General features: G+C 39.5%; 3 protein-coding genes and 3 long non-coding RNA genes across 7 annotated transcripts in view; 2 read left to right on the top strand and 4 right to left on the bottom strand.

Moving 5' to 3' along the window:
* Positions 1-7,814: 7,814 nt before the first annotated feature.
* Positions 7,815-8,457, bottom strand: LOC127445495 (uncharacterized). The gene is made up of 3 exons (XR_007898001.1): positions 8,417-8,457; positions 8,258-8,319; positions 7,815-7,941 (listed from the first exon to the last, which is right to left on the bottom strand). It is a non-coding gene; the product is annotated as an uncharacterized LOC127445495 (long non-coding RNA).
* A 3,059-nt stretch (positions 8,458-11,516) lies between these two features.
* Positions 11,517-13,129, bottom strand: LOC127445264 (uncharacterized). Its single transcript, XR_007897954.1, has 3 exons — positions 12,415-13,129; positions 12,117-12,199; positions 11,517-11,688 (listed from the first exon to the last, which is right to left on the bottom strand). It is a non-coding gene; the product is annotated as an uncharacterized LOC127445264 (long non-coding RNA).
* Positions 13,130-24,363: 11,234 nt separating this feature from the next.
* Positions 24,364-25,846, top strand: LOC127444789 (hepatitis A virus cellular receptor 1-like). The gene is made up of 4 exons (XM_051704336.1): positions 24,364-25,028; positions 25,126-25,214; positions 25,429-25,505; positions 25,596-25,846. Exons 1-4 carry the CDS (start codon positions 24,364-24,366, stop codon positions 25,617-25,619), a joined length of 855 nt encoding a protein of 284 aa, XP_051560296.1. The 3' UTR covers positions 25,620-25,846.
* A 10,868-nt stretch (positions 25,847-36,714) lies between these two features.
* On the bottom strand, positions 36,715-38,077 carry LOC127445326 (uncharacterized). The gene is made up of 3 exons (XR_007897963.1): positions 37,862-38,077; positions 37,239-37,385; positions 36,715-37,111 (listed from the first exon to the last, which is right to left on the bottom strand). It is a non-coding gene; the product is annotated as an uncharacterized LOC127445326 (long non-coding RNA).
* A 10,170-nt stretch (positions 38,078-48,247) lies between these two features.
* On the top strand, positions 48,248-60,622 carry LOC127445320 (RING finger protein 122-like). 2 transcript variants are annotated; one of them, XM_051705320.1, is made up of 8 exons: positions 48,248-49,199; positions 49,711-49,794; positions 50,074-50,144; positions 53,076-53,226; positions 53,644-53,686; positions 57,594-57,635; positions 58,697-58,779; positions 59,882-60,622. In XM_051705320.1, exons 3-8 carry the CDS (start codon positions 50,123-50,125, stop codon positions 60,003-60,005), a joined length of 465 nt encoding a protein of 154 aa, XP_051561280.1. In that variant the 5' UTR covers positions 48,248-49,199; positions 49,711-49,794; positions 50,074-50,122; the 3' UTR covers positions 60,006-60,622. The 2 variants fall into 2 exon arrangements, with proteins under 2 accessions (XP_051561280.1, XP_051561279.1); XM_051705319.1 differs by lacking the exon at positions 50,074-50,144 and having other exon boundaries at positions 48,258-48,959; positions 49,111-49,199.
* A 146-nt stretch (positions 60,623-60,768) lies between these two features.
* LOC127444788 (protein RRP5 homolog) overlaps positions 60,769-68,017 on the bottom strand; it is a 16,900-nt gene continuing 9,651 nt past the window's right edge. The window contains 5 exon segments of the mRNA XM_051704335.1: positions 60,769-61,859; positions 63,333-63,498; positions 63,771-63,856; positions 63,858-63,916; positions 64,420-64,501. Coding sequence (XP_051560295.1) covers positions 61,688-61,859; positions 63,333-63,498; positions 63,771-63,856; positions 63,858-63,916; positions 64,420-64,501 — 565 coding nt within the window. The 3' untranslated portion in view covers positions 60,769-61,687.

Genomic DNA, 68,017 nt, shown 5'->3' with positions numbered 1-68,017 from the left:
AAGTGAGCACAGGCTTTCGACATGCAATTTTGAGGAAAGAGCGTGTTCTTTTCGCCTATTTGGACACTTCAAACACACGATTGCACTGCATGTTTGGTTTACTCGTTTACACGTTCATAACATCCTCGTTTACACGTCCACGACGCCCATTTTTGTTATGATAAACGCACGTCAAAAACGTGCGTTTTCCGTGACCCCAAAGCGCACGTTAAGAATGCGCGTTATGGCAAATCACACAGAGGACGCACGTTTTGCTGTCAAAGCACACGCTTTTGACGGGTCACTGTGCAATCAGACGCCCGACCAGGCGTATATGAATACTTTGGCTTGCCATACACCCAATATCCTGCCTCTTTCACGTGCACGGCTCTTCGCCACAGGCGCCGCGAGAGGTAAAAATATTTGATCTTTTTCAGAGCCGCTGCATCAAGACATTGAAAGGCTTATTCACAGTCAATCATACAATTTACTGAGCTCATATCAGACTGCTGAAAACATGAAAGAAAAGATAAATGTCATTACAATTCCCAAACTACATGATCCTTTGAAAATCTCAAAGAGATATTATTTGAAAGCCATGACTTGGGAGCATAAGAGTGCACAAGCAGATTTGCCATGTTAAAATAAACTGCAAAATGAAACCTAATTTGAAAATTAACCGATTTCAATGGGTTATGTATCGTTCCGTGTACACTGGATGTGTAATGAAACCATGGAGGCAAATTCATACTGAACAGAAGCGTCTCTTTACTCACAGACTTGCAACCATGACCAACATGTGCATTCTCTCGTGCTAATGGAAAGCCCGCATACATCCTGCTTTACGTCCTAGGTGTCCTAGTGTCGTAAATATTGAGTACCCACTAGAATATTCCATACCCTTTCTTAAAAAAAAAAAAAAAAAAACCTTTGATCACGTGATGTACAGCTGCGACCTGACTAAAGAAACATTATAAGGCTTCTATAATCTATTTCAAACAGTACAACCTCAAAACCATTGACACACTGTTACTTCAACATGAACAAATAAGTTATTGCATTTTTCTTTCACATTTCCCACAACAACTGACACTTAACATAGCACAATCTGTAACAGTGCTTATGAACAATGTGTCCATTATTTATCAGTCACTTTGTACCAAAATTTCTCTATTACAGGCATATAGGGGCAGCGATCCGCCTACACCCCAGACGAGTTACAAGTCAAGAATAACTCTTGACTGATTTTGTGTGATGTGTTAGGTTGAGTTGCAGCGTCCTTTTGATGTGGTGCTGACACTTCCACAGATACCTGAGACGGTGATAGAGTGCTGCTGCTTTGCTTGTTCTCATTGGCATTTGCAAAGTTGCTGGTACCTTCCACATGGTCTTCTTTTGTACTTAGATGATATACTTAGCCTTCCGAAGTACGAACGTGGTATGACCTTTGTGTATCAGCAGGTTGGACAACAACAGCTGGCTTTCAGAGGCCGTGCTCTTGTATGCTTACAGACTGCCCAGTGAATAGTTGTAACAGTGGTTGAGCTGAACGGTCATAAAACCCTTTCTGCTGCTGTTGTTTTTTTCACGTGCTTGTAGTGTGCATCCGTGAAGCTGACGACTTCAGGTACAAGTTGTTGGTTGGCAGTATAGTCGGCGACTCATTAGTAGCTGGGCTGGTGATTTGAAATTGTCAGCAGGTGTGTTCCCGTGCTCCAGTAAGCTGAGGTAGGGGTCTTTTCTGTCCATTTTTTTCTTTGGTCAAGATTGACTTTGCTATCTGTACTGATTTCTCTGCCAAACCGTTGCTTTGGGGGTAATGGGCACTGGTGGTAGTGTGCATGAAACCCCATGTTTTTGCAAAGTTCTCAAACTCCTTACTTCTGTATTGCGGACCACTGTCAGAGACAGCTTTCTCTGTGATGGACGTGGTGGTGGTGGTAAGTTTATCCAGTTCGAAGCAGTGGCTATAGTAATCCACAGTAACCATATACGTAGAGTTTCATGTGCAGAGGTCTGTAGCACTATCTGCCAGGGTCTGGTTGGACTTTCGTGAGAAATCATGGGCTCCTTAGCTCGTTCCAGGCAAGTAACACATCTTTCAATCATGTGTTCGAATTGTTTGCCCGTGCCTGGCCAGAATAATACATCGCGTGCTCTTTGCATGGATTTCTCTATGCCCATGTGACCAATGTGAATGTGTGACAACATGTCTTCCCTGAGTGAGGTAGGTATGACTATTTTCTCACCTTTGAGGTTTATTCCGTTGGCCAGTGAGAGTTCATCTCTGTAATTCCAGAAATCAGCAATGTTTGCTGGACATTGTCTCCTTTCTCCAGGCAATCCCTCCAGTATCACTTTTCTGAGCAGGACAAGCTGACTGTCTGTCTTGGTCTCGGCCTGGATCTGCTGTAGCTTTGCATCACTGACAGGTAGGTTTCTATACACCGTGTGAACCTGCATGTTGGTTCCTTCGCTGAGATTGCTGTGCTCTGCAGCTATTTCCTTGAGAGAGTGTCGGCCACAGGAATCTCTTTTCCTGGACAGTGTTGTGACGAGGAGGGCGGCGTGGATGGGCTGTGGCCACACCCTCCTCATCACAGGTGTGTGATGGCAATGCCGTATTTCTGTAGTCGCAAAATCATCCTTTCTATTCACGGTGCGTTTTTTCATCACTGCCTCAAATGGTTTGTGGTCAGACTCCACTATGACTTTTGGAAAAATCCGATGCCCTTTAATACATCCACATATTCCACCATGATGGGTCTATCCTCTTCTTTGTGTGCGTTTACAGAGCACTAATTTAATCAGGTCTAGATCTAGACGCCCTTAGGCCTAGTACAGGTTGTGCTTGTGTGTTAACCACGTAAAAGTTCATTAGTATTTCTCTGTCCTTGTATCTGCACGGTAGTGAACACGTCCTTTTACTGTGGTCATTTGACCTCCATATCCAGAAAGGCTATGTGTGGTTGGTTTGAGCTTGTGTTGGCCTTTAAGTCTGATAAATTTGTGTACTGGAATGACATTTACCTGTGCTCCAGTGTTTAACTTGAAACTAATTTCTGTCTTCTATTCTCCTAACAGCAAGTCTGCAAATGCCAGTTCTGTGTCTGTTATAGATAGCTTTTGTGAGACAGAATCGACAAAAAACTCCATGGGTGAGTCTTCATCCTCGCGAGCGCCTTCTTTCCTCACGATGTGTATGTTTCTCTTGCAGTCAGAGCAGCACAGTTTGGCAAAATGACTGCGTTTTCCGCATTTGACACACTGTTTGCCTTTAGCAGGACATTTAACAGAGGGCCCGTGAGTCTGGTTGCCATAGTAACCACGTTTTAGTGCGTTCTATGACGTCAGTGTTACTCTGGCTCGTGGCTTTCATTCTGACTTTTACAAACCATTTCTACACTATAGAATGCAATTCACCGTGTGTGTTCATGTGCGTTGATGGTACTCCTGCAAAATCCCTAAAGATTCACTTTTCTTCTGACGCCACGTATCGTTTCATGTACACTGGATGTGTCATGAAACCAGGAGGCAAATTAATACCGAACAGAAGCGTCTCTTTACTCACAAACTTGTATCCATCACAAACATGTGCATTCTCTGGCAGGGTCTTGTTTGGAAGGCTGCGTCCTCCGGAGGTCGCATTTGTCGGCCGCATACGTCATAGAGACGGTCTCGTTTAAAAAAAGCGAGTAGGACACTCCGAATGCAGCCTTCGAATGCGACCTTCTTTCACGGGAATTCGGAGGATGCATGAGGTGTGTCCTTCGTGGGCACTCACAACCCACAATTCTTTGCTTCAACGGAAATGTCTAAAATAAAAAAAAACAATGCCAATTTGCCTTTAAATATGATGTTCAAACGCAAGTAACATTAATTCCCAAGTTGAAGTACCCAAGTAGATGGGTGCTGAGTATATTTTTATTATATATTAATATAATACATATTAAGTATTAGACTTAATGTACACCTGTAAATTCTATTTTCATTTCTCTTTACATCTTTATAACTCTCCCAAAATTTACCTCATACATTCCCTTCTAAAGGGACTTTGTTACAGTCTCACTCAAAGCGCTCGTGCTTGTTAAAGAGTGGCGTGCTGTCATAGCAACCATGCTACGTTCCGTTTGTCCTAAGAAACGAGTCAGCCTCTCCTGCTAACGGAAAGCCCGCATACATCCTGCTTTACGTCCTAGTGTCGTAAATATTCAGTACCGAATATTACAGGTGACATGACGTCAATGCTAATCATAAACCATACCCCAAAACTATTTCAATTAATTCTGATGAAACTAAAATAAAAATAAATGCTGCGCTAAATTTGCATCAGGTTTTCTCGTAGGCAAATTAAAGACAGACAAATCAACAAACACAAGTGCCGTTTTTATTTTATCTTTGGTTTATCTCATGTAACAACCGATTATGATTCAACTGACTTCTATTATTTAACTGACTGTCTGCAGATTGTATTTAACTACTATATAAAGTGCAACAGTTAAAGAAAGTGAGCCCAGTTTTAAATCTGTGGTCAACTGCATCTTAGTGTTGACAGGGCACTTCTCCTTGAGGTCAAACAAATCCTAAATGACTTTGGATAACGAAATTTGTGTTGAATTACTTTGGTTTTAGTAAATACAAATGTGTGTGTGAGACTTGGCGCAATTCTTGTTCAGTGTAATATGGCAACAGCTGCCCCTGAAACCGCGACGCGAGCACCGCCTACACTGAACAAAACGCATGTGTAACGAGGGAGCGAGAGCTTTATATCTCTTGACATTTCTCTTATTTATGTACATTGTTTTGCACTACATTCTTTGCATGCCATTTCTTTCTATGCTGCCATTGCTTCTAAGCACTTAAACCTGAAACGGAGAGCGCTCCCAGCCAAGTGCATTGATCATGAGGGGAAAAAAAAAAGGCTGCATGTTTTTCCGATAACTATTGGTCTTAGCTCAAGAGCGTTCTCTACATGCGAAGTTGCGAACAGCCTTTCCTTTTTCCCGTGGATTTCCCAAACCTGCACATAACACGAACTATCAAAAATTCTGTACCTGTAGCTTTAGGCTTCAGCAGTCAACACCCGATCTCATTGCACTGCCTAATGGTGAGAACGAATAGCACCAGGTTGAGATTGTGCATTGGTACTCTCCTGCTTTTCCTGGATGTGGAAGGTTGAATTTCCAACCAAATTTGAACCACTGAATTTGAGGAAGTGAATTAAGCAAAACAGAACGGGCTGAATTTAACCATCGAAAAATCTAGATTGTATTTTCAAATGAACTTAATATTTCGGAAACGAACTATGGAAGGTGAATGTTTAATTTTTAATAATGAAATTAGATGTGAAATGTTTCCAAATGAAATATTCAATGCTTAATACAACCATGTTAAATTTCAGCCTCCCAAAATGCAGTCACTGTAAATTCAACGCATTTAAGGGCAAGCACTGATAATACAATGCATTTTATTTTTTTTTATCGATTAGAGCAATTCGATCATGCTTTTATGCTGCAAGACTTTGGCACCATAACCATCCAAACGTAACTCAAACGAACAACACCCCTTTTTCAAGTTTCCTCTCTAGCATTGTCATTTAGGATCCAATTAGAAACAGGCTGAGTTCAATCATGTTAAGTGGGAGGATAAAACGTTGCGGGTAGAGTAAAAGGCCGAAAACATACTTCACGCAAGAAAGACCTTTGATATTAGGGCAAAAATCGTATTCTTGATATTTTTACAGGAAAACAATACAAAATATTATCTAAAAATATTTAAAACGAGATCAATTTGATTTCTCTTGTTTTAGAAACACTGCATAAGTTATTTAGGATTTTCAGAGAATGTATTTTTAGCATGTGTATTTCGTCTTACTGTACAGGCAGAGATTTAAAAAAAAAAAAAAACACTACACTGCAAGTAGTATTGTGATAACTACTTAAGTATGGTAAGAATATTACACTTTCGTTTTTTAAACGAAATCATGTGAAGTCATCCAAATTAGTTCGTAATTAAGCCTTGTTTTTTCTATGAAATCACATCAAGTCTAACATGCTTTATTCTTCTAATGATATTAAGCTAGTCATTTTTATAAGCTTAAATTATAAGTGCCATTTTACCACCTTAAACACTTGACGCGATGCATTAATGCTTTATACATTTATATTTTAAATTATTCCCACTCAAAACATTATTATATGCAGATCAATAACGTGTACAAACACCCAACAAGATATAAACCCAAAACACACTTACGGTTAAGTGCTCAATTTATTCTATCAAACAGTAAGCAGGTGTACATTACACAAACGTTGATTTAAAAAAAAAAAAAAACCCTTAGCTCTGTAGGTCCTTGCAATGCAAGTGATGGGTGACCAAAACTTTGAGGATTCTAAAGGCACAAAGACAGCCTAAAATGAATCCATATAACTAGTAGTTTCACATCTAATTCGCATCTTAAGTAATCCAATCAGTCTGGGGTGAGAAAACACCAAAATATAACTCCTTTTTATGTGAATTGACATCAGCAGTCTCCTTGTCAATCATGAGCAAGTAGTTTAGTCTGTTCTTACCCAAAACCGATTAGATAAATTCATTAAATACTTCTGAAGCTTATCATATTCAAAAAAGGCATTAAAATACTAGAAATGTAATTTTTAAACGTTTTAATGGATTAAACCACCAGAGTCTTATTACTTTTGATGTTTTTGTGCTTTGAGCCTTGCATGATTTACTTGCATTGTATGAACCTACAGAGGCGAGATCTGATGTGTTCTGCAGAAGAAAGTCATACACATCTGGGAAGGCACACATGAGTAAATTGAGAATTTTCATTTTTGGGGGAACTATACCTTTAGGCTATAAAACATATCCTAGAAGAACTCTTCAAAAAGAACACATCCATGATATAAAGCTGATAGACATTAAAGACAAGGTAAGAAATCTCAAAGCTTTAAATGTTTTCTAAAAACATATGCCAACCCGATCTCATGAAAACACAATTTACGAGTTGGCTATTTCGTATGGTCTCGAACGATGTTGTTCTCATAAACTTGTACGACTTACTCACGTTCAAATTCCCAGATGTCTAATGCGGAAGTGCGAGTTCTGCACACCAGGCGTTAAGGACATGCTTATTAATATTATGCCCTTACACAAACCCCATATCTAAACTTAACCAATCAGTAGAATGTGTAAACATGATAGGCTTCTGTCACACAACAGCTTCAAGTGTTGCGTATTAGATGAAAACAATTTCCAGTGACATCATGGCTGAAATGAAAGTCATAGGAATTCAGACGAGTGTAGTCACATGAGATCATACGAATTAGCCAAATTTAGAAAAGTTCTATGAATCCTGACGATTTCGCCATGAGAGCGTGTTCAAAATGCCATACATGACACTTGGCTAAATGGACTGGACTTTTCCCACACTTGCCGTTTAACTTAACATTCTCCAAGAACATGTCTCAGTTGTTTGAGGAAAAAAAAAAAATATTCTGGAATAAAACTTGGTAAACAACTTGTCTTGCAAAACCAAATGACAGTTATGCTTGCTATAAGGTTGTATTAATGTTGAACTTTAAGAACAAATCCCTCCATTTAGTGCATTCTGGAACAAAACCTGGTCCAGAAAAACAGAGAAAAAGCTCTGCTTGCAAAACTCTATAAAATAAGTTAGTTTTCAAGTGCTTGCACTTTGGTGGATAACTTGCATACATCCAGTTCTAATAAGATCTTCTGAAAGGCCTCAAACGTATACCTCAGTTGTTTGGGATAGCTGAGGTTTAGGGCATATGCGAGTCCCAGAAGAAAATCGCACAGGCTATAACCATATTTTCCAACCCAGTCATGACTTGGACCCCCTCCAAGATGATGAAGTCCTCCTGCTCACCCCTTGTGCTGACAGTAATTTTCATTAAGTGCTGCATGAGATCTTGCTGAACATCTGTATTAGAAGCACTATAGAACACAAACATACAAGCATTTGATACTTATGTTGCAAGTATTTCTAGCATGTCAGCATTTTAAAGTGTTGCACGTATTTTCTGTTAAAATACTTGCATCTCATTTTAATATTCCGAGACAACTATTAGTAAACCATATGTTGTCGGATTTCTCTGACAAGTGTAAACATTGTGACTCTTCGACTAAATTCATAAAATCCATTCTGACTGGCTGTCTGCAATGCAACTTGAGCGGGTGCACAAAACTCATCAGATAAGAGTTACCAGGCTGTAACAATGAACACGTCAAAACTATTACTAGTGTATTGTACCAATCACATCCTTTTGTGTTTCACAGAGGGGAAACTCGTCCTGGTTTGGAAGGACATGAGGCCTGAGTATTTATTAAAAAAAAAAAGACAAAAGTACTTATGAATTTGTGCATGTATGGAAAACATCAGAAAATGTTCATAATAGTTTCAGGTACTTACATTGTACTTTTGGAAGAGATCTTGCTCCTCTCCAAAGTAATTTACCAAGCAACAGATTTTAACCTGTCTGGTCAATTCTTCTACCTGGGTCCTGAAAACAGTTATACACTTTTACATTTATTTGGAAATGCAGTTCATTTATAATTTAGGCGGTTTTTCTCTTACATAAACCTAAAATCAGCAGCCTTTCAATTTATAGTCTTTAACAAACACTTTAGACCAGGGGTTTTCAATCCTGCTCCTGGGGACCCACTGCTCCGCATATTTTGTAAGTCCCCCTTATCTGAAACATCCAGATCATGTCATGGAGCCTTTACTAATGAGTGGATGATTTCAATCAGGTGTGTTAAATAAGGGTGACATTAAAAATGTGAAGAGTTGTGTCCCCAAGAACATGTTTGAAAACTGGTTTAAGGTTTACAGACTACCTTTACAGGGTTTTTTTTTCCCCCCTCAGGGCATATTATAGAAAATAAGACTCTTTATCGGCGCTGGAACGCATGGCCCATAAAAAGTTTGGGGAAAATACTGGGCTGACAGACAGCAGCAGAAGTGGGAGGCAACATATTTGTTGCAAGTCGCTCATGATAAAGCACAGCAAATTAAGTTCTATTACTCCATCGGGACGGACACGGCCCGTAAAATCGGGACTGGCCCGGATTTATCGGGACATCTGGTCACCCTAGCCTAACTTTTGTACTAATGTACAAAAACTGAGAAAGCAAACAGTGACTTTTTTTTAGTCTGATCACGTTGGTTTTTAAACCGTTTCTGAAGCACATATTGAATTTTATTTTTCGGGTTTCAATTAACATGGCATAACCATCCTCTTTATGTGCCGTCTCTGCGCGATTGGGTGAAGAAAGGCGGTATTATCAACGATCATCGTCTACATTTTCTCCACAGAACACCGCACATTTAGATCTTATTTTACACACCTGATTCAACTAGCTCATCAGGACAGGCTTCCACATAAACTGCGAATATAAAATAAGGGTGCCATCCAAAATATGCGATGTTAGTGGCGCTCCATAACTGTATTGAACACACCTGGTCATCATTTAACAAGACAATTAAGAAATAAAATGAAATTACAAATTATCAAGGCTTACCATTTAGTGTGTACACATGTCGACTAGTCTGCCAAAATGTCGTCAAATCAGCAGTTGTTCACTTTCAAATGAATTTGTGTCTGTAAATTAAAACCACAAAATTGCACAAATTTCCCCCAAAATAAAGTAGTTGTCTTCTCTCTTAAATGTAGTTAAAATGTACTCAATTTTTTTTATACAAAGTCAATTTCAAATATAAAATCTGTAATTTATAAATTGTTTAAAAATAAAAAAAAAATTCACTTGACACATGAATCACTTTTTACAGTGTACCAGTGCTTAAGTAGTAATCCAAAGTATTTATAATACATTACTGACCTTGAGTAGTCTAACAGAATAAGTTAGAAATGACATTTTACAGCATGTATTCTGTAATCTGTAGTGGAATACATTTAAAAAGTAACCCTCCCAACCCTGCCTGTAGGAATATCCTGCACAGTTTGTCCATGTGTCCTGCAGGATTTCATCATCCTGCAGATAAAATGAAGATCCTGCAGGATTCCTGTAGGCAGTAACACAGATTTTTGCTTTTGTTTTTAATAAATACAAAACAAAAAAAAAAGTCACAAATGCCATCCATTGAGTTTAACTTGCATTGAACCCAGAAGATTCCTTTAAGATGTACCAGTGTGGTTGCCAGATATTCAGTCCAGGAATCATTATACATGAAAAAGATGTTGCATTTCCATTCCTGAGAACATAGGCCTACCATCACACCTTTTGGGTGATAGCAGTCCATTTTTTTTTTTTTTTAAGTATCCCAAAAACACAACCCTGTGTTTTCAAATTAGCCCAATTTTTTGTGTAAAGCTGGCAACATTACTCACACCCTGCTGCTGCTCTAAAGGGAGGAGAGAGCATAGCTTGGGTTTGTGCAATTTTTTTTTTCTTGGTTGACAATTTCTCTTTCGTATCTGCCCTATTTTGTGTTTATTTTGAGAGAAGTAATCTAAAAGTACTCTAACAAAAATTATAGAATAACTGTATTCTGAATACAGGTGCTTGAAGATGTAATGGGGGCTGAATACATCTACTTTATTTTTGTATTCTGAATACATAACCCATTACATGTATTTTGTTACAGCCCAACCCTGTTTAATTGACCCACTGAGCCCCACCTTAAAAGCGCTTCTGACCAATCCTGTCTTGGCAACTGTTGCTCTACTGCTATTACTCTAACACTGTTTCCAATAACAGCCTATAGAAGTAATGTGAATAATTTTAAGCGGGATTTTATCAAAATAATATAAAGAACATTGTTGCTGGCTCATTTGTAAGAGTGGCACAAGTTACCGAAAAACATTAAATAAATAAATATGGAGAAGAGTACGTTATGGAATAAACTGTGCAAGCCCTCATTCCAAAATGAACATAACACCTGCAACGACACCTATATTTGCTCCAAGGTAAATTAAAGCTAATAATTAAAACGTTAATTAATTTACGTATGGATTCAAGTCATAGTAAAAATCAATAGTAAATAAACAGTTCACAGCATCAAAACAAGTGTGTTATTAGACATTATAAACAGCCCAGTTCATTTATGCTAATGTTATTTGATGTATAATCACTATTAAATTAAGTTTCTCATTTCAAGTACCTGTAATTGTCGTGTTTGTCGTTAATGTGGATTTCTTTCTGTGTTTGTGGGCTACTCAAATTGCTGCAGACAGACTCACAACCACTTCATAATTATTGTGTGTGTATCTTTATTCTCAAACCACACCTCTTTTAAGAGGACCATGTGATCATACACACTTGAATCTCATTACACACAACATCATATCACTTCCTCCTTTCTTAAATTTAAAAGACAATTACATCACCACATCAACAAGCATTAATAATCACAATCATTAATCATGATATCCCATCACAAACACTGTCATAAATACAATCAGAACAGCATAAAGAATAGTCCTTTCACAGGATGACAGTCATAATCAGATGAGTTTAAAATGCATATATCATCAGTTAATGTCAGTCATTATGTTGTATAGTCTTTAAATCTTACTGGAGGTCTGACAGTTCTTCAACTTCTTGTGCAAATTGTTGATTCCTCATTGACACACGGCAAAGTTGCTTGTTCAAGATTTTCCTCAGATACGGGTGTCTTTGTCATTGAATTAGTGGTCACTGGATCAGACCAGTCTGGTGCCACTGTATCAAATAAATCATTATCACTGCTTGGATTTAACTCAACAGCTCTGAATACCTCTGGATGTATCTTTGTCAAATGACGTCTATTTCGTCTAAAGATCTGACCATTTGGTGACTGTACATTATATGACCGTGGTTCCTCTCTCTTACGTAGTACTGTTGCTGGTTTCCAGCCTTCTTGAGTTTGCATATATACAGTCTCACCTGCTACTAGCCCTGGCAAACTTCTAGATCTAACATCGTAGTACTTCTTCTGACGAACTTGTAAATCTACCAGTCCTGCCTAAAAGATCTTTGCTGCGACATCTTGGTGGAACATGGTATAGTACTGGGAAGAATTCATCCCATCAACATTTGTGCTAGAGACATACATAATCCTGTGAGTGGTGTATTTCGCAATGATAACAAAGCTAGATGTATATCCTCACCTGAACACAGGGCCTTTTTCAGAACACATTTTACAGTTTGCACTGTTCGCTCAGCAAGTCCATTTCATTGTGGATATCCTGGACTGGAAAACAAAAACCTTATTCCCCACATATCAGAAAATTTTCTCATTTCTTGACTTGCAAATGGTACATGGTCACTCACAATTTCTTTTGGCATGCTGTATCTTGCAATTGTTGCTCTCGTAACTTGTATGTATGACTGAATGGGCAGATTTGTCTCTCAAATGTAGTATTTCTGGGTATTTTGTCATATAGTCAACTAACAGGAAAGACTGACCTTGCAATTCAAAGATGTCTGCTCCAAGCTTCAACCAGGGAACATCTGGGATGTCATGTGACTGAAGAGGTTCTCTTTGATTTTGAGGTTGGAACTTTAGACATATGCCACATTTGCCCTCCATGCTCTCAATATCTTTTGACATGCCAGGCCAAAACACAACTTGCCTTGCTTGTGCTTTAGTTCGTTGTATACCTTGATGTCCAATATGTAACCTCTGTAACACAGTAGACTTTAATGTCTCTGGAATGATGATTCTATCTCCCATCATTAGCACATAATTCTGCATACTGATGTTGTGTTACACTGACCAGAATTTGTGCAATTTCTCCTTAAGCCTGCTGCATTGCTTACCCCAGTCACTTTTATGAGCTTCTTTTATGGTTTGCAGGACGTCATCTGTTTGACTAATTTCTTTTAGTTGTTTCAACATTTCTGGACTTTGAAAATCAGTAGCTTATAGCAAATACACTACTTTCTCCTGAAACAGGTCTTCGCTGTCCTCATTAGCATTTTGTTTTCTCACTGCTGCCTGTGACAATGTGTCTGCAATCTACATACAGTTACCCGGTGTGTATTGAATCCTCAGATCACAGCCTTGTAAACGAAGAAGCATTCGCTGCACCCCTGGAGTTCGCTAGTTCGCTTGTTCGAATCCCAGGGCGTGCTGAGTGACTCCAGCCAGGTCTCCTAAGCAACCAAATCGGCCCGGTTGCTAGGGAGGGTAGAGTCACATGGGGTAACCTCCTCGTGGTCGCTATAATGTGGTTTGTTCTTGGTGGGGCGCATGGTGAATTGAGCGCGGATGGCATGAAGCCTCCACACGCGTTATGTCTCCGTGGCAACGCGCTCAACAAGCCACGTGATAAAATGCACGGGTTGACTGTCTCAGACGCGGAGGCAACTGGGATTCGTCCTCCGCCACCCGGACTTAGGCGAATCACTATGCAACCACGAGGACTTAGAGCGCATTGGGAATTGGGCATTCCAAATTGGGAGAAAAAGGGGGAAAATCCCCCCCCCAACCCCCCCAAAAAAAAGGAAAAAAAAGAAGCATTCGCTGCAGTCTTGCTGGTGCTTTATTCAATGATTTTCGAAAAACATTCTCAAGTGGCTTATGTTCAGACTGCACTGTCACTACTTTACTATACACATACTGATGAAAGTACACCATATGGCCAAACGTTTGTGGACACCCCCTTCTAATTAACATATTTGGTTACTTCATTAAATCCAGTAAAGAAAAATTTTAATGTTTCTTTATGTAATGGCTTGGGCTTTGTGTGCTTCCAAATTTGTTGCAACTGTTTGGGGATAGCGCTTTTTTGTTCCAGCATGACAATGCCCCGGTGAACAAAGTGAGGTCCATAAAGAAATGGTTTACTGTGTCTGGCGTGGAAGAAATTGACTGGCCTGCACAAAGCCCAGACCTGAACCCCACTGATCACTTTTGGGGTGAACTGGTCAGGCCCCATCGACCAACATAAGTTCCTGACCTCACTGATAGCCTTGTGTCTGAATGAGAGCAAATCCCTGCAGCCATGTTACTACATACAGTATAGTGGAAAGCCTTCCCAAAAGAGTGGAAGCTGTTATTACAGCAAAGGGGGAAATTGATACCTAAGGTTTTGAAATCAAATGTTCATCAAGCACATATGGTGTCCACAAACTTTTGGCCATATAGTGTATTTGACAGCAAAAACAATGGCTAGCAACTCCTTTTCAATTTGTGCATAATTTTTGTCAGTATCTGTAAGTGCCCGTGAGCTATAGTACAAGGGATGCCCTTCTTGCATGAGCACAGCTCCTAAGCCATCCTTTGACGCATCACCTTGAATTACCAACTGTTTGACAGAATCATAGTACTTAAGGACTGGTGCTTGAGTTAAGGCTACTTTGAGACTTTCTAAAGCCTTATCATGTTCAGGGCTCCACTGCCAGTCAGCTTCTTCTCTCAACAAATACCTTAATGGAGCAATTAGTGTTGCTTCATTTTGGATATACTGAGATAAATACCTGGTCATTCCCAGAAATCTCTGAAGCGCCTTGTTCTCTAGTGGTGGCATTTTCACAATTGCTTGAACTTTGTCTCCATCAGGTTTTACCCCTTCCGAGGTGATGATATGTCCCATATACTTAACAGTGTGAATTTTGTATTGCAACTTGTCCTTATTGAACTTAACATTAGACTTTTTTGCTCTCTCCATGACTTGATGTAAAATCTCATCATGCTCTTGCGCTGATGATGCAACAATGATCATGTCGTCAGCAATGATATGCACTCCCTCAATGTCTTTAAAAACTTCACTATTCTTTTGTTGGAAAACTTCACTGGCTGTTTTAATACCAAATGGAAGCCTCAAGAAGAAATACCTTCCCCACTGTGTATTGAACGTGCACAGCATGGATGATGGTTCGTCCAGTTTTACTTGCCAGTACCCATCCTTTTCATCTAGGATAGTAAAGATCGATTTACCAGCCAATTTGCATCTCACATCATCAGGCGTAGGAATGGAGAAATATTGTCTTTTTATAGCCTTGTTCAGTTCTCTTGGGTCCAAACACACTCGTAATGCTCCATTCTTTTTTTTCTGTGATCACCAGGCTGTTTACCCATTCAGATGTATCTTGCACTGGAGTTATGACTTTAGCTCTCACTAGCTCATCACAGATATGAATCTGTCCATTATGGCTAGAGGAATTTTCCTACATCCCTGTACTATTGGAGTTATATTTGGATCAACATGTATGTGATGAACACCAGGAAACTCAACAAGCCCTGTAAAGACAGATGAATATTCCTGAATCATTCCATCTCTTGTCATTGGTCCTTTCACTCCAATTGCCTCTATTCTCTTCACCAACTGTAAGGCTTCACAGGCTTCTCGGCCTAAAATCTGAGCGACTGCATTTCTGTATTATAGAGTGCTGTGCTGAAAAGCTGATCTGTCTTACACTTTTATGCTGCAAAGCAGACTTTTGTTTTGAGTGTGAGCTTTAAAGTCAATTCTGTTATTTTGTCAATAAAACCTGACTCACGTGGAACGTGGAAACCGGCTCCCGCTTCCTCTTTATCTGCCCAACAAACTAACCTTTGTTACACTGATGCCGAAACCTGGGGGGAAAAAAGAGGAAGGTACGCTGCTATGGAGTCATCTTCGCCACTGGAGGAAGTGTTCCGATCTCTCGCCAGCATCCACCAGGCTCAACACCAGGCCCTCATGGATCTGTGGGTGGAACAGCAACGGCGCTTCGAGGCCAAGAGGAGGACCGACGGGCGTCGAGGAGCTTGGTGCCTCAGGAGGGGGCGCACACCTTGACTCCGGCAGCAGCGAACCCCCATGTGTTGCTCGCTAAGATGGGGGCACAAGATGATCCGGAGGCCTTTCTGGAGCTCTTCGAGCGCACAGCCCAAGCTCTGGACTGGCCGCGGGTGCAATGGGCAGTCCAACTCTTACCGTTGCTGACCGGGGAGGCCCAATTCACGGCCCAACAGCTCTCGGTCGACAACCTCCTGAGGTACCCCGAGCTGAAGAAAGCCATCCTGCAGCGGGTCGGCCGCAGTCGAGAGGAGCACTGCCAGCGGTTCCGATCCCCGCTCTCTCTCTGTGATCCCTCCCCCCGCCCCCTCCCCTCCTTCTTTCCGACCTATCCCGTTCCCCCCGAAACAGTGGAACAATCCCCCGAGGCTGGGGCAGCTTCATGCCAAAACAGGCGGGGCTCAAACACCATAGCCAATATTAGAATATTGGCATTATTATAGAGAGTTTAGAGCTAGGTCTTGTAAGAAGGCACTCCCCATATGCATTAATAAACACAATGTCTCATTCCCTTCGTCTCAGGGATCCGAGGTTACGTACGTAACTGAAACATTCTGCAGAGCTTGCCAGAGCGAGTGACCGCAACTAAGGGGGGCAGAGCTTAGTGAAGGGTCAATTGCAATGTTTTGTTTACATAAATTCATCTGTGGGTGAGGTGCAAGCTCAGAGTCAGTGAAGACTACATACTGTGTTTAAAATTTTATGCTGTTTATATGTTTTATATTCATTTGTAATGTAAAATTAATTCATATTTTGAATTTGTGTTGAGACATTTGAGACATCACAACATTTGATGATAAATAGGCTATATTAAGAACCTTGGAATATAAATGAAATGCATTTGAAAATCAAGTGTAACAAACTTAAAAACTTGTGTAGCAAATCAGACAAAATAAAATAAATATTACTTAAATTGGTAGTTCCCAAAGTATTGCATTTATAACTTGAAACAAAGGTCCATACATTGATAAAGTTGAGTTGGCATTGCTTAAGGGTATGTAAAGTCTAATGTCAAACAAAATTTTGTTGAGTTCAAAATACTCACAAATGTGAGGCAGATTATTCAAATCAATTACACATCAGCACAATATTATCAACAGACACTGTGTAAACTAGTATTAAGATTAAACAATTAAAGGGTTATTTCACCCAAAAATGAAAAAAATCTCAAAATGTACTTACCCTCATGCCATCCCAGATGTGTATGCCTTTCTTCCATCTGCTGAACACAAATGAATATCTCAGCTCTGTAAGTCCATACAATGCAAGTTAATTGGTACCAAATTTTGAAGCTCCAAAATCCACATAAGGGCAACATAAAAGTACTCCTGACGACTTTGGTGGTAAAATCCATATAAGCGATATGATTGGTGTGGGTGAGAAACAACAATATTTTAGTCCTTTTTTTACTATAAATTCTCCCCCTTGCTCAGTCAATCTCCACTTTCACTTTCACATACTCCTGTTTTTGGTGATTCACATTCTTCCTGCATATCAACCTCTACTGGGCAGGGAGGAAAATTTATGAGAAAAAATGGCGTAAATATTGATCTGTTTCTCACTCACACCTATCATATCGCGTCTGAACACATAGATTTAACCACTAGAGTCATATGGATTACTTTTATACTCCCTTTATGTGGCTTACTTACGGTATTATAAGTAGCAGAGGGTGGTAATGGACAAAAAAATTCAGTTTTATACCATTATGCTGTTAATATTTCTTCAGGAACTTGAGCATTCCTACAACTGTAGTAAAAATAACCTTACACAGTAATCAAAAATAAAAATATATAGCAAGTATGGCAGTAAATAATTTCCAAAGCATTGTGCCATTGTAACTACTTTTGACTCGTCTTCCCATTGTACGCCTGTGACCAGCAGATATCCTCAGCATGCAGTGATTCGAACGCTTCTGAACAGTGAATTATTTTGATTGACATTTTTCCGTAAGCCTCACTAGTAGTACTTGGTACATGCAATACCAACATCTGTCCAGCAGATGTCAAGCTTAATAGCTTAATTAATACTGTCAAGTTTACTTCACAGGTTTTTGTCCGCAACTATCATCAGGTGTCTCTTGTTACACGGGTCCTACAAATATCCTGCCAGGCAGCACATCCCTTGGTATACGGCCTTAACGGAAATAAACTAAGTGTAGCGGAAATCACACAAAGCGGTAGATGATGTGGCTAAACTTTTTATTCATTTTTCTTCTTAACACGAAGCATTTAGTCGACACTTTACCTTTCGAGGCTGACCATATTAATACAGAGGAGAAATGGCGCTCTATGGAGAATTTCGGACTAAATGCTACTGCCAATAAAAATGATTCACGATTCAAAACCGGTCCACTAGAAATATCAGCTCCTGTGTTAAAATTACCGGAGTCGGTACGAATTCTGGCTTCTCAGCTCTACAGAGAGCTTTTTACTCCAGAGATAGGCAGAAGGCCGGTGTCTGAACTGGTCAAGTCAATACTACTGCCTGAGAAACCTGTTCTGAAACCGCTTCCTTCATCTACTGCTGAAAAAAAAGTGCAGGTGTTGTGCTACTTGGACCGAATGTATGTGAGAATCCTTAAGAGTGTTTTCACCAGCCCCCAAGCATCGGAACACCTCAAGATGGGAAGCTGTCCTGTTAATAACGTCACAGCGACTCACTATTATTTTCTGTATCCTCTGACAGGGTGTGACGTAAAACGAAGGGTAAGTAAAGAGTTAACTATTTATTGCCCTGCTGAGAAAGTGCTTAAGCCAGCCTAAATTGGTTAGGTGTGTGTATCAACCTTATGCCATCCCACGTGTGACTATTTCTTCAGCAGAACACAAACGAAGGTTGTAAGAAAATGAGCTCTGCTGGTCCATACAAGATGTGACCAAAACTTTGAAGCTCCAAGCACATAGTAATCCACTAACCCACATCTGATATTGCATGAGGCTTCGTAAATTAGAGAATCTTAATTTTGAGGTGAATCCTTGCTTTAACTAGATCCGGTGTTATCCTTTTAATATATTTTGGGATAAGTGGCTACTTTTCTCAATTTGTACCTCAGTTTTATTCAGATGGAATTATACTTGAAGTATATTGCCTAATTATGGTTCTTCTCTTCAGTCTTATTTCTCAGCAAGACGTGATGCAACGTGTTGAATTCCATTTTGTTTTTGGCAGTATACTTTCAACAAATACGTTAAAGGGCAGTTCACCCCAAAATAATTACACTATTACTCTCCCCTCAAGCCTCTATACCAGGGTACTCCAAGTTCCAAGAGGTCCAGTCTCTACATTTCCTTTCCAGCAAAGGTCCAGATAATATGTAGCTTACATGGTGTCAGTAGTTATGTGGCTAGGAACTTGTATCTTTTTAATAGTTTTTATAACTTGCCATGTTGACTGCAATAGTACTTTGTAAAAAAAGAAATAGAAAATCCTGATGAGGACATCGGGGTCCCAGAGACAGCTAGTGGGGTCTGAGAGATCTCTTCTACCAAAAGATTTAAATATTTCATTAAGACTTAATCAGTCGAGGGCACTTGGATGTGAACATTAAAAGATCAACAGTTTGTTTTGAAGCTGAATGACTGAACAGTTTGAAATTTTAACATTCAGACTCTTTAACCATGTATGGGACATGGGAGGACTTTTAACAGAAAATACTGTGGGTTCAGGGGTATCCCTGTGAGTGTTACAAACACAAAAGCCTGAATGGACCACTTTTATTTTCCTTAAAGTGAGAATCTACTAACGACAAACCATTTACGTAACTGAAACATTAAATATGTTTAAGGATAAATGGGCTGCCCTTGCCATGATAACATCTCTGCTTAATTTTAACAATTATAACTAAATCTGTTTGTGAATAATTGGCACGTTACAAGCCAATGAAGCTAAATTTGGATGGGAGATGGGGGGGGGGGACCTTAGTCTAAAGGTGGCATGTTAACTTGTCCTGACACACCTAGCTTAGCTGAACTGGCTATCAACCGCTTTTATTTTCAGTTAACTTGTGTAAATATTTGTATGAACTCAAAGATTCAACAACTAAGACATAAACTGAACAAGTTTCACAGACATGCGACTAACAGAAATGGAATAATGTGTCCCTGAACAAAGGGGGGGGGTGGGGAAAGTGTGTTGTCAAGTCAATGCAGCTGGTGGCCACACCAGATACTAAGTATTGCAGTGCATCTCCTCATGGACCGCACCAGGTTTGCCAGTTCTTGCTGTGAGATGTTACCCCACTCTTCCAAGGCACTTGCAAGTTCCCGGACAATTCTGGGGGAATGGCCCTAGCCCTCACCCTTTGATCCAACAGGTCCCAGATGTGCTCAATGGGATTGAGATCCGGGCTCTTCGCTGGCCATGGCAGAACGCTGACATTCCTGTGCAGGATCGCGCACCGAACGTGCAGTATGGCTGGTGGCATTGTCATGCTGGAGGATCATGTCAGGATGAGCCTGCAGGAAGGGTACCACATAAGGGAGGATGTCTTCCCTGTAATGCACAGCACTGAGATTGCGTCAGACTGCCTGCAATAACAAGCTCAGTGACTCTCTGCCCCAGACCACGATGGACCCTCAACCTCCAAATTGATCCCACTCCAGAGTACAGGCCTCTGTAACACTCATTCCTTCGATAAACATGATTCTGACCATCACCCCTGGTGAGAAAATCGCAACTCTTCAGTGAAGCACTTTTTGCCAGTCCTGTCTGGTCCAGCGACGCCTATGGGAGCAAACCCACCGACGTTGTTGCCGGTGACGTCTGGGAAGGACCTGCATTTCAACTGGCCTACAAGCCAGCAGTCCAGCCTCTCTGCCTATTGCGGACTGTCTGAGCACTGATGGAGGGATTGTGCGTTCCTGGTGTAACTCGTCTTGTACCTGTCCCGCAGGTGTAATACTAGGATGTGGAACTCCTGCACAGGATTGGTACGTGGTCTGCCGCTGAGGATCGGCTGTCCTTGTCTCCCTGTAGTGCTGTCTTGGGTGTCTTGCAGTACAGACATTGTTTGGGGGGGGGGGGGGTTAAATTGCCCTGGCCACATCTGCAGTCCTCATGCAGCATGCCTAAGGCACGTTCACGTAAATGAGCAGGGACCCTGAGCAGCTTTCTTTTTGTTTTTCAGAGTCCGTAGAAAGGTTTCTTTAGTGTCCTATGTTTTATAACTGGGACCTTAAATGCCTACCGTCTGGTCTAAGCTGTTGGTGTCTTAATGACCGTTTCACAGGTGCAAGTTCATTGCTTGTTTCATTGAACAAGCATGGAAAACATTGTTTAAACCCTTTACAATAAAGATCTGTCAAGTTATTTGGATTTTTAAAAAAAATGTAAGTGTCCTGAAAAGAGAAGGTGTGTGGGTGGGGGGGTTCCTTAAGTTTCATCATGGTTGAACCATTTGAAGTTTCAGCAGTGTGCCACTGCTAGGGAAACGCTGAGGTCTGTCTCTTGGGTGGGGGGTTCTTTTTTTTTTTTTTTTTTGTTTATGTATGTGCATTTATTTCAGGAGGATGATAATGGGGTGATCTACTCCAATACACTTTGCTATAAACCACCCTTCAACGGGCCAGTCGTTTGGGAGCTGCCATTTTCCATGCCAATTCACTGTCACTACACAAAGTAAAACTGTCTTTCCTCTAGACCCTTTTTTTTTTTTTTTTTTTAAAATTGACTAACGCTCAATGTTATTGCATCCCGCTGAGTGGTTGCTGTTTCTGTTTTAGGTTCCATCGCTCTTATCAAGTTGGCTTCTTGCCCAAGATTGCAAGTAAAACCTTGTATAGAGGACTACAAACTAGAGGAGGGGTCAAACTTACTGCAATGGATGGTATGCTTTTTAGGCCTTAATATTTAAAGGGAATTATTAAACTCCTCCCCCTTCATGTGCCTCATATCAGATTCTGGTGTTTTAGCCTGCTGACAACCATGACCGAGTCTAGAATCTAATTTTGGATCTCATTTTATTAAAGGATCTTGAACAAAGTAGGTTTTCAATTGTTTTGGGGGTGGTTTTTTTTTAACCTGACTTTCATGAAAATGGCCATAGAAGCTGGTATGGTGCTCATGTCTTGCCATGAATTTCTTTTTTTTTTTTTGTTTCTTTTTACACTGAAGTGACTTTGTCTTGAAATTTCAGCATCTTGGAATGTGCTTCCTGCTAGCCAGAGTTTTCTTATTGGCCAACTTATATGCTTTGAAGCCCAAGGCCCCAAAAGGGGTAAAAATGAGAGGCTGTATCTGAACCGCTGTATCGTCACTTCCTCTAAAAAACATAATCCGGTGGAGAAATATGTTGTGGTTGCCAATTATGGGTGAGTGCTGAAGCTATTGCTTGTGTTGCCATTTCTTATTGATGAGTACCATTTTACTGTTGTAAAGGTTTCCATTTTGTTTTAGACAGGGTTAAACCAGACAAATGAGCTTATCTGCTTAATTTGCATTTTATTTCTGTGTAAATGTAGGTGCCTGGTGGACAGTAAGAACAATACTCGGACCAAGTTCTACACCACTGCAGACAAGACTACTGTGAGACTGTGCTTTCCAGCCTTTATATTTACGGACATGGCAACTCATCTTTCCCATTTCAATGAGTCCTGTAATCAGGCCAGCTATAAGTCGGCTTCGCATAAGTCATCCTACCAGTCAGGCCACGATTCCCGCGGCCACGATTCCCGCGGCCAGTCCAGCCACGATTCCCACGACCATGATGGCCACGGCCAGTCCAGCCACGACTTCCACGGCCCGTCTGGCCACGGCCACGATTCCCACGACCATGATGGCCACGATTCCCACGACCATGATGGCCACGATTCCCACGGCCAGTCCGGCCACGATTCCCACGACCATGATGGCCACGATTCCCGCGGCCAGTCCGGCCACGATTCCCACGACCATGATGGCCACGGCCAGTCCAGCCACGATTTCCACGGCCCGTCTGGCCACGGCCACGATTCCCACGACCATGATGGCCAGTCCGGCCACGGCCAGGATTCCCACGGCCATGATTCCCACGACCAAGATGGCCACGATTCCCACGGCCAGAATTCCCACGACCACGATGGCCACGATTCCCACGGCCAGTCCGGCCACGACCATGATGGCCACGGCCAGTCCAGCCATGATTCCCATGGCCAGTCCGGCCACAATTCCCACGACCATGATGGCCACGGCCAGGATTCCCACGACCATGATGGCCAGTCCGGCCACGGGCAGGATTCCCACGGCCACGATTCCCACGACCACGATGGCCACGATTCCCACGGCCAGTCCGGCCACGATTCCCACGACCACGATGGCCACGATTCCCACGGCCAGTCCGGCCACGATTCCCACGGCCACGATTCCCACGGCCAGTCCGGCCACGATTCCCACGGCCACGATTCCAACGGCCAGTCCGGCCACGACCACGATGGCCACGATTCCAACGGCCAGTCCGGCCACGACCATGATGGCCACGGCCACGATTCCCATGGCCATGATGGCCACGGCCAGTCCAGCCACGATTTCCACGGCCCGTCTGGCCACGGCCACGATTCCCCCGGCCAGTCCGGCCACGACCATGATGGCCACGGCCAGGATTCCCACGACCATGATGGCCACGGCCAGTCCAGCCACGATTCCCACGACCATGATGGCCAGTCCGGCCACGGGCAGGATTCCCACGGCCACGATTCCCACGACCATGATGTCCAGTCCGTCCACGGGCAGGATTCCCACGGCCACGATTCCCACGACCATGATGGCCACGATTTCCACGACCATGATGGCCAGTCCGGCCATGGCCAGGATTCCCACGACCATGATGGCCATGATTCCCACGGCCAGTCCGGCCACGATGGCCACGACCATGATGGCCAGTCCGGCCACGGCCAGGATTCCCCCGGCCAGTCCGGCCACGACCATGATGGCCACGGCCAGGATTCCCCCGGCCAGTCCGGCCACGACCATGATGGCCACGGCCAGGATTCCCCCGGCCAGTCCGGCCACGATTCCCACGACCATGATGGCCACGGCCAGTCCAGCCACGATTCCCACGACCATGATGGCCACGGCCAGTCCAGCCACGACTTCCACGGCCCGTCTGGCCACGGCCACGATTCCCACGACCATGATGGCCACAATTCCCGCGGCCAGTCCGGCCACGATTCCCACGACCATGATGGCCACGATTCCCACGACCATGATGGCCACGGCCAGTCCAGCCACGATTTCCACGGCCCGTCTGGCCACGGCCACGATTCCCACGACCATGATGGCCACGATTCCCACGGCCAGTCCGGCCACGATTCCCACGACCATGATGGCCAGTCCGGCCACGGGCAGGATTCCTACGGCCATGATTCCCACGACCAAGATGGCCAGGATTCCCACGGCCAGGATTCCCACGGCCAGTCCGGCCACGACCATGATGGCCACGGCCAGTCCAGCCACGATTTCCACGGCCCGTCTGGCCACGGCCAGGATTCCCACGACCATGATGGCCACGATTCCCACGGCCAGTCCGGCCACGATTCCCACGACCATGATGGCCAGTCCGGCCACGGGCAGGATTCCTACGGCCATGATTCCCACGACCAAGATGGCCAGGATTCCCACGGCCAGGATTCCCACGGCCAGTCCGGCCACGACCATGATGGCCACGGCCAGTCCAGCCACGATTTCCACGGCCCGTCTGGCCACGGCCAGGATTCCCACGACCATGATGGCCACGGCCAGGATTCCCACGACCATGATGGCCAGTCCGGCCACGGGCAGGATTCCCACGGCCACGCTTCCCACGACCACGATGGCCACGATTCCCACGGCCAGTCCGGCCACGACCATGATGGCCACGGCCACGATTCCCATGGCCATGATGGCCACGGCCAGTCCAGCCACGATTTCCACGGCCCGTCTGGCCACGGCCACGATTCCCCCGGCCAGTCCGGCCACGACCATGATGGCCACGGCCAGGATTCCCACGACCATGATGGCCACGGCCAGTCCAGCCACGATTCCCACGACCATGATGGCCAGTCCGGCCACGGGCAGGATTCCCACGGCCACGATTCCCACGACCATGATGGCCAGTCCGGCCACGGGCAGGATTCCCACGGCCACGATTCCCACGGCCAGTCTGGCCACGGCCACAATTCCCATGACCATGATGGCCACGATTCACACGGCCAGTCCGGCCACGGCCACGATTCCCACGGCCAGTCCAGCCACGATTTCCATGACCATGATGGCTACGAGTCGAGCGTTCAGTCAGGTCCCATCCAGTCTGTCCACCAGTCCATATTTGGTTCACAAAAGGTATGAACTGTGTACATCTGAAAGATCAAATCATTCCCACCCATCTTAAATGCAAACTATCTAAATGGTACTGAATTTCAACTCCCTCTTTCCGTAGGCAATGTTTCTGCATTGTGAGTTTGACCTGGGACCAGAAACCCCTACAGCTGGGGCAAAGTCATGCACATTCAACACTCAAACCAATAAGTGAGTTTCAAATGCTTAATGAGTACAGATTTGTTCCCAAAATGTCCCCTACACTAAACACTTGCAATTTATATTTGATCAACAATATAAATGTAAAAAAAAAAAAATACATTTTTAAATGCATGGGATTCTCCATGCATCTGGTATGGTTATTTCTAGAACTAAACCTGCTGCACTAAAGTGAATGGTAATTGTAGACTTTCCTCTATTTTAGGTGGACTGAGCTGTATGATGACCCCTCTGTTTGTGACTGCTGTGAATCAACATGTCACTCCCCTCATAGAAATTCTGGTCAGTATAATGCCAAAAATGACCAGACACTTGGCTTTTTTTTTTTTTTTGCCAGAGGAATTTTAAGGTTCTCTTTCTGTTTTTTGACAGCTACCGATCGCTACAAGTCTATGACCACCAGTAAGTCTTGGGAAGTGAAATTTGGTGAGAACGATGACAAATTTGTTCTGGGACTTGGATGACTACTAGGAGAATTTAACTTAAGCACATTTTTTAAATGGAGGCCATTACTTTGCCACTCTTTCAAAATGTCATGCTAATTTGAGGTCTTATAAATCTTGTCTTAAGCTTTTGTATAAGAAACTTTTAATGCCTTAATGCAGTCAAAAATAAAGTTAACATGAGCACAAGCAGAACTTTGGGTTTTCTTTAATGCATAATGTCAAACTTTTTACTGTTAAGGTGCTATTCATATTACAGGTATATTTCTAAATGTCCTGTATGTTGAAACGGACGCACTATATGACTAGCGGCAAAAATAAGTTAATGGGGTTTCTCCATCCTGATTGCTTCAGGAAATCCAATGTTACTAGGGACACATGTTTCCAATCAAAGCATGGTAGAGCTTTGAGCTTTTGCTCAATTTTCTTTCAGATTGCTATGATAATGGCTTATTGATCAGCAAGTTTAACAATGCATTCTTCAGATGGTAGCTTTGTTAGTCCACATTTCCTGGTCCAACAAATGTGTGTGGTAGAGGATTTGTAGATGGTAAATCTGGGAAGCGTTATCTGCAGTGTTTGAAGTGTTGAGGGGTGTTCTCATTGTGCAGAAGATGTGGGTGTCTGACAGGTCACTGTAAAAGGGAAGGCAAGTGAGCATCTGAGCCTTTCAACTTGACCACTGTGGTGAACATTTGACAACCTGAATTGAATCTTGATTTCCATGGCTGTCCCTGTTCTGGAATATTAGCTCATACTTGTGGCTGATCTCTTCACATGCCTTCCTAATTCTAAACCATTTCACCCGCTTTAACCAGGTATGGGCTGTTCTCTTGGCACTGAGGGCCATTCTTGTAATTATCCATCTTTTATTTGGCTGTAGAAGACACCACATGTCCTCTAGGTTTGAATTGATGCAAGGGTGCATGCTTAAATTGGCACCACCTTTTTAGATTTCTTCTGTAGTTGAAGAACCAATCCTTTCAAAAGCTCACTCTAAGCTGAAAGGCTTTGGTGGGGTAATGGGGACATGTCGCACACAATGCTCTTCCTTTAACCCTACTGCTGCTACAAGCTCCCAACACCAGTCTTCAAGCTCCATGACTCTACCTTTTTAGTGCTTGTTCCTCATTTTCCAAGAGTTTCACAACTCATTACAGACTCAAATCTGCTGACTTCTGGGTGGAACCAAGACACTGTTTGTAAAAATTGGTTTGTCTTGTAATTCAAGGTGGGGCCCTTTTTGGTAGAGATGTTCAGGAAAGCAGTGCTGAGAATTACTTCCGTTGGGTTTGAGTCGAGTTCTGAAGGTTCCTGAAACTAAATTGAGAGAGAGGGAGAAGGTCTTCCAAAGGTACCAACTGTAGTGGTTGTCCTTGTCACCATATTGTTTACAAACCAAAAGTTGAGGGTTAAGTTTCATGAATGACACCTGATCTGCTTTTCATGGTGGGTGCTAGCCTGGCCATTTTTGGGCTTTTCTGATGGTCTCTTCCCCCTGTAAGAAGTTATGATCCATAGCAGACCCTGACTGATCAACACTGGCTTGCCCATGTGTTAGGCCTTTTTATTTGACCTTGGAAATGTCCCTTTTGTCTGGCAATGTTAAGCTTCTCCTGGTCCTGTTGGCAATGGCATGTGTCCTGTCAGCCAAATATGGGCCATGTTTGGCAATACAACATGAGGGCCGTTTGTTGGTGGGAGGTGTGTGGTTCAGGTCAGGCCTGTGACTGGCTCATTTGAAAAGGGTTTTTTTTTTTTTTTTTTTTTTTTTTCTTTAAACGTTAATAATTGATCCCAAAATCATGACATTTTGTTCATTTAAGTCTTTCGTAAGCTACCTGTATGACCTATGTTAAAAAAAATAAATAAAATAATAAAAATACAACATCAGTACAGTTTGTATCATGGTTCCAAATATTCTAAAGTATATTTTGGACTGATATCGAGTATACACCAGAAAAGATGTTGCTAAAGAATCTGTAATGCCACAAATCACGAGTTTTCAATAGCCAAATTAAAACGATCAAACAATTGCTTAAGGTAGATTGTGTAATATTTAAGGAAGTCTTTAATTTTATAACTTGCATCCAGGATTTTTTCCCAATTAATGTTTTCATACTTGGAAGATCAAAACATGGAACTCTGCACATAATTCCTCTTCAGTATGTTTCTAATATATTTATTACTGCATTTGTCTTTTACAACAATATCACCAGTAAAGATTGTCACTACATGTAATGGGAAGTTGGTCTACAACAGTAGAATATCCTGAATTTTGTAATGCAACAACTTCGTTGTGTCATTAGATAAAAGCATGCTCTTATGGTTTTACAGAGATCCTAAACTTGAGGAATAAAAGCAGGCCTTTTGATTTAAGCAACTGACCTGCAATGATTATTCCACTGTCATACCATGTCTGATTGAAGATAGTGTGGGATTTTTATAAAAGATCCTAATTCCATACAAAACACAGATGTGGTGAGAAGTCATGCTTGGACTAACTGCCAAGCCTGCAGTGCCTGCTTGTGGAAATTTGCAAGTTTAGTTGGGATTTTTTTTCAATAGAGAAATTACATTTAAAAAAACAAATGCCAGCCAAAGAATTAAATATAAATTTTGGGAAAATATGACATATACCAAGTTATTGATGTATTCTATTTATTTTAAAAACAAAGTGTAAAATTTAACACCAAGGCCCCATTCCTTATCTTTTCATAAGTATTTTTTTTTTTCTCTCTCCATATGAAGTCATATAATCTTATCCAATTCCTTGCCCACATTTTCTGGAACTTCCATTGACAAATAGACCTAGAATTTTTTGGAAGTAAATCATGGTGGAATAGGGACAAATCTCTAATGAACCACATTAAATCTGTTTTTAAATCTCTCAGCAATAGCAAAATTCTTATTTAATGTTTCTTTGATTTAAGGTCTTTACAAATCTCTATACCAAGATATGTAAAAGTCTTTGATAGTGTTATAACAATCTTTCAAAGCACAATCTTTAAGAGAAGATAAGATGGACTTTTTCTTCATCTTTAACCCAGAGACCTCAATTCAAACTTAATAGAACAATTAAGTGAACAATGAAAGAAAATGTAAGTGAGAGGGTATAAAGGGTAATCTTACTCCAACATTCTTAGAGATCATTCACAGATAAGTCACTTGTCTTGAACCCTGTTATCCTGAATATAAGTAACAAAGTGCTTTTATAAAAGCAATTATGTGACCTCAATGTCTTATCAGTGGTGACAAAAAGAACAAATGTAAAAAGTTTCTGTAGCTAAATGAACAAGTTATGGTAATTAACCTACAGCAAACAGACTTTGTTTCCATACTGTTTTAATTTGAGCCAAAACTCAGAACCCTTAAGAAGGCTCTCTTTCCTTTTCTTGCTTTTTCAATCGCAGGCCAAAGGAGATTCTGTGTAGCTCTCTTTCGTCATGAGATGATCTTTGAAGTACATCTTGTTTTTCTTGAGAAAGTCGTTTCCCTTGGCTCCTTTCCCGCACTGTTCTGGAGGCGACTCTTATCACTGGCCTTGGTTTCTTTCCCTTGCTGTTGTCTGCGCTGGGTCTTCCAAGGCGATGTGCAATAGCCACATTGCTCGCTACAAAGTAATGTTCTTCCTCTGCAACCACCGCTTTGCAGATCTCCATCACCCGAGTCTTAATGTTGTCCTCAGTGAACTCGTTCAGCCCCTCCAAATGAAGATTCCATCTGCAACAGTACCGATCTTGATCGTTTGTGTCCTCCAATTCAGAAATCTGCTTCAAAGTCGCTTTGTTTTTGTTTTTTAGAACTTCGTTCTCCTTCCGAATGTCGAATATTTTAGAATACACCACTTCCGTTGCTTTTTTCAACATGTTGATGATTGCCGAATTCTTTCACCATTTTTTATCTCATCAAATGACTGTCTGATAAATTGGATGATGCTTTGTTGTACCTGACTTAAAGTCATCTGTTTCATCACCTCATGCGTGTTTCTTTGGAGGGGGTGCTTTGGATGGTGTAATTGGAGACGAATCGCATTCACGCCCCTTTTTGCTTTCACAAACGTGGGAGTGTTTCCCCAAGTCTTTTCTGTCATTTTTGGAGCTTCAGTGTCCATCTCCTCAGGGGCTGACAAGTCCATGACAGGTTTCAGTCTTTTCTATTCGAGCAAAAAAAACTCCAGAACTGACAATTAACTGTGGGTCTTTTCAAGAACCTCAGTGTAATCAAAAATGTGTGACTTATGTCTTTACGTTCACTTTTGTAAGAGGTACCCAAAATGAGTTTAAGCGCTATAGCACATGTGCGTCTACTCGCGCTGCCATCTTGATCCGGCCCTCGACAGGCAATGTCTGAATCTTTGACCTTTAAGGCGGGACTTTCTTTTCTACATCCAGACTGTTGGCCGTTGGGTGTTCAAATTTAAACTGCTGTTGCGTTGTGTATTCCCGCCAAATTTGAATCAACCACACAGGCATGTATGTCTTTTGTGCCTCTCTTTTCTTCCATGAGTGCTGCAAGGTAAGCAATGTTTCTAAAACACTGCATTGCACTGTGATATTATGTAAGTTGTTATTTCTGTAGTCTAAGTACATGAGGAACGAGACCACGCTGACATGGGCATAGACATGGCGGCGCGGATGGACGCAGTGGCTACTCTGGGACCTAAGAAACACCGTTTTATGTCTTTTAGTCTCCATCTTCAAACTGTTTTCCTTCAATGCTCAAACATCAGGATACCACTTTACAACATGTCTACGATCGCCAGTGCCTTCCGGAAATCGGTAGTGCATGTAATTATAACCATTCGCTGTGACTACAGAGAAGCTACGGAGCCTTTGCCTACTGTGGAAATCCCAGCATACAGACCACTTCTGAAACTCACCAAACCAGTTCAAAAACAGATCACAGTATGGCCAGGGGATGCTACCTCAACACTCCAGGACACAGACTGCAACATGTTCAAGATGGCAGCCACCTACAATGGTCACACAGACTTGCAAGAGTACACTGAAGGTGCATTGATGATGTGACCGTCACCAAGACCATCACCACATGTGCCAACCAGAAGCCATGGCTGACAGCAGAGGCCCGTGGGCTGCTAAAGACCCGGAATGATATATTCAGATCAGGAGATAAAGCGGTCCTCAACACAGTGAGAGCCAATCTGTCCCGTGGCATCAAGAAGGCAAAACAGTTGCATGCAAAAAAAAATCAACAACCATTTCACAGACAGCAGAGACACACAGAGCCTTTCAGACCATCACTGACTACAAGCCCCTGCCAGAGGCCTGTGATGAGACATCCCTCCCTGATGCACTCAACCACTTCTATGCATGGTTTGAAATGCAGAATGACACGCCTGCACAGAAAATACTCACACCTCCCAATGACCAGGTGCTTTGCCTCTCTGCAGCTGACGTGAGGAAAACCCTATCTAGGATTAACCCATGCAAGGCCGCGGGTCCTGACAACATACCTGGCCGTGTACTGAGAGATTGTGCTGACAGATGTCCTAACAGACATCTTTAACACCTCGCTGATCCAGGCAGTCGTCCCCACATGATTCAAGCCCTCCACCTTCATACCGGTACCGAAGAAGTCATCTGTGACCTGCTGAATGACTACCACCCCATTGCACTGACACCAATCATGATGAAGTGCTTTTGAGAGGTTAGTCATGCATCACATTAGGTCCAGTCTCCTTAACACGCTCGACCCATTCCAGTTTGCATACCATCCGAACCGCTCTACGGACAATGCAATATCCTCCTCCCTTCACCTGGCCCTGAATCACCTAGAACACAAAGACTCGTATGTAAGAATGCTGTTTATCGACTTCAGCTTGGCATTCAATACAATAATCATGCAACAGCTCATCAATAAGCTGAACTCAATGGGCCTCAACATCTCCCGCTGTAATTGGATCCTGGACTTTAACAAGAAGACCTCAGTCAGTCTGGGTCGGCCGCAACACCTCCAGCACTACCACACTGAGCACAGGTGCCCCCCAAGGCTGCGTGCTCAGTCCGCTGCTCTTCACGCTGCTGACACATGACTGCATTGCCAAGTTCAGCTCCAACCACATCAAGTTTGCAGATGACACAACTGTGCTAGGCCTCATCAGCAACAATGATGAAACGCTCTACAGAGAGGAAGTGGCACAACATGGTGTGGTGCTAACAACCTGTCCCTCCATGTGGGGAAGACAAAGGAGGTTGTGATGGACTTCAGGAGAAACTCTGACCACCTCCCTATGACCATTGACGGTGCGACCGTGGAGAGAGTCAGCAGCACTAAATTCCTGGGGATGCACATCACAGAGGATCTCACCTGGACCACCAACCCTATCAGTATCCAAGAGGGTCCAGCAGTGCCTCCACTTCCTGCACTGACTGAAAAGAGCAAGTCTCCCTCCACCCATTCTCACCACATTTTATAGGGGCACCACTGAGAGTGTGTTGACCAACTGCCTCGCTGTCTGATATGGGAACTGCAGCGCCGCAGACCGCAAAACCCCTCAGCAAACAGTGAATACGGCCGCAAAGATCATCAGTGTCCCTCTCCCCTCTGTCATGGACATTTTCCTTGCATGGTGCTCCAGCAAAGCCACCAGTATTGTGAAGGACCCCACCCATCCCTCCCACAGTCTCTTTCAGCTCCTACTGTCAGGAAGACTGTACCGGAGCATCCGAGCCCGCTCTGCCAGACTGCTCAATAGCTTATACCCCCAGGCTGAGAGAGCCCTCAATACCAATGACCCCCCCCCCCCCCCCCCCACACACACACACACACACACACTGGACACTTTAACATCTTCGCTGCTACCCAGGCGTTCTCGAGTATTAACGCCCTCATGACCTTAATGTCCTATTGCATTGTTTTTCTGTACTGTTGCACTGCGTGTGTTAATTGTCTGTACACATACTTTCAACATATACTTTTGGTTTAAAGTATATATTTATACTAAATGTATAGTACAGTTAGAAGTTAGATAAGTCTGTGTAAAATGTTTATTTATGTAGCACTGTGGTCCTGTGAGGCATGACATTTCGTTCCCTTGTGTGTTGATTTCCCTTTATATGTCATAAAGCTCACTTGACTTTCAGTGTTTTAATGCTATCACACAATGCCTACCAAACAAATTAATTAGCTAATAATTTATTGCAGTGCCTGATACATAATGTAATCAATATGTAATCATAATGAAACTAAAATCGATTGTATTATTCAGATGTAGTCTGTTGCACCCAACACTGACCATAAGTAACTTTCTCACATCTCCAGTGATGTAATCTGTTATAATTTACAGTGTTTTATTCAGTTGCTTCTTATTTTTAGAAGGTTCTAATGCGGCATGACATACAAATAACAAGTGCAGAAATGTATATGTTTCAGTATGCATATATGTAGTACACTAGACATTATTGTGATTATGATGATTCATATGGATCAGTGTCTTTAGTGATTTTTAATGTACAGCTTTCATTTTCCTTCCCTGCAGTGGCTGTTTTTGATGTCAATAAAAATTGGAATTGAGACAAATTGACTATGGTATGGAGAATAATTGGACTTCTAATAACAGGAGCAACATGAGATGATAAGCATTAAACAAAGTTTAATCCCACACCATGCTAGAACATTCACATCAGGTTAGTGCAATCTTGTAGATTCTGTTTATGTTGGCGAATCAAGCGACATCTGTGTATTCATTAGTAAACATCATGCTACCAGAAGATGTTGAACACTCAGACCCTGGGACAGAGAATTATCCAACAGAAGTCAAACAAAGATGAATGTAAGTTATCTTTTTGTGTGTGTGTGTGAAAATGTATGATATCCAACCAAAATGCTTCATTAGACTGAAGAACATCCTTTTTCCTGGGGAAGATGAAGTCGAAAATTACTTATCATAAGCTAATCAAAGTAAAATGTAGGTTTCTGTAGCTTTTCTGGGTTAAATTTTATGTAAACAATATAAAAACATTGATATTATATTTGCTTACTCTCTCTCTCTCTCTCTGTTAACAGATCACAAGAACTGCCTAGTGCACCAAACATCTTTTACTCATTTATTCCTCACTCCCAAGGGTATTGTTCACCCTTGAAGTCTGTCTTGGCAAAGAAAATGTAAGTTTCATTTGCGTTGGACTTTTTTTTTTCTTTTTTTTTTTTTTTTTTTTTCTATAAGCAATTTATGGAATGTCTATTATATTTGCCTCTCACTCTCTTTCTGTACAGACCAGAAAACCTGTCTAGTGCACCGAAGATCTTGCACACATTGGATCCTGACTTCCAAAGTGATTTCTTCACTAAGAATAAACCAAAGCAGAGGAAAGCGTAAGTTCAGTTGCTATAAGTTTGTTTTTCTATAATCAGTTTATAAACTAATTCTAAACTAATTAGATGTCTCTCTCTTGTTTAGTGTGTGGACCAAAAGAACTGCCTAGTGGACAGCAGATTTTTCACTCATCCCTTCCTAACTCTCAAGGGGCTGTCACCACTGAGAAGAATGTCTTGGCAAGACCAAGGAAAATGTAAGAATTTGTTAATTTGCAATTTAATTTAGTCAGCCTGTAAAATGTTCTGTTATGCTTTGTTCTGGAACCACTCCAGTCACATTTATTTATTAGAGTGAAATAACTTTAGATAATGTCAATTTGTCTGTCATTAACTTGCGACTTGATTCTTTTGAATTTGTTCACCAAAAAGATTGATTCACTGATTCATTAAGTGACTGTTTTTGTAAAAAAGAGTCTTTAAAGGTGTGGTTACCCAAAAATGAAAATTCTCATTATTTACTCACGCTCATGCCATCCCAGATGTGTATGTCTTTCTGTAGGTCCATACAATGCAAGTGAATGGTGATGAGAACCTTGAAGGTCCAAAAAGGAAATAGAGGCAGCATAAAAGTAATCCATGTGACTCCAGTGGTTAAATCCATGTCTTCAGAAGTGATATGATGTGTGTGGGTGAGAAACAGATCGATATTTAAGTAAATTTGTATTGTAAATCTACACTCGCATTCTGGTGTGGAAGTGACTTTGACCACACATTAAGCCACATACAGGTCGGGGCTGGTCAAAGGTGGAGATTTATTGTAAAAACTGACTTAAATGTTGATCTTTCTCACCCACACCTATCGTATCTTTTCTGAAAACATGGATTTAACCACTGGAGTCAAATGGATTACTTTTATGCTGCCTTTATGTCCTTTATGGACCTACTGAGTTCTGGTCACCATTCACTTGCATATTCTTCCAAAAACCTTCATTTGTGTTCTGCAGCAGAAAGAAAGTCATACACACCTGGGATGGCATGAGGGTGAGTAAATGATGAGAGTTTTCATTTTTCTAACAGACTATCCATTTAAACCATTGACAATGTACTGAGTTGTTCATGACCGAAACAATTGCAATTATACTTTATTAATATTTGCATGTCTACAAATCTACCAAGAGAATTTAGCAGTGTTTAAGCATTATAAGAGTTTTTCTCACAAATCATATCTTTCATTTTGTGAACTGCTGTGCATGACTATACAAAAATAAAAACAATATGGCCCAAAAATGATTCAAAGTTCAATTACATCCTGATGTCATTGTAATGTCATAAGTTAATTTTACTCCTAATTTATCCAGCCCCTTTCAATTGTTAAACAATACTAAAAGAACAGCAAACCGTCTCCTCTCGTTCAGTCGGTCAGCAGATCCTGATCTTTGCTCGTCCTGCACTCGAACCTGCTGAAGTGCCCCTAAATAGTATCTAGCAATGCCTGTTTTTTTTTTTTTTGTTGTTGTTTTTATGATTTGCATTTATTTATTTATTAATTTTGTGTCCTTTAGCTGCTGTGAGGAAAGGAGAAAAAAACAATTCACCTTACATGCAACACCACCGACCAGTAGACTGAAGTTAATATTCAGAGATGGCTTTAGTTTGCCCCTGAAAGAGATCGCGTAAGAAGACACTTAACTCGCTTGTTTAGGACTATTCTGACTAGACTATTTCACACACACACACACACACACACACACACACACACACACACACACACACACACACACACACATACACACAAATGCAGCTATTAAGGTGGGGCAATACAAAAAACTACTGTGTCATGCAAATGTATTTTTTTTATCTGTTGTTTGATCGCTTTAATTTGTTTAGAATGTGCATGTATATTGCATTAATGCAAGGCTTTCCTTTTGTCCCCTCTGCAAAATGTGTAACTGTGATAATTGGAAAACATATTTTTTTGCATTTTACCTGTTGCAGGTGTTAACCTCATAGGCTTTTTTTTTTAGTCTTAAAGTCAATGTACTGTTTAACCTCCTTTTATATAACAGCAATGATTACATGAGCCACATTTATATAAGCCCTTCTTCCCAATCCTGTAAAATTAGCCTAAAACGCCTATTTAAGGCATACCCAAAGTAAATTTAAAGCTGTTCTTGAACAATTTTGGAGAAAATGCATGGTATTGGTCTCTTTTGAAAGGTGACACTCTGAAGTTTTTTTCCCCAGCAGTCAGAATCACTGTAAGTGCTACTGGTAATAGAAGTTTGAACACACTGAAATAGAAGGGTGTTTTTCTGCCTGAATGGTTTTTGCATACAGATACCTGCAGATGAATATAACTAGGAGCTATTAGCTGTAAAACACAATGGGACCACAGCATGAAGCCTTAACTAGTCCAAGTTCAAATTTTATAACAATACTACAGAAAATAAATATTTTACACATGTTTTTCTAAGGGTATGTCCACGCATTTTTCAAAAGTGCCTTTTGGATACTCCAAAGGACCCATGGTAACCATGGCCACATACCTAGGATAAAAAGGCTACTACTTTGGAATGCTTTAATGTACAGTCATAATTTTGTGCTCTAATGAAAGGTGACACTTAGAGCTATCATATCCCATATCCAGATCCACTATTAGTATTGCTGACACAGAGTAACTGAAGCATAAACACATTAGAGTGCTTTTTTTCCCTTCTTGAAACTAAACTTTGTGCATATAAAAGAGTCAAAACAAGTGCTATGGTGGAAAAGCAGTTTATATAAGAAATACACACCAAACTATTTTCATACTTTTTTTACACAACATATTTACATACAATTATACCTTTTACAGGTTTTTGGCAACATACCAGCCATTGTAGCAGTCACGTTTGGGGACAAAACACATCACAAGAGGAGCACTTCACTAGTCAACCAGCGGGGCTGAGTCCACTGATATGCACTGACCTGTGATGTGCTCTGCGTGGGTCTGGCTGTGGAGTGAGACCCCAACTCTTCCAGCTCCTCAGCAAGGGTCTCTCTGAATGCCTTCTGGTGCATAGGTACCTCTCCTTTACATTTTGCAATGTCTTTGTGGAGGAGGATGGTGTTCACAACTGCCATGTCCATGAAATGATAAAAGAACGTCTTGTACCACTTCTGGGTCTTGTGGATTAAAAAAAAAAAAACAACATTGAGAAAAATATACCAAAACATAAATATATTAACCACACATATTAAAGAGCATAAAACATAGTTGAATATATAGTACATACTGGTTGTACTCCTTTACCTCTGGTGGAACTGGGATGTCCTTCAATGCCCAGTGCTGATCTGCACCTTTGACCCTTTTTACAGCTCACTGCCTCACATCTCAGCAGTTGAAAATGAACACAATGAAAGAGTCACACACACCTCTCCCACAGGTCAGCAGTAATACCTCAAGACACACACAAACACAACTTATATTCAACTTTATATATATATATTTTTTTATTTTCGTGTGTGTAAATATGTATGCATGTATGTAAATTTACTGTAAATATTGTATGCTTTGGCAATGTAAAAAACCTTTATACCATGCCAATAGGGCTATATGAATCTGAAACAAACAGTGAAACAAAGGGGTAATAAAACTTCACACACGCACAAACAAATACAAACACCTCCCGCAAACAGTTCAACAGACTCACTGGGGAAACGCACAACAAATGTGTGTTCACAATTCAAACTAAAGCTTATTTATGCGGAATATACAGTAATATGTAATGTCTCCCTCCAGAAACATTGTCTCTGCCTCTGAGTCAATATATGATTCATCACTGTTTACTTCTGAAACTTCATCCCCAGATCGTCGCTTTCACACAGAGTACATTCTTCCTGCACATCTTGGAGCGAATATTTTGTTTTCCTCACCATAATTCACCTTCCAGAAGCGTCAACAGTCACAAAACCACACTTTTCACCTTTTGCGCACGGACGCACAAACATTTGGCAATGGTTATCCAGCTTTACACATGAACTTCTTAGTTGTAGCTTTGAAACTTCCTACTAAATCTGTATATCATTGTTTTCAGAATTTCATTTGGCTGTACGATGTGCCAGTCATCCACACACTCGGTTGCAATTGACTTGATTTTTACACCAAGGAAATGGGGCAGGCACTTCCTTTCGATGCGGACTCTCGTTGGCTATTGAAGGCTATGGACAGGATATGGAAGCTCCTATTGGGTCAAATGAGGTGTCAATTGAAAGGTCAGAGTGCAGCAGCCATTTTGAAACCAAGATATCAGAAATGTTTACATGTGAACTGAAGTTATGACGGAGAATACGTGAAAGATTAGGCACATCTGCCGGCTACTTTGAAATTATGCAACAAGAGTCCGTGGGTATTTATTGATTTTAATAATGTGTTTTGGACTAAATATTTTACTTGATTGGATCGTTTTGGACCTTTGCCAGTGTAACAAGACCGTTTTTTTGTCGGTATGTTATCGATCAGTGGACTACTATGAGGCTTCATGTTTGTATGTTGGTGGTCTGACAAAGACGTTGATTGTACCTACTGTGTGATTGTATCTTGAAGAGGTTTACATCAATAGAATCACAAGAATCTTAGCTTTCCAAAGATATGTGGCATGCTGCATGTGTACCAACGTACACAGCAGTTGTGTACATTGCATAATTTTGTACTTAACAATGCGACGGCCCGCCCGCGGGCCGTCGCATTGTTACCCACGGTGAAGCATGGTGGTGGCGGCATCATGCTTTGGGGCTGCTTTCCTTCAGTCTTGAACTGGGGCTTTAGTGAAGGTGGAGGGAATCATGAATAGCTCCAAGTACCAGTCAATTTTGGCTCAGAACCTTCTGGCATCTGTTAGAAAGCTGAAAATGAAGAGAACTTTCACCTTTCAGCATGACAATGATCCAAAGCACACATCCAAATCAACAAAAGAATGGTTTCAGCAAAAAAAGATTTATGTTTTGGAATGGCCCAGCCAGAGCCCAGACCTGAATTGAAAATTGAAAATCTGTGGGGGGTCCTGAAAAGGGCCATACACAGGAGATGCCCTCACAATTTGACAGATCTGGAATGTTTTTGCAAAGAAGAGTGGGGAAAATATTCCCAAGTCAAGATGTGTCAAGCTAATAGACACTTATCCAAACAGACTGAGTGCTGTAATTAAAGCAAAGGGTGCTTCAACTAGGTATTAGTTCAGGGATGTGCACACTTATGCAGTTAGTTTATTCAAATTTTTTTATATTTTTTTTTCTCCCAATTTGGAATGCCCAGTTCCCAATGTGCTTTTTTTTAAATCCTCGTGGTCGCGTAGTGATTCGCCTCAGTCCGGGTGGCGGAGGACGAATCCCAGTTGCCTCCGCGTCTGAGACAGTCAACCTGCGCATCTTATCACGTGGCTTGTTGAGCGCGTTGCCACGGAGACATAGCGTGTGTGGAGGCTTCACGTCATCCACCGCGGCAACCACGCTCAACTCACCACACGCCCCACTGAGAATGAACCACATTATAGGGATCACAAGGAGGTTACCCCATGTGACTCTACCCTCCCTAGCAACCGGGCCAATTTGGTTGCTTAGGAGACCTGGCTGGAGTCACTCAGCACACCCTAGGATTCGAACTAGTGAACTCCAGGGGTGGTAGCCAGTGTATTTTACCACTGAGCTACCCAGGCCCCGTACATGGACTGTTTGAGTTTAGAGGGATGGACGGCAGTTGGCACTGTTGTTCGCGGGGTTAATGCGCACGTTTTTCTTTTTTCTGTTTGTTTGGTTCGGGGGAAAGTTTGGGGTTTGATTGTTGCAATAATTTTGAAATGTGGTCTTTATAATTTTGTTTTTGACACACAATCTATTTTTTTCTATTATGTCAAATGTTAATATGAGTGGATTGTCTCTCTCCACGTGGAATGTGAATGGGTTGGTGCACCCCATAAAAAGTAAGGTTTATTTTCTCTTAAGTGTAAGAAATATGACGTTGATCAGGTTTTTTTAATTTTTTTTTTATTGATCTTGAAGGGTGTTGCAAGCTGCTGGCACCCCTCATGATATAATATTGGGAAGAGACTTTAAATCTTTTGATGGACTCAGTCCTTGATCATAGTGAAGCAAAAGTGTGCAAGCCCCCAACATTGATGCTTCAAAGGATGTGTAAAAATCTTGGTCTTACAGATATTTGGTGACATTTGAACCCATCTGGTAGGGACTATACTTTTTTTTTTTTTTTTTTTTTTTCATCAGTCCACAAGATTTATTCTCGAATAGAGAAAAGTCCCTCATTTCATCTGTGGATTGCTCAGTTGGAAACATTTAAGTCTCAAATCACCCCCTGGTGTGTTTAGAGGTGTTGCCACATATGAAGAAAAGGAAATCATATAGTTGCCGCTTTAATGTATCCCTTTTGCAAACCCTGAATTCCAACAAATGTTAAAGGCTGAAATCAATGTCTATATGGAGACCAACTGGTCCTCATTATCCTCTGTGGGAGTGGCTTGGGAGACACTTAAGGCGGTTCTTAGGGGCTGGATCATACAGTATGCCACATTCACCAAAAAATCCAAAGAACTCTTGCAATTGGAAGGGAATATTAAAAGTGCCAAGGCAGAGCTGAAACACTGAATGTTGTCTAATGACCTCAGAGAATTGACCCAATTGAAATACAGGTATAATACTATTTTGTCACAGAAGGTGGAGTTTTGGCTATTCAGGACAAGACAGTCATACATTGAGTCGGGGGACAACGCAGGGAAGTTCCTGGCTAGATATATTAAACAGAGAGAGTCTTTTTCTACCATTCCCTCAGTGAAATCTGCTGGTGGTGAAATACCTCGGCCACTGATATTAATAATGCTTTTAAAGAGTTCTATCTTGATCTTTATGGTTCTATATCTTCATCTACTGAAGAGGATATTAGAAACTTTGTGGAACCATTAGAACTTTCTAAACTGTCAGCTGAGCAAAACAATTCTCTTGATTCTGAGATAACCTCTACTGAATTTTGTAGATCTTATGCTACAGAACTGGCTCCACTTTTGCTAGAAGTTTATACAGAATCATTAAAGAATGGAAAGCTTCCGCCAACCATGACGCAAGCCCGGATCAGTCTGATTCTTAAAAAGGACAAAGATCCACGCGAGTGTAAAAGTTACCGTCCAATTTCACTGATCCAGCTAGATGTTAAAATATTGTCAAAAATTTTGGCTAAGCAATTGAGTAAAGTTATGACATCTCTTATACATATAGATCAGGCGGGGTTTATTCGGGCCCGTAACTCTTCTGATAACATTAGGCGTTTCATTAATGTCACGTGGGCAGTGGCGAACGATCAGACTCCAGTCACTGCCATCTTACTTGATTCCAAAAAAGCGTTTGATATGGTAGAATGGGATTATATTTTTAAGATTTTGGAAATGTATGGGTTCAGGATACTTTTATTGGGTGGATTAAGTTACTTTATAGACACCTTGTAGCGGCGGTTCAAATGAATGGATTAAATTCAGATTATTTTACTCTGGACAGGGGCACCCGGCAGGGTTGCCCTCTTTCCCCTTATTAATTATTACGATTAATTTAAAGAGATTATGGGAGAAAGATTTAAACTTGAAATTGGAGGAGGGAATGTGGGCTAGGATTCTAAAAAACCGCAAGTCTGCATCTAAAGATGCAAGGGTGCTCCTTATGCAATTTAAGATTTTACATGGATTCTATTGGACACCCTCTAGATTGTATAGGCTTTGTCTTAAAGACACACCCACCTGCTGGCGATGCCAATCAGAAGACGGGGACACAACCCATGTTTTTGGTGGTGTGTTAAGATCCAAGAATTTTGGTTAAGGGTTCAGAGTTTTTTATATGTGACATATTGGGCTCTCAAATTTCATTTTGCCCCAGACTCTGTATTTTAGGCGATAGGGCGGTCATTAATATAGGAGATAAATACAAAAGAAATTGTGTTCTAGTCAGTGTTATGATCGGCAGACAAATAGGGGATGGAAGTTGGCTGGAGTGCCCTCATCTCGGGAGTGGTGCACGGAGATGGGCAGGGTGGTGGCATTTGAAGAAATGTTAGATAGAAGGCTAGGCAACCTGGGGGTATTTAATAGGAAGTGTGGCAGTTATTTTACCTTTTTGGAAGGCTCTTGGGGAGGGACAGTGGAGAAGGATTTATAGTTTTAAGTGTGTGTGTGTGTGTGTGTGTGTGTGTGTGTGTGTGTGTGTGTGTGTGTGTGTGTGTGTGTGTGTGTGTGTGTGTGTGTGTGTGTGTGTGTATGTATGTATGTATGTATGTGTTTTTTTTTTTTTTTCATTTGTTGGATTCAATAAAAAGTGTTAATCTAAAAAAATAAAGTTTGACGTTAGCATGTGGCTCCATGTTACATGCTAACGCTAATTTATCAAAACTTCTCTTGTTTTTTCCGTCATCTTGAATTTATTTTTCACTGAGCTCATCTCAGTACATTATGGAATTACCTTCTCCACAAAGTATGCAGTGCTGCCTTAAGGCAGTATATTTAAGATGGCTACCTTTTGGAACAGACTTCTCTAGATTTTGGAACAGAGCACATTTGTAGACTAACTAAATTTGGACCGCTATATTCTAATCAGAGGACCTTGTACAATAAAATATGTCAAACTGAAAATACAGTGACTAAATCAAATTTTTGTTTCTCTTTAAATTTTCCAGGTGTTTGGATGGATGTTTTTGTTGATCATCACAATCGTTGCATTCTTAATCTGAGCTATTTGTCCCTGCTTCACCCAGGCTGCCTTCCTCAAAACAAAATACTGGTCCCACTTTATAGACATAATGTGCAAAATGTTTGAGACGTGCACAGAACATTCTAAAGGTTTTGCCAAGGTTTGCATCAAGCAGTACTTTAAGGGTATTAGTGGCAAGATTCAGACCTTCCATGATCATCCCGACGAAGATAAAAGCAAAGATAGTGAGGACAAACCACCTACTGATGAAGATAAACTGTTCGTAAACAGGATTCCATGAATTAGATGCTATGGAACTGGCACATGTGGCACACTGGCAAACCTGAGCTGAGTATAAGAAAGCCTGGACAAAATGGTGATTGTAGCACAAAACTAATTTGAATCAAGGTGGAGCCTGTGATAAAACTGATCTTGGTGCAAGACAAAATGGCTTGAAGAATGGTTATGTAAATGCAGGCCTTGGTATTGGCGAAAGTAAATTGGACAAGGGACATGATAATGCTAGTTTTGGCACAGGCCAAAATGGTTTTACAAATAGTTATGCCACACAAAATACTAGCATGAGTCAGTATAGATACATGAATGGTGGTGCCCCTTCTCCAAGCAGTGCTAAAAGAAATTGTTAGTGAATTACAGTAAAGTCTGAGAATGTAGCGGCTAAAGGCTAACGCTAAGGACCCCAGGAAATCACTTGATGAGCAGTTTTCTTTCTTGTGTTGATGTGTTTCATATTGAATCAGGAAGTGACTAAGGGCTCTTCCCTATTAGTTAAATAGTCAATAGCCTTTTGTTTACGTCACAGCCATGAACCACGATTTTCTACTTGCTATTGCCAGTCAGAGTTGTATTCTACACAGCATTTTATTGGATACACCTGTGAGTTCAAGAAATGATATGAAATGTGTCTGTTTTCCCAGAAAAGAAACACCATTTTTTTAAATGTGTATATCTGCTAAATTCTAATTTTATTGATATGAGTACTTGAGCATGTAGATGGTGTCAAAACTAATAGACATAAAAATAAAAACACCTTTTAAAAAAATAAATGGGTTTTTATGTCACCTATCCCAGTAGTCTAAAATTATTTTATTTACCTGACACTTAATTGAACTGTATAATTTCTGTGCCATGGAATAGTAATGATTTTTTTTCCAAGCAAATGGAAGCTCATAAAGGCCATATTATTTATTATAATTATTTTCTTTATTTATTTTTATCTTTTAAATGCATTACCACTGAACTCGCCTGCTGCTAATCAGGACATATGGAAGCAAATAATCACATTAATATTGAAGAAAACTAAATATTTTATCACCAGTTTGATTTAAGCTTGTTTGGTCATTAGAATTATATATTTTAAAGGAGGCTAGTAGTTTGATATTTACATTATTTCATCTTGTTTGAAAGAAAATGCATCACTTAAATACTAAGCTAAAATATACCATAAGAACTGAGGAATATTAAAATATGCTAAATATACATCTAAAATGTAGGGTACAATGAGGCTAAATGCACACCTGAAGGAAAATTAGCGGGGTTTTTTTTCTGGTCACAAAGTGTATCAAGATTCAAGGAATACATTTATTTTTATTTAATATTGATGAAGCAACATAATTTGTGTAAAAATAACAACAGAAGGTTGTTTTGAATAAATGTAGGCTATTATACAGTTGTGCTCAAAAGTTTGCATACCCTTGGAGAATTGGTAATATATGTACCATTTTTAAAGAAAACATGAGTGAGCAGGCAAAACACATTTCTTTTATTTCTTATGGGATTCATATCAACTGTAGGTTATAACAGAATGGCACAATCATAAAACAAAACATGGCAACAAAGAAAAAAATGAAATGACCCCTGTTCAAAAGTCTGCATACCCTTAGTTCTTAATACTGTGTATTGCCGCCTTTAGCATCAATGACAGCGTGCAGTCTTTTGTAATAGTTGTCTATGAGGCCCCAAATTCTTGCAGGTGGTATAGCTGCCCATTCGTCTTGGCAAAATGCCTCCAGGTCGTGCAAAGTCTTTGGTCATCTGCATGAATCACACATCTGAGATCTCCCTAGAGTGGCTCGATGATTTGAAGGTCAGGAGACTGTGATGGCCACTCCAGAACCTTCACCTTTTTCTGCTGTAACCACTGGAGGGTCAACTTGGCCTTGTGCTTAGGCTCATTGTCGTGCTGGAAAGTTCAAGAGCGTCCCATGCGCAGCTTTCGTGCAGAAGAATGCAAATTGTCTGCCAGTATTTTCTGATAAATGCTGCATTCATCTTGCCATCAATTTTCACAAGATTCCCCGTGCCTTTAGAGCTCACACACCCCCAAAATATCAGTGAGCCACCACCATGCTTCACAGTGGGGATGGTATTCTTTTCACTGTAGGCCTTTTTGACCCCTCTCCAAACATAGCGCTTATGGTTGTGACCATAAAGCTCTATTTTGGTCTCGTCACTCCAAATTACAGGCGTGCCAAGGTGTTGTCGGGCATATTGTAACCGGGCTTTTTTGTGGCATTGGCGCAGTAAAGGCAGCTCATTTTATTTCAAGTATCGTCGTATTGTGCTCCTTGATACAACCACACTGTCTTTTTCCAGAGCAGCCTGTATTTCTCCTGAGGTTACCTGTGGGTTTTTCTTTGTATCCCGAACAATTCTTCTGGCAGTTGTTGCTGAAATCTTTCTTGGTCTACCTGACCTTGGCTTGGTATCAAGAGATCCCCGAATTTTCCACTTCTTAATAAGTGATTGAACAGTACTGACTGGCATTTTCAAGGCTTTGGATATCTTTTTATATCCTTTTCCATCTTTATAAAGTTCCATTACCTTGTTACGCAGGTCTTTTGACCGTTCTTTTCTGCTCACCATGGCTCAGTATCTAGCCTGCTCAGTGCATCCACGTGACAGCTAACAAACTCATTGACTATTTATACACAGACACTAATTGCAATTTAAAAAGCCACAGGTGTGGGAAATTAACCTTTAATTGCCATTTAAACCTGTGTGTGTCACCTTGTGTGTCTGTAACAAGGCCAAACATTCAAGGGTATGTAAACTTTTGATCAGGGCCATTTGGGTGATTTCTGTTATCATTATGATTTAAAAGGAGCCAAACAACTATGTGATGATAAATGGCTTCATATGATCACTATCCTTAAATAAAAGACAGTTGTTTTTTTTTTTTTTTTTTTTTTTGCATGATCAGTCATATTTTCAAAACAATGCCAAATTTCACAATTTCTGCCAGGGTGTGCAAACTTTTGAGCACAACTGTGAATAAAAAAAGGTGGCGAGGGGGCCTTTTAACCCATGTGGGGTAAAAGTTATATTGTTAACTATTTCCCTGTTGTCTATTGATATAGATTACAGGACAATAGTTATAGGGAACAATTTGTAAAGCAAGATGCTAACAAATTAAGATAATGCTTGTTCAAAATAACAACTTCAGAAAAGGATGCACCATTTCAGGGATTTTCATTAGCTACTTATATTTACAACATTTAAAAAATGATAATATTTTAGATCAAATGACCTCAAAATCAAACTTTAGACATTACACACAGTGATCTCATGGAGCAGGAAATTTTGCAGTGCATAGTGACAAACAGGTCTTTAGGAAAGTCCTGCGGTAGTTTTTGATGCTATTTAGTGTTTTGGGAAAGAAGTAAATCAAAGGAACCTTTTACCATGCGGAGCCTTTAGCCCCGTTGTACCCTATACATCTGTCTTCAGTCCAAAAATTACTAATAAAGACCAAAATGCTCTTTTTATACAGAATGCTGCTTGCTTTGTGCCACTAGAGGGCACAATACATCTGACCTCAGCCACCCTTGGCATTCATTTTGTAAAGCGTTTGTAACAAATTAGCAAAAGCAAATATAACACAAAATATTTCTGTGGTGACACACCAATGAAAATTCTTGGTTTATGATCATGATATGATATTTTAAAACTATAATAATAATACAAAAAAAAAAAAACCTTAAGTTTGTATTTGAGTTTCAAACATTGTTTTGAAAAACCAACATGATAGTTGCATCAGTGTCACATATTGAGAAATATTGCATCTTTCTGCTAGTCTTAATAAATGCATTATTTGGCAATAAATGCAAGCGTAAATACATTTGTTCTCCAACATGAATGATCTATTAAAAAAAAAAAAAAAAGAAATCCTGAATCAGCGTGCTTATTAGACTGTTGATGGCATTCTTGCAATTAATGTAATCCATGTTTTGTTAGATAGGCCTACACAGTAAATAAGCTGGTTAGTCTGAAACTGAACTCATAAGTCATCAAACCTGCTTTGTGCGACAGGGAGGGAGCACATGGTTGTTAGCCAAGCAGCAGCTGTTGTCTGTAGAGCAGAATCCCTCACTGGTGTTGGGGGTTGGTAGCTTGCGTCTTTATTGAAGATGTCTTTTCTCTCACTTCCTTTTCTTAAAGGGATTTAAGAAAATTATCCTCATTTACTCACCTGTATGTCCTTCCAAACCCATATGACTTTGTTTCTTCTATGGAGCACAAAAGGAGACGTTTAGCCATATGTTAAAGCTGCTTTTCGCCATGCAATGAAAGTGGATTGTGACCATGGGCTGCAAAACTCAAAAAGACAAAAAAGTAACATAAAAGTAGTCCATACAGCTGGTGTGCTATATTCCAAGTCTTCTGAAGCCCTATGATAGCTTTGTGTCTCGGAGGTCGAAATAGAAGTCGTTATTCATCAAAAAAATGCTTATCTTATTTGTGAAAAAGTTACTCAAAGTAATCCAAAAAGTAAATGACTAATTAGTTCCCTAAATTTTGTAATCAGATTACACTACTCATTAATTAATGGAAAATTACCGTACTATTTACATTTAAGTTACTTTCTAAAACACTTTTTTCTGCTCAACAAATTCAAAATGTCTATTTTTCCTTGTTTATTGTCTCGCAGGTCATACACTCAGCAACAGGCGTTTCTCCCTTACAATGAGTAAGGTGGTGTACACCCTTCAGCTATCACATAAATGTAAAAAGACCTGCATATGAACACAATTCATGTTTTAAATCTATTCTACATAAATATTATTTTAGAAAAATCTGTGAATTAATTTAAAGTCTGTAACTGTAATCAGATTACAAGAATTTAAAATGTAATGAGTTACACTACTTTTGACTAAAAAAGTAATTAGATTACAGTGACTAATTACTTTATCAAATTAAACCCAACACTGGTTACGTCACACGTGAAAAAACCAATGCATTTGGCATAATCGAAATTAAACCTGCCGTAACGCAACTTCATGCTCCATTTTTGAATATGTGCATGTGCAAATGAGATTTGAGAGCTTTGGCACATTTCAACGAATAATGACGTAAATTACACTTTCGACACAATGCTGTCGTTTGGCTACATAATGCTTGGAGTATAATGTAGCGCACAAGTCATATGGGATAATTTTATGGTTCTTGATCTGTCTTTTTTTTTTTTTTAGAGCTTGGCAGCCTCTGGTCACCATTCACTTTCATTATATGGAGAAGAGCAGCCACAGATTCTGCTAAATCCTCTTATTGTGTTCAATGAAATAAAAAGAAAGTCATGTGGGTTTGGAACGACATAAGACAGAGTAAATGATGACAGATTTTAAATTTTTAGGTGGACTTTCCTTTGAAAAGCTGCAGTTATCTTCCATTCTCCAACATAAACAGCCCTCCATCATGTCGGTGCTTTAGTAGGTCAAACACAGGATGATTTGTATTTAATCTAATATGCTGCACATATGTGTCATTGCTCTTCTGGCAGGGGAGAGCAGCCACCCAAACTCGCCTGATTACTCTGGCCCATTTTATACTCTCACTTTCTCGTTCTGACGGTTTTGTCTGTCACCTTTGGGTCCTTTTTTGCAGCAGTGTCTGCATTTGGTCTTACTTCCTTTACAGTGTTGACTAAAGAGAGAGAGAGAGACAGGAGGCCAAACCTCAAATGGTGTAAGAGGGAGAGGGAGACAGAAGAGAGATTGGAGGAGGGGAATAGCACAGGAAGGGAGGGAGGAATTGGACGACAGAGTTGCGAGGCAAACCAGGGATCACATGAGCAGGGATCTGTTTACAAACTGAAACTGTGCGGCCGGGAAAGAGAAAGAGACACAGAGCAACTAACCTTCTTGGAGAATATTTCAGACAACCTTTACCTCAAACCCAAGGCCCTTGTGTTTTTGGCAAGGATATTTGAAGAATGAGCTGAGGACTTTGTGTTTTTTGAGTTTCTTGATGGAAGGATTGAGAGAGCAGATGGTTTTAGGTGGAGAGAAAAAATACTCCCCCACACAGGCAGACATGCACACATAAACACTCCCGAGATAAAGAAGCTTGATGCTGTTCACACAATTGTGTGGTGTGTGTGTGTGTGTGTGTGTGTGTGTGTGTGGCTGTGTTCTTTTGTTTCTCTGAAGGGCCTGTTTTCTGATAAAAGAATATAGCTCAGAAAACCTCGACATCGAGGAAGAGGAACTGGAATAAAGGACAAGGACATCAAAGAGGGGTAAAGCACACCAAAAGTCTTTTGCAATAAGGCTTTAAGGGTAAACAAAGGCAGTTTTCCTAAGGATTCTTGCTGTAGATGTCTTTTTTTTGTATGTATCACTCATATTTTGGGATTTTTAGTGGTCACTAAACAACCATACTGAGGAATTATCAAGGAATTAATTTACTTTAGTATATGACATCACAAAACAATCAGATTTGAAGTGCCATTCAGCCGCATATGGACTCATTCTTGAAGACAAGAGGAATATCAAGGGCAAATTATGCTCCCTTTGTCTTCGTAACAAAGCACCTTGTGCATATTCACATCACTGGAGCCAAAAGTGATTGAAAGCTTTTGTTCTTCTATACTGACGTCATAAAAGTGGTATGAATGAAGGAACAATTGAGCTATAATCAAGACGGCACACAGTCTCATTTAAGAGCTGATTTTTAGACCCGCTGACCTACAACTGCTTTGAGTGCATTGCAGAAAATTGTCTTGAATAAGGTTTTGGTTGCATCCCCAGCCCCCGCATTGCCTGTTCCTGACAAGCATTGAGTTTGCAGCACCAGTGCTTGGAGTCACATGCAACCATTCCAATGGTGTAACGGTGAGTGGCCTTTCCAAAATGTCTCGGCTGAACTTGAGTTTGTTTTTCATTTTCTCCCCAGCATTAGTCATTGGAGTGGTATTGCTCAGGATGTTGAAACCAGTTGGTAGAAGTTGATGTGTTTGCAACCAAAGGAAACTATTCATAAAGGTCAAGAGCAGACTGTCAGGATTGTGGAACTATTCTTGCAATGTGCAGGTTGTTTTTTTAACAACCCGTATGTTGTGGGCATTTTGCTTTTCTGAAAATGTATGGGTCTACGTTTTGTTTTATTTTTAGACAAATTAACGGATTGAGCTCATTGATTGCACTGTAACATAATAGTGCCATGACAACAATAATAATGCACAGTAAGTATTTGATGACAAAAACCACTAACAAAAAAGTACCATGACAATACCATGTTTTCTGTAGACAAACCATGGCAATATTAGGATATTATTTTAAGGACTTTGGAGTATCATGTACTGTATACACGTTGTATATTAACATGTTAATCATTCAATTCCATTGTATATATTGAAGAACCATGGTATTGCCATTACATATCAACACTGAACCATGGAACTGTCACAGTCCTTATTTAAGTGGGCAATAATAATAGTTATTATAATAGCTGTAATTCAGCACAATTGTATTTTCTTTTTTTAATATTCTTAAGAACTGAGAATTCTTAATCGCCTCCGCATATGGCAAAACAATTTGTATTATTATTGAACAAAAATTATATTCAGTTTATAAAAATATTGCCTCTGCATATGGCAACACAATAATAATAATAATAATGAATAATAATAAAATTAATTCAGCAACATTTTATTCAGTTTCATTAATATGTTCAAGAAGTGAGATCTTTTGTCTCTGCATATGGTAAAACATTATTATTATTATTATTATTATTATTATTGTTCAACAAATACAATGTTCAATTGTATTAATACTTTAAAGAACTTAGATATTTTGCCTATGAAAAACTTTGCTTTTTACTACTACTAATATTATTAGTAGTAAAGAACTGACTCTTATTTTGCTGAATTGTAATTATTATTGTTATTCAACTAAAATAGTATTTAATTTTGTTAACATTTAAAAGAACAGATATTTTGCCTTTGCATATGGCAAACATATAAATAATAATATTAATTATTATTATAATTCAGCAAAATAGTCAGTTCTCTTAATATTTTAAAGAACTGCGATCTTTTTGCCTCTGCATGTAGCAAATACTAATTCCCCCTTTGCCCACCCCATCAGAATGACACAAGCTTACAATAATCTCTGTGCAAACTACCCCCTCCACATAAGCACCTTAGATGAACTATTATACAAATTCATACTGGGGGGATTCCTGCAAACACTAAGTTTTAACTCTTGCGTTGACTGGGCAATATGAAAGGAGAAAAACTTTGCAGATACAAAACAGTAATGTATGAATAATGTGTACACTTATAGCACACACACAACACGTTTGGCTTCCCTCAAGGCCAGATGGTAGTTTGGAGTTAATCCCACAGTTGTCCATATTTGTTTTGTATGTAGCTAATTACCCAGAATTCCCTCTGCACTAAGTGGCCTTTGTGAAGCACTACATTCGTCCTGCTCAAATATGTTTCCATTATGGTCTGTATGATTGAAGTTGCAATGGATTGCTGATTTATAGGGATAGTTCACCCAGAAATGAAAATTCTGTAATCTTTTACTCACCCTTATGATGTTCCAAACCCGTATGACTATGATTTGACTGACACAGTTTTAGAGTTGACTCAAGGATCCAATCACAGTGGTTCTCGAGGTTACCGCTCACTGGAGAGGAAGATTATCAGTTAATAACAACATAAATTTTAGTTAGTTGCTCACACAAAACTACTATATGACTTTAGAAGACTTAGAATGTAGGGCACCAATTTATATGGACTACTTTTGTGATACTTTTATGCAGCTTTTGCATAATATCTGAACAGGGACATGCACAGACATTTTGAGGGGCAGGGGCTCAAAACATTTTTGAGGGGCAGTCGCTTCAAAATGTTCGTCTGTGGGGGTTGGGGTCATTGGGAATACACAATCTCATTTCAACTAATAATACATTACAATTTGTTTTAACTAAACATATTTATGACACTTTTATCAATGGAGTAGGTAGGCAAAATAATCTAAAGACAAAAAAAAATTTCTGCTAATGCGTGATTTTCTGTAAAGCTGCTTTGAAACGATGTGTTGTGAAAAGTGCTATAAAAATGATAATGACTTGTTGAACAGAAGAATGCACAAATGTAATAAGATTTAAAATATTTTCCAAATATTCTTTGTATTTATTGAGTGCAGGGAGGTTTGGTTCATAATATAAACAGAAAAATAATACCGTTGTAATGTTAATGATTGAGCTAATATGAATAAAGGACAGTATCATAAAAATCTGACGTTATGCAAACTAACACAAACAGACGGTAAGACAATTAATTTGATATATGCAAATAGAAGACGTATATCATCACGGGAAAATTTACTGAACCAATCATTGAAATATAAATCATTAATAATTTATACAGGTAGATAAGTCTGATCTTTAAGCCAAGCAGGCTCACAGAATTAATTTTTTTTATTGCCGTGTAACACGTTAATGACAAATAATGATCGCGAGGAATGGCGCAGTACAGCATCCCTTTCCATTCCAAGTGTATTCTCCAAATATTCCACAATCTGCATGATATATCTATCGTAATTGTGAAAGAGAATAAAAACAATTAACTTATTTTGCTTATATAGACACATGCAATTACAAACAATGAGGCAGAAATCCGAACTAAATGTTTTTAATTTAAAGTGCGTGTTTGTTTCCAGTCACGCGGCCCGCATCTGTTGCGAATGTGCGTGTATTCTGAGATGCCTCTGTAATGTACTGGGTATTCTTATAGTCATTTTAAAAGATTATTAAATTCCATAATCAATGCATAGAAGTTTCAGCATAATATTGGTGCATTTTTACACCCCAAAATACTATTATTATGCGTAAAAAAAGTAATTTCTTTTGGGAGTGCAAGCTTTCATTCTGGGTGGCATTTGAGGGGCACCTCAGCAAAAGGGCAGGGGCTTGAGCCCCTAGAGCCACCTTCTCTGCACGTGCCTTTTTCTGAATCTTGAAAGCTCAGAAACATTACATTCTTTGAAGGAAATTTCTCCTTTTGTCATATGGGTTTGGAACAACATGATGGAGAATAAATGATTACAGAATTGTCATTTTTGAGCGAACTGTTCCTATAAATGTTTTTATATGTGTCTAGGCTGCCTCTGTGGTCTAGGACTGCAGCATTCAGACTGTGATATGTCTGAAGAAGATATCTACCACCTACCGCTCAACATGTACGTCATTGTACTGGGCATAGGCATGTTCATCTTCATGCTCAGCGTAATCTTCTGCTGCTATCTGTTCAGGCAAGAACACATGCACCACACTCACACAATCTCTGCTTGTACCTGTTACACACATCAAACCTCTGGTCCTGTAAAGACATGTACAATCATACACACAACATTTGTAAATGTTATCTAGAAGAATGTTATTTAAAGTGGCCCCAAAAAACTTACAGTATGTAATGCAATGAAATGCATATATTTTTAAATGTGGCTTGAATGTACAAATACTTTGAGGCCACTGTACACTGTACTGTATACAGTAGATATGAGAGAGAACATTCAAGAGAGGAAATGGTGCTGCAAAATGATTTACACAATCATAACATCTCTCTCTGATCTTTTGCTCCACCCACAGCAGTTGTTGCAGTTAAACTTGCATGAAAATTAACTGAGGAAGTGTGGAGCCTTTTCATTTTTTTCTTCTATCTTCTACAGGTTGAAACGGCAAGGCACAAGGGAGCAGTACAGCTACAATGAGGTGGGCCTGCAACAGTAGAGCTGTTCAGGTTGTAGTCCAAAACACGGAAGAGAATTAGCAATTTCGAGCCATGGGTCCCCTCAGGATTTTCCTATGGCAGTTTTGGATTTATGAGTAAAATAAGGTCTGTGGTAAACATTACTTTAAGCTACTTGGACATTTTGTTCTACAGCTTGAATTACACACAGTCATACCCCAAACGTGAATTTTGAATTCCCTGCGTTGTAAAAAAAAAGTATTTGCTAACAAGTTGCTAGATAAGGACTACAGTGGTTTTCACTCACTTAATACACTCACATGCTTGTGGTATTTGTCATACTTTTCATCAACTTGTTAGCATCATACATTTTTTTTTTTTTTAAAACACAGTGGCTTCAGATTTCACATTTGAAGTATGACTGTGTGTCATTTATGTTGTAGAACAAAATGTCCAAGTGTCTTCAAGTAATGTTTACCGCAGACCTAATTTTACTCATAAATTGAAAAAACTCATGATAAAAACCCATAGGAAATTCCTGAGGTAACTCATGGTAATTAACCTTCCGTGGTCGCCTACAAATTGACGTCACTGCTGAACAGCTCTATACACAGAGTACATATGCACACAGTCTATGCTATATTTATATCTAATGGCCTTTGCCAGCGTGATGATGAAATCCAATCTAACAGATGATCTTCATGATATTCTTCACCCATAAATAGAGTCAGCATACAAGCATGACACAAGATATGCAACATTTGAAGGGAACCAAGTAGCAGACACTAGCACAAATATACCAGAAAGTACCACCTTGTAGTACCATGCAAATACCTCATATACAATGGTATTTTCATGGTACTTCAATGTATAGTAATATAGTATGTACTACGTGCTATGCATAAAACCGATATATATATATATATATATATATCGGCCTACCAATTCATCGGTGCCGATAGTTGCTTTTTGGAACTATAGTTATCGGCAAAAATCTATGGTGATAGTTGCAGATAGTTTTTTTCATCATTACGTCATTTCAAAATAAGAGTCCCCAGGCATGTTTTGTGCGTGTTTATACTTGTTTATAGTCCTGTGTTATGCACCAAATCATATATTTTTTTCTGGTTATTTTGGTTGAACAATAAACTGCATCTGGTATTTTATTCATATAGGACTCTTTGTCTTTTCCCACCATTATAAGGAAAGAATAAGAATTTTTTTTTGACATTCTATAAATCAATCTGAAAAACTATCGGCCAGTTAATCAGTTATCGGCCTTTCCCCACCTTAGTTATCGGTACCGGCAAAATCCACTATCGGTAGACCTCTAGTATATAACATAGTATATAATTAGAATATATTATATTAGTAGTAACTAGTATATATTATATGCTGTATTATATACAGTATAGTTATTTTTCAGTTCCATAGTGTATATCAAATTACCATGGTTTAAACATCTGAATAGCTTACTTATAGTTCTCTCTGCATATTAATCTGGGAATGGAGAAAGTGTTTTTTATTTTTTTATTTTTTTTATAACATCACTAATTTAACAAGTAGATATAATAATCTAAGAAAATTGCTCAATTCTCTTTTTCTTGGCTAGGAAAGGTTTGAGTTACAGGGTGTCCGCGGGTCCTTAAAAAGTCTTAAATTTACTTTTTAAAATTTAAGGCCATAAAAAATCTTAAATAAATTACAAGAAGTCTTAAATTTCGTTTGCTGAGGTCTTAAATTTTGGGGCGTGAATAGAGGAGATGCTTAAAACAGCAGAATCTGCGCGAGTCAAAATCATCTCTCTCTCTCTCGTGCATCCGTCATTTAGCAGCTGACGCTTGAGTTTAGTGTGAGCGCGTGCAGGGAAGCGCATTTTTACTGAACTTACGATGTTACGCATGTATAAACCTTCATAAACCCGTTAATCCAAAATGCAAATGGCGTCTCTAACACGTCGCTCCTGCTTATAATCGACAAAGCAGTCAATGTTACAATTTGCAAGCGCACAAGGTTGGAGCGGTCTTTTCACGCCTTTCAAATCGTTGCGCTTCCTTATTTTACATTACCTTTGACAATAATTGCAAAGCTAACGGAACTACTCTGCTGCAGAGTTACACCTGTTATATCTCTCATCTCCATCTCTCTAGATCTAGGGCTGCCAATGCAATTGACACTGTTCTCACGCTCTCACGCCACACGTCCCTTTTCTCACGCAGTGATAACGTCGCGGAGCAAAGAGGACACTGACAGCGCACGGACAGACAAGACAGAGCAGCCTGCATGATGCTGCGAGTTATTCAGACCAATCAGGGGGAAAGCAGCAGCAGCACAGCGTCTCTCCCTCTCCTTCTCTTTCATAATTTAATCTGTTAACATTTTCAATACATCTAGTCAACTTTAAACGGCCATTTTTAAGGTAACTGATGAGTTTTTATTTTAGAAATTTCACTCAAAAATTTAAATTGTCATCACTTAACCTTCATCCTGTTGCAAACCTGTATGACTTTCTTATTTCAGTGGATATCAAAAGGAGATTTTAGAGAGTTTCAGTCACCATTCACTTTCACTGAATGAAAAACAAGTTGCAGTGACAGTGAATTGAGACCGAGACTAAATGTTTTGCTTAACATCTCCTTTTTTGTTCCATGGCAGAGAAAAATTCATTCAGACGCGAGGGTGACCAGTGATGACAGAAATTTCATTTTTAAATGAACTGCCCTTTAACTACCTGTTAAAGTATTTGTTAAAGGTATCTGCCAAGAAAAAATATATAACTGTTATTCAGCACATGCTAGACCTTTTTCACAGCAGCGGTATCTTTGATTTTTAATGGGAATGACAACAAGGCTGTGCAGGATAGACGTACAGTCTCTTTGATGAGATGTACTGCAGTTTAAAGTGTTTTTGGATCGTTCCGTGTACAAAACATTGAAAAAATATCTTTTCAAGGACACTCAGTAGACAAAAAAACTCCAGACAATATGAGTTGTGGAAAATCAGATGGGATATTGGAGCTTTTACAGATTTACACCGCGCATGCCATTGAAGAAATGGTAAGTCTATCCCTCACAGCCTCGTTTTCATTCCCATTAAAAATCAAACATGGCGCTTCTGTGAATAAGGTCTATAGACCAATCCTCTTATTTACAAAAATGTCAGCGCATGTGCAGTAAGTGGAGGCAGAAGGCCCACTGACTGTTGTGTTAGATTTGACAGATTAGATGATTAAACGAAAGTATGACACAAAACCATCATAAATACAAACATATACTTAGCGATACAATTACTATAATGATGAGTTAATAACAAACATGTAATCATGTTCGCTATAAATTTATGCTGCAAAGTTGTGAGTTGAAATGATCTCAGTCCTGTCAGCTCTGTTGATGATCTTGAAGCCGCAGCAGTCAACGAGAGCCCTCGGAATAATTTTTCAACAACGTAATCCAATAAAATTGCATTTTTTGCACGTGGTTTTTGCCACTACTTCCGTGTTTGACATAAGTGGTGATGTTGCCAAAGCATTGGTCTAATGCGTCATGTCTTGCTAGAAAGCCAGTGACTAAAGAGAAGGGTCACAATATAGGCTACATGCTTTAAGCTACATGCATTCTTAATGATTTCATTTAGAGTTTTAATGTTGTATTAACTTAACACATAAATGCACAATAAAATAAAAACATGTCCAGAGGCATTCAAGTAGCCTCAGAGGTTTTGCATTTACCAGCTAATGAATTAATGTGTTTTTTGTTTTTTTTTTTATTGCGAAAGTGGTCTTAAATTTTTCTTTTATTTGCCTTAAGTCTTAAAAAGTCTTAAATTTCATGCGTTCGAACCCCTGAGTTATGGGAAAATAATTTTTATTTATTTTTTCGAGTTGGATCCAGTGGTTGCAAATAAGAGACATATTTTTATTTCATTTTATAGGTGGTGTTGAAAGGTGCTGGCAAGAAGTTAAGCCTGCTGGGAGTAAGTTTTTTTTTTTTTTTGTTGAAAATTTGCTCTAGTTGTATGTGACAAATATTCTGACACTGTGGCTGTTTGTTTGTTTGAAGTATGTCTTTTCAGTCTGTCTAAGGTATTTCTTCCATTTACACATGAGTAATTCTCAGGAAATGGCGCCATTTATGCTTTTTTGTCATTTCAGTTACAAAAGTTACTGCTGAACTTTTAACAAATCGTATTTCCCCCAACTAAGGCCCAAACAAAGCAGGGTTGTAGCTACCATAGACATTGGGAGACCATTAGAGTGGGACGTGTCCCTGCAATATTCATATTAGTGATAATTATTGTTTTTCAATATTAATATATTACCCCCAATCCAAAATATGCAAAGTACCAATAGTTATTTTTCATTACTAACCCTAAGCCTAATCCTAAAGTGCTACACTATTTCAAGTTTGGTATGTAAATGCTTATAATTTGAATAGCTCATAAAATTCTGGTAGTGTCACTCAGTTTCGGTGTGCAATGCATTGTAATAAATCACATTATACATTAAAAAAAATTGCCCATGGCATTTCTCTTTCAAAATATGTTTTGTGCTAAGCCCATTACATTGAAATGCTATCGGGATGAATAGCAGTGTAAAAATGTCGAATAATGACCTAGCAAATAGCATTGCACCACACAGACAGTATTCTTGTACTGTGTGCCAAAAACAATATTTTATGTAATGATGTTAGTGTCGTGTGTAAACATTAACATTTCCAGATTTAATATCCTTAAATCTGAATAAGACAGCTGATATATGCCTTTATTAAGCATAATTTTGTGGCGTATTTACACCTTATTTGTTATATCCACCATCAATTAATATTCATTTAAATCTGTGCATGTCAAAATAAAGATTTTTCCCCCAATTTTTATTTTATTTTTTTACTAATATTTTAAGACATTAACAAACATTAAAAGAAATGTCATGACATTTTGACAATTTTTATTCATGGGAGAACTATCCCTTTCAGTCTTCAATTTATGTGGGTGTGAAAGAAAGATACTAAAATTGGTTTGACTTCAATCTGATGCAGCAACCCTGTGCCGTGTGTCTAGAGGAATTCAAGACCAGAGATGAGTTGGGCGTGTGCCCGTGTTCACACACCTTTCATAAGAAGTGAGTAATACCGTTAGACAAGTGTTTATTCATTGACATGTCACATTTGCTTATGCCTAGGCCTGTCTGGAATCTACACCTGCAAAATTATACACATTCCCACCCCTTGCGTGGTTGTTTAATAAAACATGAGATCCAAATTGAAGTTTTGACAATTTTATAATCAAAATTGTGTTTTGTAGTCCATATCTTTTAGCTTTGAGGCCATCTATATGCTAGTGTACTGTAATGTGATCCATATCTAGGAATCAGAATATCATAGAGACTTAGAGTGGCCTCTTTTGACTTGGGCAACCACAATGCAACACCCTAGCATTATGGCGGCAACTTTTGCATGGTCAAGTTTGGCAGTAGAGCGGAACAATTGCGTTCCAGAATTAAAAATCCCATTAATTTTCATCATGGTGGAATTCATTTTTAACTATATCTTAGACCTTTTGTGAGCTCTGAGATTGTTAATCGATGTTATATACTTTTACTGAAGCCATCAGTCTGTGTTATTCACTATCGCGTTTAATATTGGAAATTATGGTGAAGAACTACACTACCCATGATCCTGCAGAGAAAGATCCACCAATCAAAGAACTGCAGCAAAAGAGCTCGGCAGTGACCGCTCACTCACACGATAAACTGTGAAGGACGTAATTGAGTCTCCCTACACTCTTAAACTACTTATATACTTGCATATAACTGAATATTTTGCAATAAACTTGAAATATTGTGTTTCTATACTTACAATCAACAACTTTAAATCAGTAGTGTTATATTTTTCCATTGTTTAATTCGATCATGTAATTCACAGTGCTTCATGGGATTGTAGTCCATTCCTTTATAAAAGCTGTTAGTACACAGAACCTTTGTCTTTTTCTCAGAACTCTTTTTTTTTTTTTTTTTTTTTTGCTTCAAATCAAAGATTGTAATGTTGGGATTTACCTCGGTGATGGTTGGTTTGGTGCATGGCTTAGAACTCATTAATGAAGGATTTTATGAAATCCCTATGGGAAAAATGAATGCAAAAAATACTACTGGTACCAAGATGGCAAAAAATGCAATGCAATTGCTAAAGAATTCTCGTTTTCTGCTATTTTAACATAACTTGCAGGTGCCTGCTTAAATGGCTGGAGATCCGCAGCGTCTGCCCTATGTGCAATAAGCCCATAATGCGTCTACAGAGTGCTGACACCCCACTAGGAGCGGAGGGGCTCCAGGACCCTGAAGAAGTGTGACCCCAGAAACTATATGGCCCATGGCCAGATGAACACTCACTAGTTCTGCACTTGTTGGAACATATATGATCTGCCAAGGCTTTCCAAAGCCACCTATATGCACCGCCACTGAAGACCCGGTGAATGCAAAAATCCAGGATGACAACATCAGCCTCCACTAGTGAATAAGTACCATATTGCCAGTAGCCAAAGCAAGAATAATCTCCTATATATTGTGCCACAATATTCTCTTAGTATTTTACTGAGGTTCTAAAGTGAGCGACACAACATGCATGCTTAGTAATGGATGTCGAAATGAGAGGTAAATGTCTCAGGAGTTTGCCTCAGGGGATCTAACAACCAAGCAACAAAAGAAAACATTGAACTTCAGCAATTAAGCTTCAAATGACAGACACATATACATGACAAATAGGGTGTAGGTGATGCGCCGTCTATGTGACTGGTACTACAGGTCTTTATGAAGACTGGGTGTAGTCCTTAATGAAATATTAACTATATAATCAGTAACCAGCAGTTCTTATTCAATCTCGTGTTCATTGCTTGAATTTTTCCCTTTTCTTGTTATTTTGTATTGTTTGTTTTGGAATAAAATGTCATGGTTTTGTGGTTAACCCTCATTTTTGTATTATTCTGGATGTACATTGGTGTTCAAAAGTCCACATTGAAAATCTGTGATTCAAAATCTAATTTAACCCTCAGAGACCGCAATGTTTGTTCACAGCATGTAAATACCTTTTTTGTTTTTAATAAAAAATAATACACATAATAGCAGCTGACACTGAACTTTCACAGCAGTTTAGGTAGGACATTTTTTTATTTTGAATGTTGCAACTTTATTAATTCACATCACTTCGAAGCAAAATGTGCTTAAAAAAAATAAAGATTTTCCCAAGTCACAAAATTTACCCCAAAACAAAATATGCTTTTTTATTTTTTTTTAATAATCAGAAAATGCATCATAATATTTTAGGCTTGGGACTCTTAAGGTTAAACCTGTAAATAAAGCTTTAAAATTAAGAAAAATATACAACAACAAAAATAATTGTAATGCTGTCATTAAAGCAAAATAAGACATTCTTTTTATTCATGTTAATTTTACAATTAAAATTTTCACTCAAATTATGCTGACAGAATATATATATATATATTTTATGTGGACAACTTTAAACGGCAGAATATTTATTACAAATTGTGAATGTCTCTCATTGCAGCAATCTTTTTTTTTCATTTTTTTTTTTTAGTCTGAATAGAATCATTTATCGGAAAAGGAAAACGATGAGTACTTAAAGACTTCTTTTTGACCTGATATCTGATGGAAAGTCTTCAATAGTTTAAAATAATCTTTTAAGCCTCTCTACAATAAGACACAAATGAAAAATGTAGGATCATATTTTCTCTATCCAATAGCCTTGCATTATGTATATAAACACTGATTGGTAGAGACTATTTACTATCCATTCATTCACAGTCATTTTATCGCAAGATAACTACTTCAGGAAATCTGTCCAAGAGTTCTGAAACACACCAAGCGACAACGCTGTGCATCTCCGGACATATATATTTAGCCAAAGGTACAAAATGAGGCAAAGAAACAGAATGGTGAAAATTTATTTTAGGTTCGTTCATCATAATGCATCCCACATTCTGAATTTAATGATAATGTAAAATGTTAGATTCTGGTTCTAGCTGGCGTCTTCTGCTCCTTTGGACTCCACGTATACCAGAGCTTTCTGTTTGACTGCCTGGATGCTTTCAGGTGTGCCGCTCTTCTTCTCGTACTCAAGGTAACGCTTAAAGAAAAACTTGATCATATTCACAGACACGCTCAGGTGGATCACACGATCAAACAGCTCTCTGAGGGGAACAGGAGAATAGTGTGGATTAAATCTTGTGTCAGTCTGAATTCAATCTAGATTTGAGTCAGACTTTACATGATTCTTAGATTATATTCTAGTCCACAAGTAACAACTGGTTACTTGTAAAACTGGTTTGTTGTAAAAAAAAAAAAAAAAAAAGCAGCTTTATCTGATTATACAGGATCTAATATAATAGGTTAATATTAGAGGTAAACCGATATATCGGTTTTACCGATTAATCGGTGCAGATAGTTGCTTTTTGGAACTATTTTTATCGGCAAAAATCTATGGCGATAGTTGCAGATTTTTAATTATTTTGTCATTTCAAAATAAGACTTCCCAGTGTGTTTCGGGCTTTTTTATTCTTAAAAGTCCCGCGTTATGCACCAAATCTTCATTTTTTTCTGGTTATTTTGGTTGAACAATATACTGCATCTGGGATTTTTTTCATTTAGGACTCTTTGTCTGTTCCCGTTATAGTAAGGAAAGAATAAGACATTTTCTGACATTCTATAAATCAGTTTTAAAAACTACCAGCTAATCAGTTATCTGTCTTTCCCACCACCTTAGTTATCGGTATCAGCAAAATCCACTATCGGCCAACCTCTAGTTAGTATCATTTAAGAATTTATTGTATGGACTCTATAGTAAAATCCTCAAACTCCTTTTCAGTGTTGGGGTGTACTTAAATAAAAGAAGTGACGCTACTAAATTAGCTGCATTTATCAGTAGCGTGGCAATAGTTCAGCTATTTTCACGATAGTGTATCTTTTCCAGTTAAACACTGAATTGTCCAACGAGTGGCGCTGTAGCAAATGCAGCAGTGGAGCTGAGGGAATAATCAAACGCGCTAACCTAAACCATCCACGATTTTGTAGCGTTGGTAACTCAGATTCATTTTAGTGAGTCAGTTCTTTGGGATGGTTCATGTAAATGAACTAGTTCACATAAATGATTCACTGATTCACTCAAGCTCTGCGCAGCCTTAAAAGGACTTTGTTTCATTTTTGTAGCAAATTATTTAGTATATTGTTGCCATTTATCACTTTAATTAGTTTCAGTTATAAAAAAATAGGGTGTTTTCTAGTTTATCTAGTTTATGTATATCAAGTATAAATCAGTTCAATTTAATGTTATCACCCTGTTGAACCATTACGAAAATGAACCATGGTTTTACTATAGTAATATTGCAGTAACCATAGTTAATTTTGTGCTTCCTTTGGTTGAATATATAACAGATCAATCATCTGATTGTTACACTGTATATCTAAAACTATTTTCTTCTTTAAATAGCTTCAACGCACTAAGCTACTTTTTGTTAGAAGCTTGTACCTAACTACTTTTTTTAAAATAGTAGCTTGAGTGTAGTTAAACTACTTAGCTTGTGGTTCAGTAAGATACAGTTTCAAAGTAGCTTCCCCAACACTGCTCATTTCCACTTATACTAGTATGAGCCAACAATTGTGCTTACCTCACATCCTTCTGAGAGCCGTGCTTCACCATCAGATCTATAAACACTGACCAGAAGTCTGTGTGTTTGGGGTAAGTGCTCAGGACCATGTTAAACATGGATTTGGCTTTCTCAGTATTCCCGTACTGAAACTCCAAATGGGCAAATTTGCCAATCAAGTCTACATCTGGAAAAGAACGCATGAGCTGCTGATAGACTATCTTGAGGTGTTGCCGTAGGCATTATGCTCTATAGATGAGATCATTTCAGGTACCGGCAATAGAGCCTGAATATCATTTTAATTGTTTTTCTTTAAAATACCCCCCCCCCCCCCAAAAAAAAAAAATATATATATATATATTCTTGATCATTATTTATCTAAAGTTAAGTGAGACGGCATTATACACATAAACACTGAAAACATGTGAAAGGCAAGAATGATATGTAGTTGGCACTTACGTTCTTTATTGGACAGACTCTGCAGCGCCCTCTGTAGAAGGGCATTGGCAGTGTTGCTTTGGCCCTGTCGAAGCAGGAAGGCGGCGATAAACAGCTTTCTCCTGCCTGAAGCGTTTCACCATGCTTCTATAAAGATTCTCTGCCTCCTACACACACTCACAGACCAAAAAATACCAACATAAAGTTTAGTTTTGGTCAATATTAGTGTGTTTTCTTCATTATCCCTTTGGTTGATATTGGAAGCCGATAATATGAGGGCTTATTTTATTTAAATTTAAACAGTATAATTATTTTCTATTGCAGGTTTCAGAATAAATAGTTAAATAGTTTGACATCTTTTATACGACACATTAATGTTCTGAGGTCTGACATTTTGCAAGTAAACTCTCAAAATATCCTCACTTTACAGCATTTCTTTTTTTACAAGTGCCTTAGACTTTTGCACAGTACCGTATAACACAAAACTAACTATCCTGTAATCAGTATTGGCCAGAATTGTCTTTATAAGGGCAGCTCTACTAACAACCAAACTGATCTCAAGTCATTAGGGAATAATTATCTCTTTGATCTTGTCTGACTTGGTGTAAATGTCGGCCAGCTGTTGGTACACAGGCTGAGGTTTACAGTACTGAATAGCCCGTTCAAAGACCTTCTGCAAACTCTCTTCTGTGCCATACATGTTCTCCAGATTGAGCATGGCCACCCACACGTTCAGCTTCTCTTTTCCCTCTCTAAAAACAATTAAGTTAACAGGTTAACTTTCTAATTAAGTTCCCACCCTTTTGACCATTAAAATTCCATTAATTTTCTAGGACTTCACTGGATAAAGATTTTTAAAGGGATAGTTTACCCAAAAATGAAAATTCTCTCATTTACTCATCCCATCCCAGATGCTTAACTTACTTTCTTCTGCAAAACACAAACTAAGATATTTAGAAGAATATTTCAGCTCTGTAGGTCCATACAATGCATGTGAATATTGATCAGACCTTTGTAGCTCCAAAAATCTACAAAAGTAATCCATGTGACTCCAGTGAGTAAATCCATATCTTCAGAAGCAATATAATATAATAGTGAGGAACAGATCAAAATAATACTAAAATCTCACTTTTAACTTTTACATCTGAAAGTCACATGTGGTGCCTGTTGTGTATAGGCTCACTTTCAGATGTGAAAGTGAAACTTAAAGTGGAGATTTAGTAAGAAGTGGAGATTGAGTAAAAAAAGGACTTAAATATTGTTCTGTTTCTCACTCACACCTCAATATTGCTTGTGAAAATATGAATTTAACCACTGGAGTCATATGGATTACTTTTGTTTCCTTTATTTGATTTTTGGAGCTACAAAGGTCTGATCACCATTCCCTTGCATTGTATGGACATACAGAACTGAGATACTCTTCTAAAAATCTTCATTTGTTTTCAGCAGAATAAAGAAAGTCACACACATATGGGATGGGATGAGGGTGAGTAAATGATAATAGAATTTTCATTTTGGGGTGAACTATCCCTTTAAAAAATCATTTTGATTCAGACTGATTTACTAATGAATACTTCAGACTCATTTGTGAACTGTTTCGACCAACTAATTGAAAAGAACACTTGCAGGAAGAATTATCTAAAAAATCAGACATCACTACGGCTTGCGAGCAGTTTACTCTACACAAAAGGCAATTCGCAATATACATTATCATTACTTTTCCATGACTTTTAAGATTTTATCAATTTCCATGACTTTTCCAGGCTTGGAAACAGGGTTCCCACCCTTTTTGACCAATGAAATGAGTTGACTTTTCCACAACCTTTCTTTGACCGCTGTGTCTTGCGCAGGAGCACCACGTTTTTATAAACGCTGTGTAAGGTTAAAATGAACAGCAACTTTAAAGATGTCCCTCAAGACACTGGTGTTCTGTTCATCTGCAATACCTTGCAAAAAAAAAAAAAAAGAGTAAAACTAGAAAAATTTACATTCACTATAGAAATTTCCATTACTTTTCCAAGCCTAGAAATGCTGTTCCCACTCTTTTTGACCAATGAAATTCAACGACTTTTCCATTACCTTTCCAATTGTTAGTGATCACTGTATACAGGTTTTTAATAATCATTTTAATTCAGACCAATTGGCAAATGAATCATGCAGACTGACTTGTGAGCTGTTTTATCCCATCGATTGACTCAAAAAAACGATTCTCTAACAATTCTCTTTCAGGGTTCCCACTCTTTTCAAGGCACAATTTTCCAGGACATTTCCAGGATATTTTATGTGCCACGTGGTTGTAATATTTAAACAGGAGGCCATCAAAGTTGTGGTTATTGTCTTATTCGCCATTTTAATTAAATTTCATCAAAATGGTGTCTAATCAATTGAACTTTAATCAAATGAAAATATAATTATTTTAATTAATTAGATTTTTCAACATAACATTGCATTATTTTTTTCAAATGCAGTGCTTTTCTACAAAATCCTCACAGCATAATCCGAAACAACACTGAAAATATTTTTCTCAAATGAAGTGCTGCACAACAGAACATCACAGATGTGACATATTGCTTCAATACAGTATTTTATTATTATCTTACTGGATGAAACATGATCTTTTTCCTATTTCATGGATCCATTTAAATAATAATAATAATTATGTAAGGGATAATGTACAGTCAGCCGGTTGTTATCGCACAATAAACGCCGACAGGTTGATCAGGACCCCGTTGCGAAGCGTAATCCGGTATGTGGTAACAGTGGTATAAGCAGACTCTGGTCACTGAATTATTGAAAAATAATGTACACACTGAGGTGTAAAGGCCGTATTACATGCTACCACCTCTGGGTGTGGATTCGTTTTCTAGAAAGAAAACTGCAGTCTGACTTGTCGTCGTTGTCTACAGTTAACAACTCAAGTGTTTTTGTAGTTAACACTACAGCAGTGTTGGAACAATAAAAAATTGCAATATATCAATACTTGTACATGTGACAAAAATCTTGTCAGTTTTATTTCACTTAAATATTTTCCAGGACAAATAATTATTTTCCAGGACATTTAGGCATTTCCAAATATTCCATGACTTTTCCATGACAGGAAAACTGCACTGCAAAATTGCAGGTTTTCCAGGATGAGTGTGAACCCTGTCTTTTAGGTGTCATTCACACTGAATGTGTTTTTTCAAAACACGCTTTGACCATTGTGCAGCACCAAGCAGTTTTTTCAGCATTTCCTGCAGTAGCGCAAAAGAACAGCAACTTTTAAAAACGCGTCTCGAGACACCTGCTATCTGTTCTATCCTTTGCGCTGCATCCAGATTTTTTAGCGCAAGGAGGTGTTCGGTCTGAACAGTCCCTTTGGCTATTTTACTTTACATAATGGAAGGGGCTCCATAACAAAACAGCGATATAGCCTTAAAAGTGGCAAACCAGAGAGAGTCGCGTGGCACCATGCGGGGGTCGGACGTGTGAACGGCGAGCTCTGCGCACTTTGCTAGTTTTTTCTACTTTGCATTCTTTAACAGAACTTGTCCTGCGATGGTCCGTGATAAACTTTCATATGATAAAAACATACTTAAAATTCAACAAAGGACACTAGAATGGCTTCATTCAAAATGACAATATTGTGTATGTGCTCCAAGAGATTTTTACCTCACAAATATGCCTTTATCCACAATACACTTGACATATAGTGCATCTGGAAAGTATTCACAGCACTTCACTTTTTCCACATTTTGTTACGTTACAGCCTTATTCCAAAATTGATTAAATTCATTATTTTCCTCAAAATTCTACAAACAATACCCCATAATGACAATGTGAAAGAAGTTTGTTTGAAATCTTTGCAAATGTATAAAAAAAATAAAATAAAAAAAAAATCACATGTACATAAGTATTCACAACCTTTGCTCAATACTTTGTTGAAGCACCTTTGGCACCAATTACAGCCTCAAGTCTTTTTGAGTATGATGCTACAAGTTTGGCACACCTATTTTTGGGCAGTTTCTCCCATTCTTCTTTGCAGGACCTCTCAAGCTCCATCAGGTTGGATGGGGAACGTCGGTACACAGCCATTTTCAGATCTCTCCAGAGATGTTCAATCGGGTTAAAGTCTGGGCTCTGGCTGGGCCACTCAAGGACATTCACAGAGTTGTCCCGTAGCCACTCCTTTGTTATCCTGGCTGTGTGCTTAGGGTCGTTGTCCTGTTGGAAGAAGAACCTTCGCCCCAGTCTGAGGTCCAGAGCACTCTGGAGCAGGTTTTCATCAA

The sequence above is a fragment of the Myxocyprinus asiaticus genome, chromosome 8, assembly GCF_019703515.2.
Source record: "Myxocyprinus asiaticus isolate MX2 ecotype Aquarium Trade chromosome 8, UBuf_Myxa_2, whole genome shotgun sequence".
Lineage (NCBI taxonomy): Eukaryota > Metazoa > Chordata > Actinopteri > Cypriniformes > Catostomidae > Myxocyprinus > Myxocyprinus asiaticus.
Note: the sequence above shows the minus strand (reverse complement) of the source record. Positions and strands in the feature narration are given on the sequence as shown.

Excerpts from the sequence above, each read along its gene's own strand:
- LOC127444789 (XM_051704336.1), top strand. The coding sequence starts at position 24,364 with ATGATGGCCACGGCCAGTCCAGCCACGATTTCCACGGCCCGTCTGGCC. Across the intron at positions 25,215-25,428 it reads TTCAACACTCAAACCAATAA|GTGGACTGAGCTGTATGATG; the intron begins GTGAGTTTCAAA and ends CCTCTATTTTAG. Across the intron at positions 25,506-25,595 it reads CTCCCCTCATAGAAATTCTG|CTACCGATCGCTACAAGTCT; the intron begins GTCAGTATAATG and ends GTTTTTTGACAG.
- LOC127445320 (XM_051705319.1), top strand. The coding sequence starts at position 49,770 with ATGCAACCATTCCAATGGTGTAACG. Across the intron at positions 49,795-53,075 it reads ACCATTCCAATGGTGTAACG|GCTGCCTCTGTGGTCTAGGA; the intron begins GTGAGTGGCCTT and ends ATATGTGTCTAG. Across the intron at positions 53,687-57,593 it reads AGCAGTACAGCTACAATGAG|GTGGTGTTGAAAGGTGCTGG; the intron begins GTGGGCCTGCAA and ends TTCATTTTATAG.